Here is a 72,089-nt window from a genome sequence, read left to right as displayed (position 1 = left end):
TGTGTGCGTGCGTGCGTGTGTGCAGTCGAAGGAGAAGTTCTAGAATGTATCATCATATTTGTCTTTAGAAAAATGAAAACTGTATTATAAGGACAAAGTTTCTTTTTTTTCCTTGAAAGCTGAAGACTGCAAGATGTTCTCACCATGAAATGCTCAAAGGAGAAAAAGAGAGTAAGAGCAGATTAAAAAACATGTTAATAAATACTAATTAATTACATACTTATTCGTGATTTATTTAATTGAAGGAACTGTCTTCAATAACCATGTGGTCTACTATATCGGAAAGACAGAGTCCTCATTAATAACACTGTGGAAAATAAAATCAATCATAGGAACATCGAATTACTTTTAATAAGGTCTATATAATACGAATATCCAACCATTAGAATGCCAGATTTCAGAAATATGCATTTTTGGAATATGAGAATATAGATGGTGCAAATAAGGGGAAACATTAAGAAAAGGAATACTTGAAAGTAATATTTATTTATTTTTTTCCCATCTTGAGACTTTTTACTTTAATCCAATGAACATTTAGTTCGTTATAAGAATTATTAGCATCTCCCGCGCGCTCATTCCAGCCCCAATACGTAATTAATATGCATTCAATTATTATTTTTGATAAATTATTTGTTTGGAAAGAGTCATTCATTCTGTATTTTTCGGAGTTCCGTTTCCTCATTTACCGATGAAAATACAAATGCATAACCATTGCGATATTGTATTCTTACAAACTTTAAATTAAACTTCCAGTAAAGCAGGGGAGAGCAATACCAACAGTTAACAGATTTTGGAATGACAGTTAAATGGGTATATAAACCAGAAAAAGAGCTGATGATAAGAATCGAAAATTTTAAAAATACATTGGTAAACCTAAATTTTAAAAAGTTTTGGTAAGAATGTTGCAAAATTACCATATTTTCACATTGTGATTGAGTATGAAAAAAGTTATTGTCAGAGATACTAATATGTAGAAAGTTGTTTTAAAACAATCAACATATACACGGTTTATATTGGGCGAATGCACAAAGCCATCAAATGAATGTGCTATTGAATAAATACTATAACTGTGACACAAGATTGTTTTGATTGAATACAAAAATAATTATAGTTCATGTTCTAATTAGAATACAAGAGAAATTAATAATTTTAAATATATAATCTAATAATTGATATGGTTCTAACAACATCACAGTATATTCAAAGAACCTGATTATGAACATAATAGATATATTAAATAAAAAGGAAAAGTATACAAAATACAGTATAATCTGATCTGGAGCAAATAATCCTGCAATGTACTCAAAGCAAACAAACGCAATAAACACCTTATGTTGAGTCTGACAAAACTCGAAGTATGCAATAATCGCAGACAACGCTTCCACAAGCCCATGAGATATGGAAGGAATATCAGTTAAATATGACACCATGGAATTAGACCTGATTTTGCTCAGTCAGAAAAATACCAATGAGTGTTAATATCAGACATGGATGTAATGATTTCTATAAAGAGGGACACGCGTTTCTTCAGCAGAAAATAAACTATTGCCTTCAAATCAGACAATCATATTATAGATTACAATCTGCATCTACCATTCTATAAAATATATACTGAAGCAAAACAAGGAATCAATATATTCATATAATAGTTTTTATAAATGAAAACTGGAATTATGTGCAATATTTAGTTGACTTTTATAGTAAATAGGGGCATGCTACCAAGTGAAATTCTCTATTCTGGGCAAAATCACTGGAGAAGGTAATTCGAATTTTGATGCAAAAACATTTTCTAAATAGTTTAAGAACTAGTAAGCTCTTCACAAGCATGAGGTTCAGAATTTCAATAAAAGAATGCAAGCACATACTATATAAACTTTGCATCAACTTTTTATTTTTTGTATCTGAAAAATAACATAACACCTATTTAAAAACAAAATTCTCATCAGTAAAAAATTCCAGTATTGCCTTTAATGACATAACCTTTATGACATTTACCTTTCATGAAATTTAAAAATATTTTGAATGCCATAAGCAATAAAGTGCATTTAGTGGCGCTTTTTTTTTTTTTTTTTTACTTCTAACTTTTACTGGAAAGGCCTATTTCTTGAATGCTTCAATATATGTCTCTGCAGGTGAATTGCATAAGATGCTGTATCAGGACACAGAACATATCTATGTTGTTTTCTTGGTTTCTCCTGGGCAGCAAATTTCCTGTCTTGCTCAACTTGAAATACTAAAATACAAGAAGAAGGTTTTAATCGTTTAAAAAGTTCTTAAAAAATCCTAAGTATCTAATGTATTTTATTGAATTCTTTTTCATAATACATGTATTCTAAACCGTAAAAGAAAGTTATATCTTCAACAACTCTTAAACCTTGAAATTCGTAATCGCTGACAGAAGACATGAACATTTTATGTTAAAATGAATACATCATATTAATGGAAAAAAAAAAAAAAGACATTTTAAATACAAAACTTACAATCTTCTTTACAGTTAACATTCAGTCTCTGAATAAAAACATAATCGTAAGTCGATGCGAAATTGAGTTGATTCAGTCAACAGATATGGTAGTGTTTGATTTACAAATTATTACAAAATAAAACAGTAATTAAAAAACCAGAATTAAAATTAACTAATGCTGGGGGCAAGAAATGAGCTGACAAACTAAACATAATTAAGAAATGATTTTAAATCAAAATAAATAAATAAAATGGCAATTATTTTAAAGGTTGCATTATATTCTTTCAACTAAAAATGAGACAGAAAAATTTGAGTTGCTACTATGATAAATAAAATAAAAATTAAAACAGACAAGTGGAAATTCTAGGTCATTACGTATTTAAATAAATTTTGATGGAATAATGTTTATTGCCATATTATACATACATCCATTAGAAAAGTGACCATCAATTAGAAATAAGTCTCTGCGAGCTATTATCTATACATAGTATAAAATGAAAAGTAGTTTCTTCAAAGAGTCTGTATGTTTGAACTCAAAAAACTCCAGAAATATTAAACTGATATTAGAGATATTTGTACCATTTTGTACGGCAATTATTGAAGAAGGTTTTAATATATTGAAATCATATCAAAATGAAAAAAGGAGTTTTATAATTGCGATTTTAATTATTTTTCCACAACGATTCGCGCATGCGCAAAACACTTATCCGCGCATGTGCGAAAACTTCAAATTGCGCATGCGCACATAGCAATAGCTGTGGTATGCATAGGCGATATATTTCTTTATTTACCTCTGTTTGTTAGTCACTCAAGCCAGAACGGCTGAAAGGAGTGAGTTGGATAAAATTTAGCACAGACATAGATTATAGTCTGGAATAGGACATAGGCTATTATTTATTCTGGTTAATAGAGTGTTAATTTTTTTATTAATTAAAAAGTAACTTTCCGGCCAAAAAATTTTTTTCATTTCCCCACTGCCAAATGAGTAAGGCTTCAGTCTTTTTTTTTTTTTTTTTCATGCTAACGAGGTTAGGCTTAGCATGTTTTCAACCGATTATTTCAAACAATTATGTTTATTTTCTTAGTGTTTGATGCATTTAACATTAAACATTGTTAATTAATTGGTCTTTTGGATTCATTCTGAAGTATTTTTAAATTAAAATAAAGCAGAATAAAGGAAATGAAAAATTTCTAATCTGCATTGCGTTACATCAACTGGCGTAGAAAATTCGCGCATTTGCGTTACTCCAATTGGCGTTGAAAATTCACGCATGCGCAGTTTGTTCTTATTGTTGACAAGTGTATTCTCATTTTAATTAAAAGTTTAAAAATTATGTATATTATATTGTTGCAGCTATCTCAATCTCGATCTATAAATAAAATAGACTTGATTTTTAAAAAATACGGACTTGAATTGAATGTTCTGCTAGCCAAACTCCGCAAGGACCGCAATATAGCTCTGGCTGTAGCTTTCTCTGGCATTGCTGCAACGTTGCTTAACGGTGGCCGGACGGCACATTCCGTTTTCAAATTTCCGCTTAATCTTGCAAGCAAAGATACCCCAACATGCAACATCACCAAAAACGGCGACCGGGGAATCCTTTTGCAGCAGTGCAAGTTAATATTATGGGACGAGTGCACAATGTCGTACAAGCATGCATTAGAGGCGTTAAACCGCAGCCTGCAGGACATCCGCGGCAACCAGGTGGTAATGGCCGGTGTTATTGTTTTGCTCACAATGACCTGTTTGCAATTTTAGTGAGCACTTGCGGACTATCAAATCCCCTCCAGCTGTGGGATAAATACAAGGACGCTTTATCAGAAGATATCGTGCATAGGCTGGACGGCACTCACAATGACCTAATTATTAAAGGATTTTGGGTATTGATTGAGGCGCAAGATGCCTAGGTCAGTTCTCATACATATACATCCAAATTACCACGCGAACGAAGTCGCGGATAATAGTTAGTCAATCAATATAAAAAATAATCATGTATATTCTTTTTTCCCAGTTTGTATATCTTGTTGAGAAATCTTATATCCGAGTGAATGAAGGGATAAAAATTTGTCGATCTAAACAAATTCTTTTAAAAGATCCCTATAATTCCCTAACTTAAATTTTCATTCTAAAATGTTCTCTTATTTCCTGATCCAATTCCACTTTTTTTGTTTAATAAATGCTACAAAAGCTCTGTAAAAATGCTTAAATCAGCGATTCTCATGCTCCGAGTGAATGAAAGGATAATTTAAAAGATTCCTACAATTCCCTTGCCTAAATCGACAAGTATAAAGAAATCCCTATCAGAATCTCACAGTATATAATCATGGGGATAAATATTTCGTTGGCTCTTTTTCTCTTTTCGCTCTTATGTTGTGATGTAGATTGACGTATCTCGTCGCTTCTTGCTTGTACATAAATTATGCCTCCCGGGATGGAATACGGCGAAGTTTTAAAATTACAAGTATTTCCTATCTTCGGTCCCAAAACCGCTCAGAAATGTGTGTGTGTGTGTGTGTGTGTGTGTGTGTGTGTGTGTGTGTGTGTGTGTGTGTGTGTGTGTGTGTGTGTGTGTGTGTGTGTGTGTGTCTGTGTCTGTGTCTGTGTCTGTGTCTGTGTGTGTGTGTGTGTGTGTGTCACTATTATAGTTTATCATTATATCACTATAATTAAATATTTATACATTGGCCAGAAAAATTGAAGTAAATATTAAAAACTTATATTCCTTTTTGAAACAGGTTTGTTTTACATTTGTATTCTTTTAACAAATACTGCTGACTTTATAATATTAAGTTCTTTATTTAGAATTCACACACTGGCTATTTAATCAAAGTATCATCATGCTGGCACATACAATTTATAAAAGTTTAGCATACTCCTAAGAAAACATCAAAAGGTTTACTGTAAAACATTTAAACTTAAATACAATACATAAACTTCAGTTTTCCACATGCATATACTCGAAAAAACCTATCATATTTGCACTTTTCATTGTAAAGATGCCTCATTAACTCAGAATTATATAACATAAAAATATATTGAACGTATATTTAGCTGTTCAAGCGCATAATTTTTTTTAATTACATAACCTAACAATCTTCCTTTAAAAAATTTCAGGAGCTTAAGGCATCTTCAACATTTTATTTGAAAATTTTTAAAAAAAATCCAAAGAACAATGAATGATATTTTGAATGTTTCTTTATGAAATAGCTACTATTAATGCAACATGTGCTTCCTGCCAGACAGTAAATCAATTAATTTTGGTAATATTTTTAACTGGATACCTTTTACATAAGTTATGCTTTGATTTCCATGCTAAACATAGCTTCATTCTCTAAGTCACAAAAGCTTGTGGCAAGTTCCATCTAGAGAATAATGTATTAGAATTAAGATCAAAGTAATAGCCTCAAATACATATATTTGCATCATTTGTAAAAACAACATTATCAAGCTTATAAAAAGAAATTTTTTTAATAAGCTCTATACAACAGTAACCTTTTTCTTTTCAATAATCTCACTAGCATAATTTATTCAAATATTGATTTGATTTAATAATACTTTGAGAAAAACTTAAGTTTAAACAAAGCGAAACAAAACTGAACAGTGAAGGCCAACTTTATTTTTAATAAATTTATTAAATGCAATACACAATTGCAAAGTTTTTAATGTCGTGAAATTCCAACTGGTCCATCAAAACATTCAACTGTATGTTTTTGCAATGTCATAACAAAATTTTTTTAAAAATATTTTCATTGGAATTTGAAGCATTTGAATTAACTGGAATATTAATTTTGAAGCAGGATTCACTTTCGCTTTTATTTTGTAGTATATACATTTTCTAATCTACACACATTAAAAAATTTTTTGACTTATTCAATTGAATTCATGTTTTGGGGTCTTAAATAAAAAGGCAACCTTTTTTTTTTTTTAAATATGCACCCCACATTAATATTGAACAACCCAAAAACTCAATAATCTGGGCGAACAAGTTGGTCGCCAAAGACGGCTAATTTGAGATACAGAAAAAAAAAATTGTCCATGAAAGGAACAAGCATACAAAATTTCATAAAAATCAGAATTCAAAGGTGCCAAATTTACATTTTCTATTGATTTGATGTCGAAAGACAACCATATCAAACTTGTGCCAGAATATTAAATTTCGAAGACACCATTTAAGCACAAAGGCTTTTGCAAGAAATAAAAGGAAACAGTCTAGCTATAAATGCTTAAAAAATGAATTAGAAATAAAATAAAAAGAATTACAATGAAATTTCAATATACAGAAACTTGATTTAATACCCCAATTATGACAAAGAATCTCTAATATCAGAAAACCATTATATCATGTATTGTGTAGTAAATATTTAAAACACAGTATTGCACTGAAATTATTCATAATTTGTTAACATCCATCGAATTCTTTCCTTCATATCGGATGCTTACTAATTCGATACTTATCAAGGCAAGAGCTTGTAATAATATTGCATATAGCAAAATCAAACCTTTTGAACTTTTTAATAAAATGATCACCTTTTGCAAGTTGACGGGATAATAAAGAATAATCAAGTACTATAAAAACATATTTTATATATATTCTGTTGGATACTAGAGTTTTCATTTGCAACTCTAGTGTAAAATAAAGTTATGAAAGATAACAAATTCATAAAAATAATACTCAATAAAATCGCACATTAATGACAGCAAGATTATAAATTTTACAAATATTGCGATATTATATCAAGAAGAAAGCAACGTTTAAATGTATAATGTAATAGTCGCCTCTGACGACTAACTAGTTCGCCAAGATTAATGGTTGCTAAAATTTTTAATTCAATATTTTATGCAACTTAAGCCTTAATGGAATCTTCAACAAAATTTTTTGTAATCTTAAAATTCTGACAGATACACAATTCATCTTATTTTAGAAGCCACAAGCCGTTTTGTTCATTTTACTACGCATTTCTCTTATTTTTTGTTAGCTTCCCTGAAATTCGTAAAAAATTGATACATTTTGTAATTTCAAGCCTTTTGGCAATGTAAATTAATTCCTAACCTAAAATAATGCAAAATTTGGCATTTTTCTCCATGTTAAAGCAAAATTTTTCATTATTTATAATATAAATGTAAATCTTTTACAGATTCTTCCTAGAATTAAATAAATATATTGCTTGCTTTCCTGAAATCTGCTTTGGGATTAATGATTTGTCTTCAAGACGGGATCATTCGGATTGGAAAACAAAAACGAAAAATATCTAGAATTTTAATAACGACTTTTATCAAGAATTTTGGTGTCCTTCCAAAATCCTTACGTTTTTGTATCATCGTTCCTGGATGGGTTTAATATTCATTCAGAATTCTTACGACTCTTGCTTGGAAAATATTGTTCCGAAGAAATTCTCCAAAAAGTTCCTGAAACTCGAAGACAATCAACAGGTCCGCTGTAGTTGGTGTATGGTAAACAGTCTCAAAAACAAATAACGACGCTTATTAAAACGAAGACACGAATACAAACAAAAACAGCTGAGACGTACACAAAAGCGGTACTAACAACAAACAATACCTAGTAGCTAACAGAAAGATATACAAACACAATAACACACAAAGCGGTCAAATAAAACTCAGTAGATAGAGAGAACTTCACACAACTGATCATGTTGGCCCTTCAAACGCCTGCTATTCTCCATTCGCTTCGCTTTAGCTGTATTCAACTGCCGACACACTACTGTACAACTGGCTACTCAGCACACGATTCGATGATACTTCAATATTTGATTCCAAGACTCGACGCACAACTCACTCCTCAATTCACTAATCGCCTGAGTTCCACTCAACACTTGCGCTTCGTTTGACTGACCCAACTGACACCACATTATGCGACTGACTCTAGCTTAGTCTGCCGCTTTTTTATAGCTTCCGAAACAGGGTTTAGAAAGTCACGAAGGATCGGCATAATTCGCCTCCTATTGGTCCTATCGCCGAAATTCCTAGTATCTTCGATTTTCACCAAGTCGCCAAACCAGGAGGGTCATTAACCGGTATCAGATCAGCATCCGGCAAGGCTGTCCGTAAAACTGTCTTTCTCATGATGGAACTAACTGCGCTAGAAAACGACATTACAGATTCGCAAAAGTATGCTTAAAATATTTTTAATTAATTAAATATAGAAAAATACTTATAGGGCAAAATAACATGCGTCACTGAAAAGATATATATTTTTAATTTTAAAATGATGTAAAAATTATTTTTGTACTGTAATGTTTTCATAAGTTATAGCGGAAAATAGATTGCAAATGACATCTACATATGAACTAGACTCAAATTAAAGATCCAAAAAGTCTACATTAAAACAGTTAAAACTATTCATTTCGATTTCTGCTCAATGAATAAAAACCATCAGAATTAACCGAAATGAAATAACACAAACATTAAAAAGCGAAAAATATACACATCTAATGAAATCCATTAATTAGATAAGGTGGATTGGAAATGCAATATGAAGCTCATGAAAACTCAATATGAATTTCAATTAATAATCCCTTTTTAAATTCTGAATAAACAAACCGACTGCACCTATCCCAAAAAAAAGAGCAGAACAGAAACCTAGGAAAAAAACCTCGAAAAGTTTATGTAGTCTGTACCTAACTTTGGGAGAAGAAGTATTTCCCTATTTTAAGGCAAGTCGAGGCAAGAACTATTTGACTGGGGTTAGATTCAATAGTTTTACCTTTTTTTTTTTTTTTAATCAAACTCATATGACAACATTCTTACAAAATATGTGCATCTGCCAAACGAGAAGTGTGACAGAACTGGTTTTATTAAAAAACTTATACAATTGTCAAAAAAAAAATATATATATCAGGGCACTTCTTATTGTCCTTAATCTATAAAAACTAAATTTAAAGAAAATATGGCATTTCACTTGAAAATATGTACTCTGAAAACTGCATTCACTTAACAGACCACCTACATATTTAAACTAGCAAAATTATCGAATCTTCCAATTGCAACTCTCGACTTCGTCTTTTAAATGATTCTGAATAATAAAGAATCCCCAGATATAAAATGTTAAGAGAAATCGATTCAAAACCACCGAAGATAAATAATAATAAAAAAAAAAAGATTAAGGAATTGTTTCAATACATACAAATATAGCAAATTCGTCACACTAATAACATCTTTCGTCATCTAAGTTTTCATATCAGTCGTTAATGTGGTTTTAGTCTAGGAAAGATTAATGTTGTTTAAACTCACCATTAAGAGTAATGAAATGTGACTAAATCAGAATTAGAAACTTGGGATTTTATTTGAATATTTAATTTTAAAAAAAAAATAATAGTTCAATGGTATTTTAGAGGCATTTAATTTAAAATAATTAACAATTCTTTAACAATTAATATTATTAAAACAAGCTTAATTCAAAAAGTTTTGGAGCAGAAAATACAGACAGGCGCTAATTTCCTGAAGCATTTCCCTTTATAACAGAAACATAAATAGCCAATACTGCAGATTTGTACATTCAAATTTTCACCAAACGATACTTTTAATCATTTTTATTTATATTAAATCGTTTTTTATCAGAAAAAGTGTCAAATGTGATAAAATTAATTTACCAAAATAATTATAAGGCTTTGTTTCATTTTTACTTTTCCGTATACGAAGAACAAAGGAAGCATTGTAATCGTCAAAAAATTCTAACTCAGAATTTTGATGAATCTCCACGTTGCAAACCTCTTCCAGACAAAAAAACATTTTTGGAATCATGGTTTTTTTTTTTTTTTTTTTTGTCTGCTTGTCATTATGGCAGCTCAAAAACGTTTTGACCTTGAAGGCTGAAATTTGGTTTATGGAATTAAACCAAAATTGTAAATCTCTATCAAATTTTGAAGAAAATTCACAGAGGAAGTCTGTCTGCTTCGTACAAGCAAATTAGATAACTATAAAACGGAAAAAACTGGGTATATAACATTTGGTATAGAGATCAATTATCTGAAATCTGAGTCTGTACCAAATTTTGAACCATATCTGTCTAACGGTCTGTACTTTCGCAGGCATGTAAAACGCAATGACTTAAATCACTGAAATTCGACATGCCATTTTGTGACTACAACTGTAGTTTTGTATCAACCGGCCGGCAAAAAAGAGTTCAAAATATACTAAAAGTAAAAATAATAAGAAAAAAGTTAAATTCATATAAAAGATATATATTTCTTAACTATCGTTCACCTATGTCTTGCAAGGTTTTCGCCACCTTAGTCAAAAGTCTACAATTTTATGTGGATGTAAAAGGACATGATCTTTAACGGGAAGCATACGAGACAGTTCAGAGAAACCACTCCCGCTGGCATTAAAAAAGATAATTTGTCAAAGCCTAGTAATCTTTTAGATAGATTCCATATAGGGAAGACTTACTTACTGCAATGGTTTTCATGATGTGACTTCAGGAAAATATTTGAAGATTTTCACCGATGAAGGTCATTAGATTTCAAAACCACTCTTCATTAAAAAGTTTATCTATCTATCTACATAATTATAACGCTTTGCCTATGTTATTTTGTTAACTAGATATTTAGAATACTTTTGTTTTGATTTAACTGACTTGGAACATGTTGATAGAAATGCAAAAACTTCGGGAGAGGCCATCTAGCTCAAAGTGAGTGGAAATGGTCGGGATTAATTTTCATCACATTATAATTTCTTAATATTGACGATAGAAAAATAAATCAAATTAGCGCCTAATTAAAACGAACAAATTTTGTGTTCAAAGCTTTTCGATAGCTGTTATTGTTTAGAACTTAGGTGGTAAAAAGTGACTTTCAACCCTTGATTTTGGCTGTTTCTAACATCAACAATATATGTTACAAGTTTTGAAAAAATAAAATAAAACTTATATCTTTATTTCAGTTGAATACTTTGAAACTATTTAAATGTACGTGGTCTAAAGATTAAAAGTTAGCATAAAACTTAAAAGCTAAAATAATTTAATGACAGCATTATGTAAAAATGACCAGCTAAAAAAATTCTAGAAACTACTGTTTTAGTTCCTTTGAATTTTTTAATAAATCTTTTTCTTGGATGGGAGAGTGTGAATTTGTTTTATTTCTACAGAATCGTGTCCAGGTTTCCAGCCGAGACGGTGAAAAAATTCTTGCCAAGTCTACCAAAATTCACCAATTATATTAAAGAATTTTGAAGAAAAATTAGCACATCTGGCAATTTATCGCTTTAAAAAATTAGAAATTGGCATCATATGGCGGCATATACTAGATTCTCCTATGTGGCCATTTCTTCTTTTCAAATAAAATTATTTTCTAAAATTGTATTTTCTTTGCGACAATATTCATATAAGCAAAATATCACAGACACACTCAATGATTACAAGATCTCAAGCAAGAATTCTCGCCTAAGTAATATAATAAAAAAAAAAAAAAAAAAAAAAAAAAAAAACCCGATTAACAAATTGGGCGAGTTATCGTTTCAAAAAATTACTATTTACCGACATACGCCGCCATGTACCCGATCTTTTTATATGGCTATTTTTCCTTTTAAAATAAGCCAAATTATTTACTAAAATTGTATTTTCTACGCGATAATGTTCATAAAAGGGAAATATCACTGACGCATTCACCGATTACGAGATCTCATTAACCATTAGGGATTCATTTGAAGTTTGTTATGTGTTTTTTTTTTCTTGGGCAGTAGACTTCATCTTTTAATGTAATTAAATACTATCGTAAAGATTTAATTCATACTTTGCTATCCAAAGAAAATACTTATCATGAAATTTATTATTATAGTGACCAACCAATTTACTAACCAACTGTCAATTATCTTGCCAAAGCGTAAAATTGGTTGCTGTCTAAATTTTGAAATTATATTTTGCAATATTCATTACATGAGGAATAATTCTTTTTTTAATTCAGCATAATTTGTAAAATAAACGTAAACTTTGTTATTTAAGCGCATTTTTTAAATAAACTTTTATTAATTTCCCCGTTTGATGTCTGCCGCATTACTGAAAGTATACTGTATTAAAAGCGCGCAACCGTTTATCTTTAACACAAGTATGAGTATTTGTATTAACTACAAAACTGCGATTAATCATCAAAAAAAAAATGCCAAAGATGTCACGTTAATCTATTTACTATGTGTTGCCAATGCTATGCATTTAAGTCTAAATGTTGGTAATGGCCAGCAGCTAATACACAAGTGCGAAGTATATTTAAAAAAAAAAACTGATGATGCTCTTTTACTCCAATTAGTAGTTATAATTGAAATGTTCAAAGGCGCAGTAGATAAAATCGTAATTAAGAAAAGCATACAATCCCCCCTTCCAATATAATGAAAAATTAAAAGAAATTCGTATTTTCCATCATAAAACGGTATTATCTGCATTTAACAGAAAGATGAATAGTTGAAAACAACAGTATGAATTTAGTTGCAACATTATAGAAAGAATTATATCATTAGTTTATAGCAACATTATAGAAAAATTATAAAATCAATAATCAGTATAAATCTTACATTATCAAATGCTGACTCTAATTTCATAAAAAAAATATTATTAATTTATTTCTTGAAAAAATATGCTCTTGAACTGGATTTCTACATTCTTCAATTTCATATATTTCTATTTTTAAAATAAAAATCAAAGAGTAATCTTTTATTCTTTATTACAAAGAATTTCTAAATTCTGGTTTGTGACAAAGATCTATATATTTAAATGAAGGTTTCTGGTGTTAAATTGATAATTTTCTATATGCAAATTTCCTAAAATAATTGCCATTATATTAGGTCCCACCCACAGGAAGGACCTTGAATATTTCATTTGCAATATATGAAGCATTGCTTAGTAGATATCTTTTCAAGTATTTAATATTAGTCATTAAAAAATAAAACAAAATTCAAGCAAATTATAAAACAAAACATCACAAACATGTGCTTTAATAATAAATGTAATAAAATGTTGATATGGTATGCTAATATGTGTAAGTTTTATACTTATGTTAATATTTATTTACACAAATTGTATATAAATAATTTTCATTAAAATTATTCAAAAATCCAATAAGATAAATGCATTCATTTCATAATGTCAACTAATTTTAATTTTTATTACATTTCAAGAAATAATTGGTTCAAAAAAAATTTAATGGAAAATAAGAAGACAAAACAATACCACATAAAAATACATTATTGCTAAATTTTGAAGCACAAACAAAATGAAAACCTACTTAATGTTTTAGGCTTTTATATTTAACTATTGAAAAGGTGCATGCTTGGCAGGACGCTTTTTCTAAAAATAAGATTTAATTAAGAATATTTATAATCCAAATCAAGCATGAATTTAATTTAAATTCCAATAATTATGTATTACTTAGCTAATTATAAATTAATTGGTTGGAGTTGGACTATTTTTGTGCAAAAACCACAACATCAACTTTAATATACGAAACTAAATTGTTAAATTATGCATAAATAAAATCAAAACATTATAAATGTGTAAAAATTAATGTAATTTTTTTTATTTAAAACTGAACAATCCTTGCAAGAGCAAATAATATATTAATACAATACCAATCAATTCATATATCCACTAATTATAACACACAATTGAAGAACGAATTAATAATTATGAATGCTTTTACTTTGAAACCAAGCTAAATTGGTATCTTATGAAATGAACAATTAATATACTATAATATCTAGAGTTTTTTTTAAAAAAAATAGTCAAAGTAACCATCTAAATCCTTCATTTACATAAAAAAAAAAATCTGTTGTATAATTCTGAAATATAAGTTATATGATCATGAGAGCATGCACAGGAGAAAAAAAAAAAAAAAAAACTGTTGCAACCATAAGTTGTAAATATCTAAAAATGTTAAGTTCTTGGTGGAAAAATAAATTTGATAGAAGAAACAAATTTTTTATCCATTAATGTCACATAAGATTCTAATGGTTACTTCAGTGGTTATATCATAAAAAAGAATAACATAAATTGGTAGCTACAGATTCCTTAACTGGTAAAATAAGGAGAATTTTCATTTGATTATAAAATGCACAGCTAAAAATAATTATAGCTTTAAAAGTAATGAAAATTTTCTAAATAATTTGTATATCCTTAATAAATAACACATGACGAACCTAACACCTGAGAAGCAATGAAATAAAATTATCTTATGCTTAAAGTCATATCAAAACAGAAAAGGAAGTCTTTACTGGCCCTTAAATTGCTTAAAATAAAATTCTCGTTTTAAAAATAATCTGAATATAAATCTCTTTTCCAACAGAAGGAAAATGATTTAGAAATTTGATAAAAAATAAAATAAATTTGACAAAATTTCAACAATGAAAATAATGATGCAAATCATATTTAGAATTTTTTTTATTATTTTAAATTGGTGAAGACTACATATCAACTGAATACATCATTGAAAAGATGCATTTTTTAATTATAAAATGGTATAAAAATTCTTTTTGTGAGATTATTTTCAGAAATTCTCATTTCAACCACTAAAATTTTGTTTCATATTTTGTTTTTGTTTTTTCACTCTGTTTTAAAAAATTGCTTTGGAGTTCATATTCCTACTTTCCAAAGTATATTTGTGCCAAATTTAGTAGCATTAGTTGCTGACTATAACGAGCAAACGGTTAACATTTATTTTTTGACATGCATTTTTGCCCTTAGTATAAGAAGAGAAAACAGAACTACGCACATTAAATAAGGACAGCTCTTTCACGTAGAAGGCATCATAAGGACATATTGTCATATTTTTTATAGAATATTTTCAAAAGAATTTTAAAGCAATTTTTGAGGAACATGCTCTGGATATTTTTAATACAATAATATTTTAACAAATTAAAAAAGACTTAAATAAGGAATTTGAATAGTTATTTCTGGGAAAGTTCTGACATAGTAGAAGGTTATAAACATATATGCATTCCAATGATTTCATCAGGAATAGAATTATGGTATCTTGCAAAACTGTCTAAGATAATCACATATAACATACATTTCAACTTGTCAGTCCTATATCTTGAAATATACTTTTAAGTGTTAAAACTTTAATTATATTTTTACTTCCTCATATACGAGATACAGAGGAAGTTTTGTAATCAGCAAGATTTGAACTTAAGTTTTTAACAAAAGATCCACGCTTCAAACTCCCTGAATTCGAAAAACACATTTTCAACATTATGTTTATCTGTAGACATAATAACTAAAAACACTTTGAACAATAAGGATGAAATCTGGTATACAGACTTACAACTAAATTGTAGATTTCTATCAAATTTTAAACAAAATCCATTCACAGGAATTCTGTCGGTCTGGCTATTTCATTACAATTTCAGTCAATAATTCCAAAACAGAAAGAGCTAGATAGATAGATAAAATTCGGTACACAGGTTTATCATTTAAAATGTAAATTCTTTTCAAATTTTAAACCAAATCTATCAATGGATTGGCAGTCTGTGCATATGTACTCTTGCATGCATGTAAACATAATACCTTATAAACAGAATGACTTAAATCAATGAAATTTGATATATTATCTTATGACTACAATTGTAGTTTTGTAACAAATTTCGGTAGGAAAATGGTTTCATTTGGGTAGGAAAAAAGGCATTCAAAATAGATATTTGCATGACACATTCAGTAAAAATATTAGATTTATGCCATATTTATATTTCACGATTATTGTTCACCAATGCCATGGAAGGCATTTGAAGTCTTACCGAAATTCCACAATTTTATGTGGAGGAAATGGGACACAACCTTAATTGCAGCATATGAGAGAAAACCTTGGGAACAGCACTCCCAGCGATTATTAATAGTAATCACTCGTATGATTGCTGTATTTATTTTAATACTATTTTATTAATATGATAGAGTAATTAAGATGCATTAATCAGCAGCTAGAATATATTAGTTCAAAAATGTTTTATATTTAATTAGTTAAGTTATGTTTCTATTTCCCCAGTGACATTCAGTTTCATGGCCTGTGACATGCAAGGACTGCAGTTAAAAAATAGGAGATGGCATTGTTTCAGTATTTCCCCTGGGTGACATTTCATAACCCATTGAAGGGAATGTATGCTTCTACCTATAGCTAAGAATCAGAAGAAAAAAATGATAGATATATTATCATATTCCTCAAACATGAACTGTTGATTATCTGCTTCTCAGTGATCAAATTGGTACATTGAAGTCCAATCAGGTTGTCAAATTTCCCCTGTTTTGAGCTATTTTTTAGTCAACCGGCTTTGAGCGATCAAAATCTGATCTATTGTTTTTTGGACGTAGTTACTGACTTGCGATGATTTCAAGATAGAGAATTTACATCAAATAAGTATTGTTGATAATGATAGAGAATCTAATGTTACTGGTTTCCTACATTGAAACTGAAATTGATTGTTTTTACTCATTACATGAAAACTATTAGAATAGTACTTCACAGAAAATAAAATTTATATTTGCAGTGTTTGGAGTTTATCTAAGATAATCTATTAAATATTCTTGCTTTTATTTAGAATTTTATTATCAGTGTATTGTCAATTATAGTATGATTTTTAAAAAATTAAGATTGATCCATGAAGGTGTTTGAAAGTTTTGCTCAATTCTACAAAATTTTGCCATCAGGATTTATTTCAAATAAATTTAATTACCCATCACCAAGGTATTTGATATTTTTCAATCATATACCTGTAACTGGCCATAAAATTCAAAGCTACACATTATCTCTCAAATAACAAAACTGATATACTTGGAGTGTATTTGCTATAAAGTTGTAATTTAAAAATAATGATTTGCTATATATGAACAAAACATTAAGTCATATTTACACATTTCAAAACTTGAGAAGTTCAGATTGTTTTAAAATACTATTTTGTAGCACTGCACACTTATACCGTATAATTTACTAAAAACTCTTGTCTTGCCTTTTGTATAGGTCTTATATACAGAACAATAAAAAATTTTGTAGATTTCAAACGATTTGGAGAAAGGAATCTACGTTTGATGATAGGTTTAGAGCATTAATTTTTGTATCATAAAAACTTTCTTGTATGGTCCATTTCCATAGATACTTCTATTTATAATTTTCACGTGAATAAGTACGTTCTTTAAATTAAATATAATTTGACATCATTGTGCATTTCAGTGTTTACTGTTTAAAAAGATAATATAGATAATTTTATTAAAAACCAATTTCTGTTATCAGCTTTATTGAGCATTTTTCATTTTCAATTCTTTTGAAATTGTAGGAATTTTTTTTATTATTATTTTAAACGTTGATGTTACATGGATGTTTCAGCAAAGCTTTTTTTTTTCAATGCATTTCTCAGTTTATATATTGTATCATTGTAAATTAAATATATTATATTCATTATGCTCTTTATTGTGGGAACTAAGAATTTTAATTATTGCTTCAGTGGGAAAAAAAAAATATGTGTATTATTTAAATTTATGAAAAATTAAAGTTTAATGTTTGTAAACAGAAAATATTTATTTCTGAATATATAATAAGCAATTTCATAAATCAATACATTCATCAGTAAAAAGTGAATTTTACAGAGTAATTAGTTTATATTACTTGTAATATGCAGTGGGTACATAAGCAATGGGTAGATAAATATATTCTGGGAATTACTGAAGGACTAAAAAACAGTTGAAATCTGGTTACTTTTGTTTTAAAAAGTGGGTGGGGGTTTTAAGAAGAGTAAATGGATGATCAATTCTTATTTCAAGATGAAACATAAACTTTATATATACAAATATAAATATCTACATATTATGCATTGTTTTTAATTAAAGTTTTATTAAAATTATTTTTTAAAAATTGCTATCAGGTTGCTGAATGAAACATTCTTGAATTCAAATGAGATGACAAGATAATTTAAATTTTCCTTATTTGAAGCAATGATATTTACTAATAATTTTTAACATTGTTTTTGTAATGCTGAAAAAAATATGTGGTTCAGAACTAATAGCAATGCTATCAAACGACTAAAGTTGAATTATGCATAAATTCATCAAGTCAATATGCATTTTACAGAACATCACGATAAACAACTTCCAATGTCTCCCCCACAAAAATATAAAGAAAAGCTCTCTTTGATAAGTTTAAGAGAATGAAGGAATTTTGCATTATTCTGCTTTACCTTGTAATTTAGATTTCGAATTCAGTGCCACAAAGATACGATTTGAATGATTTAACTCTCATTCATGAAGCAAAATGTGAGCAGAAAATGAAATTATAAGTCATTCAACCGAACAGAGATTTTGTTCATTTCAAGAAGAAGATGGTGTGGAAAAGAAAAATGCAATGGGAAAGATTAGAGTGTACGAGTCTACTCTTATGATAGAGAAGTTTGTATGACTCCAATATTATGACTGTAGCATTTTCGCACATTTTAAATGTATCTGTTTCATCTACTGCAATTAAAAGAATTTCAGCATTTTCAATCAGATTCATTGACAAGGAAAAAGAAAAAGTTCAACATCTGGAAAAGCAGCCAGAAAAGGGATAAAAATAAATCCTAAGGGCCTAGAACAGCTGAAAAGGGATGGTTGCTTTTCATTTACAATTCGCTGTTATTTGCATTCTTTCTCATGCTATTATTTTAAAATTTTGTTAAATAAATATCAGTTTGTGACTAACAATATTGTTTACTTATTTTATATGATGTAATCATTTTACATAGATTTCAACATAACAAAAACATAAAAGGATTATACTCTGTTTCACCCTAACTTGGCAGTAGTGTATATTCTAGGCATGCCGAATCACAGTCGCTGTGAGGGGAACTGGGTTACTTTAAACTATAAAGTTACTAGAAATGCAGATCGCTGGCGGAACTTTATTTCGCAATATTTCGCCAAATAGTAAATATTTATTAACTTTATTATATTATCATTTTAAATCAGAGAATTAATTTTTTCCTTATTTTCATTATTTTGTTCAATATTATTGATACATTATTTTAATAAATCATTAAAGTTATTTCATTTCGTTTCATCGTTTCTCAAAAGAAAACACTAAATCTTTCAATGTACTGTAAAGCGTAGTTCGGTTAATGTTTTTAGAAAAGATATCTGTATCATCGTTCACATCTTTTAAAACTTTATCTAATGTTGGGATCTCATTTCTACGAATAAATGCATGGATTTTTCGTCAGATACAGGATAATGTAAAATCATCATTTTTACATCATCATATTTACTTTTTCATAAGATGACCTGAATGTTTACCTACTGAGCCTGGTTGCTTCTTTCCAGGGGTACTTAAAGGACTGGATGCCTTTATTTCTGTTTTCATGTTGCACTTTTTGTTGATTTCACTCGTCTTGAAGGTGTGCACAGCGTATTCGTTGATAACACTTTTTCTTTTTCAAACATTTTAGAAGTGAATAGAAATGACGAATCGAATAAATATTCAACAATCAAAACTAATAACTACTAATGTGATAAATAGTATCAAAAATATCAGCTGGTAAAAAAGCGAGAATAAAAAAGTACGAAAGATGATAATGGTTGGGAACTAAATGAAGCTGATTTGGCGGAGACGTAAAAGAAAAGCGCGCCTGGTCGCTTCTTTCCAGGGGTACTTAAAGGACTGGATGCCTTTATTTCTGTTTTCATGTTGCACTTTTTGTTGATTTCACTCGTCTTGAAGGTGTGAACAGCGTATTCGTTGATAACACTTTTTCTTTTTCAAACATTTTAGAAGTGAATAGAAATGACGAATCGAATAAATATTCAACAATCAAAACTAATAACTACTAATGTGATTAATAGTATCAAAAAATATCAGCTGGTAAAAAAGCGAGAATAAAAAAGTACGAAAGATGATAATGGTTGGGAACTAAATGAAGCTGATTTGGAGGAGACGTAAAAGAAAAGCGCGCCAAATATTTGACCTTGAAGACCGGTTCTAGCCAAAGTGGAATTCATTATGTCAAACGTTTTGTTTTATTCGTTCGCTTTATTTACAAAATACTTAACAGATAAACACTTCTAACTTGAGAATTATTTTAAATACATACTGATAAAAAAAGGATTTCTGTAATTTATGATATTATTTGATAAATTTCTGAGCATTTTAACTATTTTAAAGTCGGAATTGATGGGAACTCTTTCCCAACGCGGAGCGTCACGTTTTCTGCCTTTTACAATACTGCCAAGTTAGGGTGAAACAGAGTATAGTAAATATAGGGAAAAGTTGGAAAAAATGGGAAAAAATTCGACTTTTTTTTTTTTCCCTACTTTCGACTTACCAAGGATGCAGCTTATAAAAATCGAATAGTATTTTCATTAATTTATTTCTAAAAAATATAAAAATGCAAACAACTAGCTTTTTATTTGCATATTTAAAAATTGTATTTTTTAAATTTTTTTTTTTTCCCCATTCTTCCTTTACATAAGGAAGGAATGGGACAAGGTTTGAAGAAATTAAAATTGATAAATATTGTATTTTGATATCCATTTTAACCAATGATTTATGTTTAGGACATGCCAACAAAAAACGATTTTGAAATATGGTGCTGCTACATCTCAAAAACTTTTTTTACAACTATTCCCATTAACTGCAATATGTTATTTAATATAATTTTCTCTTTCCAAATGCTTTTTCTTCCATATTTATGGCACTTTTATAAGTAAAATAAAAAATTGGTTACCTTTTTTCATTTAGCATAACAAATGTTTTAATAAATAACTTTCATGACTTTATATTTTTCATAACATAACATTTATTACATTACTTTATTATATTTGCTTGAGAATCTCAATTGAAAATAAGATTCAAACATGCTTTTAGAAGAAAATAATTCTTTTCTGTGAAATGATACATAATGATTTACAATATGTATTCATACTTTATGTGATACAATTATTAACTAAAGTAAAGTATAACAAAACATGTTTAGATACAGTTATTCTTAAGTAAATTTTTGAAAAAGTGATTAATTTTATTTTATGCTTTTTGCTTTGGTTAAAGGAAATCCTTTTTTTATCATTAAATATTATTGCTTTATATTTAATTATATATGTGTGTGTGAAAGATATTTTAAAATCTAATTTATAGTTAGTTTCTTAATTTTTTGCTCAATTCAGCACATATTAACTTCATTCTAAAATAATCTTATTTCCTGATCCTATTCCACTTTTCTATTTACTTAATTCTACACGAATTCTAAAATTGCTGAATCGGATACAAGTCAACAAAGTTCTCGCACTCCCAGTAAAAGGATAAAAAATAGCTAAACAAATTCCTCTAAAAGATCCCTATGATTCCCTTACCTGGGTCGATGCGTGTAGAGAAATCCCTATCAAAATCTTATGGCATACAAGACCAATGATAATTAATTTCTCCCTCTTTTATGCTAATCTACTCTTGTTTCACAGTGTGAGCGGATATGTCTTGTTTGCACCGCCTGTCCAAAATTGTGCCTCCCGGGATGGAAATAAAACAAAGTTAAAAATTCAAAATGTCTCCTCTGACTTCGGCCATGACTCTGCTTCAAAAATTCTGCTTACATATAATTTATCGAGCATTACAGTGTATATTAACTCCTATATTTTAAAAATCATCAACTTAATTGTGTTATAATACTTCAAAAATAATTCTAATTCACAACATTAAGAAATATTAAAAACCTTGATTGTTAGCAAAATATACTAACAATTGTAAACTGCTATTTATGCTAACAATTATGAATTAGCCATTTAGAAATTGTATTGAAATGTAATGGGACATGTCCATTACAATTTGATTAAGTTGACTAGATGGCTTAATTTAAATGTTAGTTTACAAAAATTATATCCTTGGGCTTATTATATATTTATAATAATCTTTTACAAATAAGATTGAAAAAAAATTAAGAATTTGTATTTACACCCAAGTCATAAAAATAAGTTGTTTTGTTTGTTTGTTTTTAAACAAAGAATGCAGTTAAGAGGTTATAGTTGCTCTATCTAATGGAGAAACTAGAAATAGATTCTAATATTTTATTTATGAAGCTGTCCCATTGTTTCAAACTCTCCCCCTCCCCCCTCAATCAATCTGAAACATTTACATTTACAAAAAAAAACTTATAATTTAAAGGTGATTTACTTAATAAGAATTCTTTAGGCAAATATAAAGGCAGTATTTGAAAACTTGTTACAAAAATTTAATATTTTAAAATTTGTTAAATATGCTGAACTGTGTCTTCATTCAGATATGACTGCTTCGATTTATAAATATCAACTAAAGACTTTTGTTACCCCAAAAGCTGTTATTTCAAATATTTATTTTTGTGAGCGAGACATTAATTTTATAAACATATAAATGAAACTTCATTATAAATGATGTTACATCATAAATGAAACTTCAATGTATGAAGGGTGTATTTAGAAAGGCAAAGACACATGGGTATTAAATCACTTGTAAAGTTCACATTATTTTGAATGAAACTTCAGTCTGTAATTAGTTTTTAGCTTCTTTTTTTTTTTTCCTATTTGATTTTATTTAATAGAAATATAATATCTGCTAACATGAAATTATCATTATCTGCCTCCTATGGGATCAAATTATTATTTCCCGATTGAAACTTAATTATCCCAGTAGCATTCTATTTAGTAAATAATATTAGTATATATATTCATTTTTTTTTTTTTTTTACTCAGTTATATATTCAAATTAACAAAATATTTCTGAAGTGTATTTTCTCAGATTATTTATTGATTTTAACTGGGAATTACATGTCTGTTTTTCTATTCATATATCCATTGAATAAAATCCCTCCCTTCCCCCCCCCCAAAAAAAGAAAGAAAACCTGCAATCAGAAAGTATGAATTGAAAAGATAAAATACTTTTAATGTTTAATAATTGTTTTAAATTGTTCTTTTAACAATCAATCATCAATGGATAAAATATTTAAGAGTTGGAATTACATAAATTTTGAGTTTTATCTATTAAAAAAAATTAAGAATTCAGAAGGCATATACTAATTAAAAACAATTGTATTAATTTTATTAAATAACAGAGTAATTCCTTCTTATATTAAGTATCAATCCTGTTCATTAAAAATAATGAAATTGTTGTTTGTATAATTAAAAAAAAACTGATTAAAATATCAGAATGTTAAGGATGATGCTGTATTCTGCATCATCCTTAACATTCATGAGAGCACTAAAGATAATTTATTTCTTTTTATAAGCAATATTTTCTGAATCATAAGATCCTCGGAATTTTATATACTTTTTTATTAAAAACTAATAAATAATTTTTAAATGCCACTGGATAAAACTTTAACAAAAACGAAACTTAAAAAAACCGTTTTTCATAAAAGCAAAAGAAAATTACAGCAAACAATCTTTCTATAATGGTAATATTTATATCATTAAAACATGCCTGAATACTCGCTAAAATAAGTAGTCTAAAGCTATCGCAATCTTAGACTTAATGTGTAGCTGCAATCAAAAAGTTATTACTCGGAAAATGCTAATAAAGAGAAACAAAATGTACTATGTACTTACGTGAATGTCAGAGTTGATATATATTCTATTTTATGAAATCCATTGGTAAACTAGAAACATTTGCACGAAAAGTCAAAAGAGCTTAAGAATTCAAAACATGAGAGAGATCACACTAGTGTGCTATTGTTTCGGAAACAGAAGTATTCAGATTATTGTTGGTGTAAAAATGAAAACCTTATTGCATATCAAACAGTTTATTTACAGCTCTAATACGTACACCCTTTGCTTTAAATCACAAAATAACTCGCCATAAAATTTATGGTGTAAAAAAATACTTCGTACACTCTTTGCTTTAAATGACAAAATAATTCTCAACAGCATTTATGGCGTAAATAATACTTAACTTGAAAGAAGCTCAAAAGCCGCATCTCTGCCTCTTTAAACAATCTAGACTGCTGCCATTCGCAATTTTACTTAACGAAATATTAAAGATAATAATCACAGAGAATCTCTATCTGGATTTCTCCCAACTATGTTAACTTTATGTTTTAAGCTACTTACCCCTTACAGTTTTCAGTTTTACAAGCCTTGTAACATCATCTTTCCCTGGGATTATCTCGATTATTTTACGAAGTGGCCAACTGATACGTTTCGTTTTATCGCTTCCAATCAAGACAACGTCATCAACTATTACTTCGGCAGCTCTTTTACATTCTGGTCTTTGAAGCAGAGCTTCCGAGGATTCCGATCGAAATCTATTCCTTAAGGCATTTTGTAAATTTTGTCGATACTTAACATATTCTTTAAAACTCTGGTGATCGACTCTATCACAGTTCAGTAACACCACTTAGTTTTATAGTCAACGTAGATTGTGTCAATGGAACCAGATCTGCATCGTTATCCGCGATATACATCAGCGGTCGTGGATTAATTACCGATTCACAATCATATAGCACCGTCGCCATCTGCTAAACAAGTTTAAAAAGATTATACCAGTACTCTTCTCAATAACTTTTTAAGAATACCGATCTGTCTCTCCCACCATCCATCCCAACAAAAGGCAATCGGTGGATTGAATTTCCACTTAATAAGATGAATATCAGTGTCACTCACAACAAGGTTCCAATCCTATGCTCTTAGTAAATTTGAAGCACTTACAAAATTGGAACTATTGTCACAATAGAGAGCGCTGCATCGTCCTCTACAAACTATGAACTTACTCAAAGGAATTAATAAGGATTGAGCAGATACTCTCCTATAGACAGCTCACGGGAATAGACATATCCAAGATTTATTATTATCTCTAAGAAACAATGGTCCTACCAGGTCAGTACCACGGATCTCAAATACAGCTATCGGGATTGTGCCCGCTTAAATTCAGATTACAATTTATCGAAAATAACTAGGTTAAGTAAGCGTACCTCAAGTAAAGTCCAAGAAATTGATGAGCAGATAGGATGGCACGTATTCCCTCAAGCTCGGTCGGTAATCGGTCACAGGAACGGGAGAAATGATTATGCATTGTCGCGGCCCGTACACCGGAGTGAAGAAAGTAGCTAACAGGTCGTCATTCCTAGTCACCCAATAGTGGCTCCCTATGAGATTGGATCAGTCTATTAAAACCGTAGGTGGGGAATGAAGGAAAATGGAGATTGCGCGCGCGGCATGCGCTAGAGTTTTCAACTTTCAAAGATGAGAATCGGGTTTTCAAAATTTCTACTAAACACATTTTCATTTTTCATCGAGATGAAGTTGAATTCAGCGCAGGTAAATTTAAAGGAGATGTACGGAGTCAATGAAATATAAAAATAAATATGGGCCAAATTTAATTCTTAAGAGTGCTAGTATAATAATTTTAATTACTATCTGTTTAAATCTAATTTTTACTCAACATTTGTAATATTTTAAGGTTCCATTTTAAGTTTTAGTGCTATCTCAGTGAAGTCTCTGCACTGCACAAATATATATAATTATTTTGTATTCTTTCGCATATCAAGGGAAGAAAATATTTCGGTACCTTTCCATTTGTGGGCACAAGTGAAAAATCGCCAAATAATGTAGAATTCTGCCAAATTTCTTCTTTGTGTGTATCTTCTCTGGCGACTTGGCTCGCGTTTGGTTCACAATTAGCGACATTTGCGCCCGGCTAACGGAAAAGTACCCAAAATTTCTTTTACATTTAATAAATCTTGATATTCATAGGTATTAATTTTAACTCTTTGAGAACAGATTTAATTGAAGAAAATTCTGTACATGGATTGCAATCTAATGCAAATGAAATAATATGTAAAAAACAAAATTTCCAGTTCAAGGCTTTTCATTATTTTTTTAATTAATTACCGTGTGAGGTTTTTATAAAATTATAGCACGCTGTGTCTATTAATTATTCTTATAATTAATTGTTTTTTAATTAGATACCTGTATAGCTCATTATAATGCACAATTTTATCGGCTAACCAATTTTCTATGTGCAATTTGTTTTCATTTTAACCGATAAAATTGTGTAATATAATGAGCTATACAGGTATCTAATAAGAATAATTAATCAAGGATCAGATTTTAAGATTATTAGTAAAATTATTCATTATTATATGGGATTAGCTGCTTCAGACTTACTGATAAAAACCTTCAGACAATTCACCACCACCGACTTTTTACTGATTGAAAATACTCTGCGAAACTTTGTAAAGTCATCTTTAAAGCATTAAGCACTACCAAGAGATATTTCTGGCATGGAGCTACAGACATCTGCATTTATCAGTTCACCAGCTACTATTACTCAGTTTCTTCTAGTTCTCAAAGTCTCTTATTGCCCATCAATGCAGGTATTTTATATAATAGAGTTTATTAAAAAAATAAACTCGCTTTAAGTACTTAATCAATACTTATTTATCATAGGTATTATCCCTTACAAATAATTACCAAATTATTTTACATTATTACTTATTATTTTTGAACAGATTTTTTTTTTTTTTTTTTTTTTTTTTTTTTTTTTGCAGTATTAAACATTTTTAATTTTTTTCTGAATCTATGCGGCTTGTATTGATGTTTTATACCCTTAATTTATCAATGTTACATTGTATAAAAATTTTGTTATCTGTGAAAAATTTAACAAAATATTTTGATATGCAGTAAAGTAAAAAAAAATCTAGTAAAAATTATAAATTTATGCTGTAATTTCATTAATATACTTGATTATTGAAAGTTGTCTCATTAATACTTTCTGGAAAAAATATTTTTTTTAAAAAAAAGCTGAATCACAAACATGTTTGTATTTACATTAAAAAATGGAACCACATAATTTAAATTTTCATAACAATTCTGTGGAATCAGTCCATGATCATTTCGCCTCTCAGATCATAATAATTGAGATCAGAATTTCATTCATAATTTTAAGTATCCAAAGTTATGTTTCAGAGTTTGTCAAAAAAACTATCACAAGATAGTATCTCATAATGAAATTTAGCATATGCATGTTTTATATTTTTTAATTTCAAGGTGCCTTTTTTTAACAAATAAATTCCCACAGAGTTCAGTTAGAACAATACAAATGCAACTACAGACACTTTTTAAATATTTTCTATTATATTAAATTAAAGTGAACTTGAATTAGAAATAAAAAAATAAACATTTCACAAAAACATTCATGTGATAACAGAATTTGAAGGGTGGTTGCTTAATTTATGCAAATTCATATGCAGTGGCGGATTTCCGTACAGGCGTTGAAGGCATTCGCCTCATGATTTGAGATCTGGAGCGGGGAGGGGGGGGGGAGAGGAGTTGCTTAAAATCTATATCGTAGTGCTGAATTGGCAGTAATTTTTTTCATTGTAGACTTGCACACAAGTTTTACCCTCCTGTAATCAGATATAAAAAAAAGAAAAGAAAAAATATATATAATGAAAATGAAGAGTCAAACAAAACATAGGGGGAAATAACTATGAATGAAAAAACCAAAAATAAATAAATAATTTCAAAAGTAGCGGTATTCGGAAAATTTCTAAAATACAAAAAAACTATAAAATATTGAGAAAAAAAAATCGAAATTTCAAAACCATTTGTTCCACATAAATTGCAATATGATTAGCGAAATCATATGATTTGAATATTATTAACAACTGAGGGGGATATGGCATACCGGGACGATATAAATGCTTTTTTTTTTTTTCAGAAACAAATGAACAATTATGTTTTATTTATTTGATTTACAAGGATAGTGTACTCGAATAACAATATAATTAAAATGAACTTTCTGTCAAATTTCAGAATATTTCTCTTAGAATTTATTTATTTCAAATTTGTTTGCAGATCTTTGAGATTCATATTTTCTTTTCGTCGGCTAACTGACTCACAAATCAACAACTCTCAGCTACCGTAAGACAAAGAAAGGGAAAAAAAGTCTTCCTTTTACAAGAAATGTTAATGCTATTCCCGGAGCTCGGTTTATAATAAAACTCGTAATAGTTAATGAAAAAAAAACCGGGGATTTATAAAAAACTATTTTTTTTATTGAACAGATTGCTTACATGAACTTAAATAAATAAAAACTAAACCGATGTATATTTGTCAAAAATAATTTTTCAGTTTCAAAATTTGAATGCTCGGACACTTTAACGTTCATCCTAATGAAATGTAAATACGCAAAGACAGAAATAAATCACTGTCAAGTTATCATTTTATATTATCAAAAAATAGAATAAAAAATAAAGATAAAGTGTATACATATGTAAACAGATATTTGGTCGAAGTGAACACGTGGCCGAAGAGAGAGACTCTTGTAATTTTAAACTTTGCTTTTATTCCATCCCGGGAGGCATGGTTTATGTACAAGAAGCCGTGCTGAACTGACGTCCGTTCACAAGCGATACAAGAGCAGAAGAGAGCGAAAAGAGCTTGAAGAGAACAAATAATTATCTCCAGTCATTATATACCATGATATTCTGATAGGGATTTCTTTACACGTATCGATTTAAGTAAGGGAATTATAGGTATCTTTTAAAAGTTTTTTTTTTTTTTGTCTTTTTATCCCTTCACTCGGAGAGTGTAAAAGTGCAGATTTAAGCATTTTTACAACGCTCGTAGCCCATTAATGAAACAAAAAAAGGTGGAATTGGATTAGGAAATAAGAGAACATTACAGAAGAAAGTTAATATGTGTTAAATAAGATTAAAATTTGGAAGTTAATTAGGATTGAAATTGGATTTTAATAATATTTATATTACATAACTAAAATAAGCATAAAGATTAATACTAACTTACTAACTTATTTGCGCTTTTTAGCGCAAATAAGTTTAGTTCACGTTACTTTCTAATCATCACATGATTGACCTAGAAGGGGGCCTCAGAATAATGTAGCGCCTTTGGCCTTAAGTTGTCAAAATCCGCCACTGCATATCAAGTTGATACAGCTTTAATTTTTAATATTAAGTGAAGTTAGAGTGAATTGATTAAATTGTATTAATCTGTTATATATTGTATGTATCTGTTATGTATTGTTGTGTGCATTGTATTGTGTTTATTGTTTTACTTCCAATGCACCTAATTACTATACACTGTTATAAAAAGAAGGTACTAAAGATTGTGTTTTTATGAAACATCTAAATAAGAAAATTGAATATTCTCTCCAATTATGTCCTTAATAAAGTGATTTGTAAACTGGTTATTTTAAATTTGTTATGTTTTGTAATCAGTATTTTTTAATTACTGCTCGTTTCAGGATTCTCAAACACCTACTTTTTGACAACTGTACTTCACTAAGGGGTGATACACAGAGAGATGAGCGCTTTTCCTGAATTTTATGACCCTGACATCCATTCCATTAGATTTTTTTCTGTGTGTGTGTTTGTTATGTCATTTTGGACCATTATAATGGGTAATTGCATATTGATTGCTTATAAACTACTTCAAAAAGTAAAAACGCTTTCAAAAATGACTTAAAGAATATTTTACGTATCATTATCAAGCACTGTGACCAAGAAACCGAAAACAAGGAATTATTTATTCCTGTCACACATCCTACGAAAAGTGCCAGTTCATTTGCTGGTGTTTCTGTTTGTACCGTTAAATGATTCGCTAAGGAGCAAATGACCGTAATTCAAATTTTATTTCATTTAAAAAAGTGAAAAGGGATCTTTTTAAAAAATATTGATTGATGAACTTAACTGCAGCGTTATCAGGTGAATTTTATATGGTTTAGTTTAGTTACATTAACTTTCCGTTTTAATGCAACACTTGGGCTATTTAGGCAATTTTGAACCGCGTTCAGATGACGAGGACGTCACCTGAACTGAAACCCCCTCTCCAAAATCCACACCACACCAGCGGGAAGATGTTTGGCCCTGACGTATTTAACGTGCACCAGACCCGATTATACGACGGTTCTTCGGTGGAATCAGGTCTCGAACCTGAAACCCTCCGGTTTCAAAGCCCAGATCTTATCACCATGGACCGCTGCCCGGTGAAGTGTGTATGATTCTATGTATGTCAAGGAAAAAAAAACCTTCTTTGAGTAAATTACTTCCTTTTTCAATTCCTACTATTAGTTCACACTCTCCTTATATATATTTATATATCGTGTTCAAATTTTCAATCGTTAATAAAATACTTTTTATTCATCCATTCAAGTTCAAATACATTTTTTTAAACTTGTAGTGGATGGCATTTGATGTTATTACAATTTTTTCAAATATTAATTCATTAATTATTAAATTTAGTTAATTTTTAATACAGTAGACTCCCGATTATCCACGCCTGCCGCACTAAGTTTTTTTTTTTTTTTTTTTTTTTTTTGCTTCCAAGCAAAGAGAAAATGCTTCCAAAGCTTGAAGCAAACACAAATGACTGATTTCTTCAAAAAGGTGTAGTTTTACAGTTATGCTTTTGTAATTACATGATACATTACAGTATTAAAACAGTGCGTATGTGTTAATTTTTCTGTGTATCCTTGACGCCTCTTGTAAGTACAAAGCACTTTTCTGTTTTCATTAACAAAATGCATTTTAGGTTAGTTTTGAGTGATATACTAAAATTTTAAGAGTTAGTTAAACATTTCCTGCTGTTTATTTTACGTTTTATTGTACATAAAACGATTTTTCAAAGTTGGAATGACTGTTTTCTCTTTTGCTATACACGTTTTTAGCTTTTTTCGGATTATCCGCGATTTTTGTTATCCGCGGCTGCCGCGCCACCCAATTTCGTTGATAATCGAGAGTGTACTGTATTTTAAATAGAGTTTTAGCAGTTTATATTGAAATCAACAGGCAGTAGCTTAATCCGTAAAATGCAAGAATTTCAGTGTTTTTCATGTGAAGGTGAAGAATGCGAGTTCAATTCTTGCGAAAGTAGGAATTGACTTTTTTTTTAATTTTTATTATTACTTGTTTTAAAGAAACAATGAACTTCAAAAGATGGAAGGAAGCTTTGAGCCAATTTCTTTATAAAATTAGATTTGATTGGAAAAACTACCAAAATAAATAAAAAAGTAATACTTGAACATTGCTTTGCTTTATATTATTTGCAAATGCTACAGATTCTGTATTTCTTTATAGGTTATTATATCCGCCTTGTTGTAATGTAAGAATATATATAAAAAATTTCAAAGGTTATCAAAAATATCAAATAAAAGTTAAAAAATGCATTTCAATGCCATAATATTTTATTAATGGTCGCTACTTTTAAATCTGGAGGTGAGTTTCTGTTCTTGTGGCAAGTTAATTTTTTTTAGTCGTAAGCTCATAGCACTTACAGAATATAAGAAGTCAATGAAGAATAGGATTTTTTTCCCTAATAAATGCTTTGTAAGATTATAATTATTTAATTTTACAAACATACTTATTTATAATTAATTCACAATGAGCTCTACGTTTTGTAAAAAGAAAAGGACCAATTTTTGTTTATTTAGTATTTATTGTTGTGTATTATTTTATGCATTCGAGATTTTTTACAAGACTCAAATAACATTAATCCATCGTATTTGCAATTATTACAACACTGTTCATAATCATCATAAATAGAATAAAAACAATTCAAGCATCAAAACATTATTAAATAATGCATTTAATATTAATTTTTGGATGCAAAAATATCTTTCATTTATTCCATACATATGTGAAAACGAATAATTTCAAATAATTTTAATGATTCATGAAATATTGATTAATATTTTAGATCACCACTGTTTTTGTCAGCAAAAATTCATGCATTTTTTTAATTTTTCACTTTTATATGAAGGACGGAAGTGCATCGAATAAAATTTAAAAATAATAAATTTCTATCTTATTTGCTCTGTTATATTAACATTGCGATTTGTCAAATATGCGAAAACTAAGCCTATATTTATTCTGACTTTTAAATATAATTTTTATTTTCGATAAATTGCATTTAAATGTATTTTTACATTTTTTTAAAAAAAATTTTAATTGATTTTAGGACTTCATTTAATATATTTGGTTGATAAAGGCTATAATGTTTCTATTCCAAAACAAAGCAAATCTTATTGAATTCGTTTCGTTCTGTCTTAGTAAAAAAAAAAAAAAAAAAACTATAATATAAATTTTTGTTATTAATACATACATTATAACATTTGAATATAAAGATATCCTATAGAATAATTATTCTCAAAATTATGCATATAATAATTATTCCTATAACCAAATGTATTATAATTCTTCCTATAATCATATCTGTATCGATGTACTCCAAGCTTCTAATCACGGGTGAAGCAAGAAATTTAAAACAAAATGCGTAGTTACAGTAAAAGTTCCTTCCTACAGAAGCAATTTATCATGAGCTAGAAGCTGCATCTACGATGGGAAAGTGGTTTCTATTGATGAAAACATATGTATTTTCCCCCTCTTTGAATAACGCCAGCAAGGTAAATATAAAAGATTCGGGAAGTACATGGTCTGTAGAGATTGAGAGCGCAGAGGGGCCTTCTTTTGTTAGAAACTTCACCTGGATCGAAAAGGGGAAATTTGCCTATTGTTGGGTTACTATTGCCGGGCTTCTTATATTCTGCAAAATTGTAAAAGATGTTTTCTGCCTATTTGAGCATGAATTGTCGAATGGGGGAACTTTTAAGGCTTTTCCTATCTCCGCGTTTCGTTGAAATTTGAACAATAATTCAATTTAAGTTCTTTTTCGCTGTGAAAGCCCAGATCGGGTATGCAGAATGAATGGGGTGCAAACAGGAAGACTGGGTGTGCAGGCAGGAGAGATAAATGGGCTATTCGTCGTCGAGAGAAGAGCTAGAATTTCTACATGTGAATGAGCATTAGACATCGAAAACCTTGTTGTATATTTTCCTGAAAGTTTGAACATGGGATTTAAAATTTAGCTGTTTATCAAGTACTTTACTTCGTTTTTCCAGACAATTTCGATATCATAAAATTTAATCCTCAATTAGTTGTTTAGGCTTTGGTTGAAGATAGTTGTTTCCGCTTTTTCGTCATTTAATTTTCTTCCCACTTTGTCAGCCAATATTCTAAGTTCTTTATGAAAAAAATTAAGGGTGTTTAAATTTAAGGGGGACTGCCATGAAGTTTTGCTTCATCGTAGGAAAGCTATATCATCGGCTTGCATGTTTGTAATAATATTTTTATGATAGGGAATGTCATTCAAGTAAGGAAAATAACGAGAGCCACCCCCTCCCCTCGTTCTCTGAAGCACTACTGCATGAAGTTTTCTTTTCAATATCTCCAAGCGCTATCACCTTCATACCAATCTCAGATAGTAAAAATTCGAGTTCATGAAAGGGGGAAAAAATCAGGAACTTGTTATCAGTACCTGCGTTTCTAATTTGTGGATGTATGTGAGCTTGTGCAAGAAACATATCCCTTTGAATTCTTATTATAAATTATCACTCCATTTCAAAATAAGTAATGACGTGATTTGCCTCGGGTGCTTTGATAGTTTTTCTAGTTTTTCAAAGCTGCACAAAAGGGCAATCTAATGGGGGTAGGGGGCAATTACCGACACCGTGCATTTCCTCAAAATATTATTTTCTTTCCTCTTACTCGTAAAAGCATCTGCTATTGTACTGTCTAAAGATTATTATGCAGCAAAAGTTGCTCATTTTATTTAAGTAGTACGATCAAACAACCTACTTTTTTATGATTGCAAGATTTGTTCGAAAAAACTAATAAACATAGAATCGTTCAGAATTCTAATGGGCATCAGCATCTACCCGACAGCCAAATAAGACTAGAAAGCCTTATGCTTTATGTTTATTGTGTAAGAATGCTTTAAAATATTATTTCATTTGTCTTGGTGTAATGCATTTGATCAAAGGTAGTTGAAATTGCTAAATTGTTTCTTTGATATGAAGGGTAAACAGCTTGTTGCCGAAGGCGGTTAGTATCTTTTAAGCTAAAAGCATAAAAAGAATATCTATCAGTCTTTTGTTTATCCAATGAAAAGGGTTAATTTTTAATAATATTGATTTACATCAATCGTCTAATTCTGATGCTATAGTGCGATTTTTTTTCTGCTTGAATCAAAATTGCCAGTAATTAAGAGATTTTATTTTATTATTATTTTTTTCCCCCTCAAAAGTGTCATCGACGAGTACTTCTATTTTCAATAATGTCAGATTTCTTAAATTAATGAGAATAATATTACTGCATTTTTTTCTAAATTAATGGAAACATTTTGAATTCAGTAAGTTATAAATGGTGTTTAAATATTTAAGTAAAAATTCTTTGATTGCTTTTTGTTTAGTTTTCACCAAATTGAAATCTGACGGGAAGTCATACCGAATCTGTAATGCAAGTTGAAAGAGACAGTTTTTTTTTTTTTTTTGTTTTTTTTTTTCGTTCTACTATAGTCAAGAATTATTCGCAGAATAATATGAATCAGTTGTTTCGCTTATTTATTAAAAAGGATATTATCGTAAAATTATAGACAAGTCTTCCGAATTAAAAACAAGAAAAGTGACATTTTGGTGCCTTTTAATAACGGTTTCTACGTTTGTAAAATTTTACTCTCAGTTTTTTTTTTTTTTTTTTTTTTGCATTTTTTTTATTGTCATATCAAAAGTATAAATTTAATGCTATACAATATTCACTTTTGTATTTCCCTCTAACATTTAATTTAATTTTATTTGTTTTTTGGAATTAATATTTGGAAATAATATATTTTTTATTGGAAAGTATGCTAGATTGTAGAATATGACATTCTATGACATTCGAGTTATAGAAAGCCGACAATGCTTATTTCAGTTCAAAATTTAGAAAGAATATAAAATTTTCCTTTAATAGTCTTCTGTTTATAATAATTTTTTTTATAATTCATAAAAAAATTTAGTGGTTTATGAAAACAAATCCATTTTTGCTTAGTATGACGAAATATGCAAAGCGAAATTATTGTAATCGCCAAAATCGCCAACTCGAGATTTTGACAAATCTCAACATTTTAGACTTCCTCGAGTCCATAAAGTACAGTTTGGGAATTACGTCTGTCTATACGTCTGTGAACACAAAAATTCAAAAACGTCTTGAGCTAAACAAACTGGAATTTGGTTACATGGCCTTAACAATAAATTTGTAGATTTCTATCAAATTTTAAATGAAATCTATTGACAGGAAGGCTGTCTATTTGGCAGTTCGAGTACAAGTGAACACGATAGACAGTAAATAGGTATACGAATAAAATCGATATACCAATTTAGCATCTAAAGCTACTTTTAGAATTTTGAATTTAATCCGTCAAAGAGTTGATCATTTGGTGGTCTGTACTTTTGATTATATGTAAACATGATTATATAAAAACACGACGATTTAGATCAATGGAATTTGATATGTGATCGTGATATTAAAACTGAATTCGGTTGGAAAAAATAAGCTTTCACAGTGCCTATTTGGTTTTCTTCACCGTACTATGAAACACAAAACTCATATGCGGGTGTCTGGAAATAAAAATCTGAGCACTTGTGGCGTTGAAAGTATTGCCTATTGTCCACGATTTTATGTAGCGAGGAAGATGATACCTTTATTAGAGAGTATACTGGAAAGTTGCGGAAAGACCATTCCTGCTGGTAAAATTGAATAAGTTTCCTTTTTTAAATTTAATTCAAGGGAAAAAAAGGATATATTTATTAAGTATATTTTTTTTAAATCTTGTTTCCATTTAATATAAAATTCGAATGCTTGTCCATCCGAATTAAAAATTCAAAAGAAATTGCTGTCATTTCATTCTTTTACGTTATTTAATAAAAGTGTTTAGAGTAAAAAATAAAAATGAGAGAAACGAATTTTGTATCTTTTTTTTTTTTTACCTATTTAATCATATACATATATACCCAAGACAAAGAAATCCTATCAATCCACAGCGAATATACATAAATATATACGCGCGCGCGCGCGTGTGTGTGTGTGTTACAATTTTCAATTAATTCATTCGCTAAAAAATATTTCACGTGTCTTTAACCTTTAACTTCTGAGGTGATCGCAATTTTTTCAGATCGTTGATTCTCAAAACGCTGCGCTTTTAAAATCTTCTCTAAAATTATTTAAGTTCAAAATATTTTCTCATCCTTTCTTCCCTATTTTCTGCCTACCTATTCTTACGCTACAGCGTACTCATCACAGCTTGGACAAAGAATTTTGATACTGTATAAAAATTGGACTGTTTCCTAGAAATTATAAAGAATAAAAATAGCAAAGGAACTCCACGACTCTTACTTCAAATCAAATGTTGTTCATAAAATCCCTTTTACATACATATATATATTGTGTCGATAAAAAGCATATTCTCTGTACAATTGAGGAGAAATAAGAGCTATAGATGCGTTAAATAACATACAAGAATTGCTTTCAAATTATAAAACGATATTCGAAAACACGCATGAAGATAAAGTTAAGAACTCAAACAAGTTCAGTTTCTGTTACTTTTCTGTCATCAATATAATTTTTCCAGAAAGGATCTCAAAATATTTTAGGGTCTGTGGCCTCATATTGTCAAAATCCGCTCCTGAGTATCTAACTTAAAATAGAAAGTATTTCAAAAAATTTTATCCTATAGTGAAAACTTCTTGCATGACCAATTATCATTAAATTTCAAATAGATTAAAAAAATAAAGACGTTATTATAGAATATCATATTTTCTGGTCCTAATTGCAAATATAATTTTTTATACAATCTCTATCAAAAATTTATGCTTAAAAATGATTAGTCTGCATTTAATATATTAAGGGAAAAAAAATTTCAAAATCCCTATAAAAGGAAAAAATGCATAGATAAGTTTTTAATTACCATTTTTCTACATAATTTTTTTCATATATTTATTTTAGAGATTTAGACAGCGATAAACTGTTTTCTTGAATAAATATATTTTTTTAGTTGTAGAAAATTACTCATGATAGATCTTTGGATATAGTAATATGATATCTTGGGCTGTGTTTTATTTTTATATCACACGTAGGTCCAAGTGAAGTGCTAGTAAAATTACAAGTTTCTGATAAAGAGTACTTGGATAAACTATCTCAGAAAAAGGGTAAATGAATTAGAATTATTATAGCTTAATATTATGATTCAAATTATACGATTCTGAAATTAAATGTTCAGAGAAATCAGACAAAATATAAAACGGCCTGTACTATTGTTGTTTCTTCTATTCTGTTTTCTTCTAAACATTCTGTAAACTACTGATTCTGTTTTCTTCTACAATAAATAACTTCAGTGGTTCTTCATTGTATACCATTTCATCACAGACTTAACTATCGTCGGATTCAGCGCAAAACTGGTTTATCCTCTACTGACGGCGAAAGTGGCTGCAAAAGCTGGTTCTTCCCTTATTCCCTTCCTGCAGGAGCTTCGGATTTCTTCTTTTCTTCTCCTTCGGCTTTCTTCTCATCTTTCGCTATTCTTTCTTCCTTCGCATTTCTTTCTCCTTTCTCCTTAGCTTTGTCGTTTAATATTTCTCTTAACTTGGTCACAGTATGTTTTAGATTCTTCCTTCTCCTCTTCATCTTTGGATTTGCTGATAAAAGCATGCTTCGGAAGAGGTGGAGAGTGAAATGTCTTTTCCCTCCCGAGCTCATCCAGAGGAAGTGGATTGGCTCTGCTGTTGAAGATGAATCCAAGAGTCTTGTCCTTCGAGAAATCGTGAATGACATTTTTTTTTTTTTTTTTCGTAATCGATTACTGAATAATCACTCACGGCACTTCGTGGTTCTTTTGGAGTTGAATCTAAAATGAGAAGAAAATTTCATCAAAACTAATTTTTTTATTGCAGAGATGCGCAATATGAGTATTTACAGATGTAGTACGTCATTCGATTCAATTTTGGAGAATGCTAGAAGAATAAAAAGCATAAATGAAGTTTTTTTCATATTTATTTCATGGTCCAAAAGTCAGTATATTAGATATACTGCGACAACCTCGTATTTGCTTTCCAAATAAATTTGCTAAAAACAAAAATAGAAGAGTTTTTGGCAGTTTAAAAAAAACGTTATGTGGTTCATTATTTTTTATTGCAATTTTAAATTTACTGTCAACAGAATAGCTTGAATTAGTAACTCAAATTAGAAAGAGCAAAATTCCTTTCTTTGCTGCTTTAGCACAATTGGTGATCTGACCGTTCTTTTGAAAGGAAGACATATTCAGTGTGGCCATTACATATTTCTGGCTGGGAAATTCCCATTCTTTATATTTAAAAAAATACAAAGAGAATTTCCAGTATTCAATCACCATACCTCACCTATTACGTTGGAATTCTGTTCCCGAAATCGATCAATTTGGTCGAATTAAATATTTTAAGCTGAAATCATTGGTAACAGTTCTCACCATCAGCTAATTATTTTATAAGAATTGCCTTTTGTATATTTCTTTCTGGTATCCTTTTCCTGTTTCTTTTCATGGTATTTAAATGCCACACATACAGCAGCGATTGAACATAGTTAAGAAGCAACTCCATAGAACCAATTTTGAGACATGGTTATATTAGTCTACCATTATATAAAGCATTCTAAAACTGCATTTTGCAAAAATTATTATATCGTAACACTTTGCTGTAGAAGGAAGGGATTGTAATTTATTCATTTTTACTTTCAAATTAGGAATTTTTAAGTAAACGTTTTGTTGATGGAATCAAAATCCATAAAATGTTAATTAGTTCATAATTTCCTAATTATGGACAATTAAAAGAATTATCATGTTGAGATATTACTTATCCTTAATTTCGCTATCTTGCGTCGTTGGTTTTAAATTATACATGTCTAATTTTGAATTCTTAGGTATTAATTTATATCAATATACGTTTAATATATCTGTATTTCATTCTAAATATTTCCCACAAATATGATGATATTTTCAAGAGTGATTAATTATGTGTTAATATCTGAATTATTCAAAATAAACATATATACCTTTATTGCTTTTGTCTTCTATGTCAAGAACTACATTTTCAGGACTGGTGTCTTCATTTTGTTCAGGAACTGATGAGAGCGGTTCTACTTTCTTTCCAGAATCATCATTATCCAACACTTCTACTTGAATGACAGCTGGCTCATCCTTGTCTAATGTATCTCAGTATGATAATGCTCTTTTAGTGTTATATTTATATGTCACGTCATTGGCATTAGCATGGTTTGTTGAAAGGCTTTGGGTTTTACATGTAACTTTGGGTTCTTCTTGATTGTCATCATTATCTCGACTGATGAGCCGCGTGAAAACAGATTTAAATGCAACATTTTTATTAATCCTTAAAGGTGGTCTTGGGATTGGCACAGGGGGTTCAATTGAACGACTTGGAAGTTCTGGTTTATTTGAATTTCTGTTTAATAAATCAAAAGATAAGTTTTTAAACCATACTTTCACTGTAACTTGCGAATACTCGTCTTTAAAATGTATGCTTCGCAGATTTCGTTAACTTGTTCGTCCTTAGAGATATATGGAAACTAACAAGACAGCGATCATGACAGCAGCAACAACCATTCCAAATCTAAAAACTGTGAAAGACATCAGTAATTAATGTATAGTTGCTACGCATATTTTAAAAGAATCAATACAATGTGGAGAGAAAGATGGGAGGTCAGATGGCTATTTTGTTTTAATACGCTCGACGGTATAAACGATTTGTTTATCTTAATAAAACCGATGCCGGCATACAAATCGATAGGAGATATAAAAATTAAAGCTGCCATCTGTTGTTTTTGATATATGTTAGGAAATAAATTTTTACTACTCCTAGATCAAGATCGATACAGGCAGCAACTGTAACAGCAAAATGAGCGCCTCGAATAGAAGATAACTAGAACGATTAGCCGATCCTCTATGTGGTGGAGATTTGTTCCCTTTATTAATTGAGTAATAATACGATTTATTTTGCAGTGAGTAATAAGTTATTTTCTGTGATGTGGTGCAAACTACATTATCCATACGAATAAATGGTCCAGAACGAGGATTTTGTTGTAAATTGCACAGTAGAACAAGCATCAAAACTCTTTAGAATAACTGCAGTTTATTTCAAATAAATGCTTTCATCTGTCATTACGAATGTATCTTATCTTAACATGTTATACTTACGCCTGGCACTCATTATAAAACTGGACCAAAAATATTAAATTTGGAATATTATGCTATATAAACATACGTTATATGTGCATTTATTTATTGTTATATATTTTGGAAAAATATAACTAGAAGAATGATGATGCGGAAGTTAGTTGATCCTATCACATTGAATTAAACATTTAAATAAAGTTGCTATATATAGAAAGGAAGTATTAGATGATTCTTTATTTGTTTTTCGCTCTAAAAGAAAAATAAATGAAAATTCATTACACTCTTTTCTTTACTTTCTCTTATATAAAATATAAAGTAATTTATTGCAATCATAAAAAAAATTTTAACTCGAGATTTTGACGAATATCAAAGTTTTAGTCCTCTCTGAATTCGAAAAAACACATTTTCAAAATTATGCCCTTCTGTCATTCTGAGAACAAGGTAATTCAAAAACGCTTTGAGTTAAATGGATGAAATTAGACCACATTTCTAAATATCTATCAAATTTTGAACAAAATCTATTCAGAGGAAGTCGATCTGTTTGGCTATTCGAGTACAACTGACTCGATAACTAAAAAAAATTGTAGAATAAGAACTACACATATAAAATTCGTAAAAGAGTTAGACAGATAAAAATCGACATACAGATGTAGCAACTAAAATATAGATTCATATTGAATAATGAACCAAATCTGTCAAAAGATTAACCATCAGTCAGTCTGTAGTTTCTTATACATGTAAATGCAATAACTTATAAATGTAAATGCAATAACTCATAAATGTAAATGCAATAACTCATGATTTAAATCAATGGGATTCAATGCGAGACCTTGGGATTACAATTGTAGTCCTGCGTCAGATTTTGGTTACAATAGACAAGAAAGAAGGAGCCCAAAATACATATTCTTGAGATAGATTCAGTTAGAATGCCAGCTTCATACCAAAGATCGATATTTAGTTGCTATTTTTCGCCAATGTCATGCAAGGCATTGGCAGCCTTACGCAAGGTCCACAATTTATGCGGGGGAGGACGGGAATAAGACCTTTATTAGAGAGTATGCAAAAAAGTTTCGCCTAGCTTATTTCTAAGAACATACCTCTATTTCTTAAAGCGTCCATGGATATGGCACTTAAAAGGAATCAGTGCATATTATTCAAAGCACAAATCCATGGGCACAAAAAACTGATATATCTCGTGATGGCCTGCATTTAAAAAATAAAATTCATTTTTGTTTGCGATATGTATTCTTGATCTTAAGAGCTGATGGGTATAATCTCATCGATTAATGCTGATCATTGCAATTAGCTTCGAATTCAACATGGGGCCAGTTTTATCACTTAACTTGTTTACGCGTGTTTCCGACAATATTCAATAACAGCAAAATCTTTATGGGAAATAAATATAAAGATATATAAGAGTATATTGTTTATGCTTCCTCGTCAAAATGCTTCCTAAAAATAACAGATTTTTATTTAAAAGATTATTTGTGAAATATATTCATTTTTCATACCTCCTTGATTTTCTATTCTTGGTGGCTCCTGACTTGTATAAGCGTCTGTTGAGGCTAAAAGACATTCATTCATCAAAATCAACATTAATATTATTCATGTATAATAAATTATTAGCGAAGCTAAACTTATTTAGATTAGTTTCAGGAAAATAAATCATCAAATTATTTCTAAATGATTAAAATTAAATTATCATTTAATTACTTAAACATAATACTATCAATTTAATGTGAGAAATTATTTTTAAAAACAAAGAAATCATCATCATTAATGAGATAGGGAGTCCCATTTTTATTACGTAAACAACATTATATTATGTTTATAAGTGAACAGCATGAAATCTGCAATAGAGGAAACTCTAAAAGAATCCCTTCACGGCCAAACTCATGTAGCACAACAGCTGTAAAGGGAGGCAAATTCTCTTCAAAGAGAGAAAGGGGGGGAAAAAAACCATGATAAACAAATGTTTTTGGCAATAGTTTTCTGTAAAGTGGTAAGATTCTCGCTAAACTAAGTGTGTTTCCTTGCATGATATGAAATGATTGTTAAGCACACTAGGAAAAGTGAAACTTAGTTCATTGTCTGGTTCGATCGCGTCAGTAAAGCCTATTTCAAGAAATTGTAAACAATATCTTGATGGTATACAGATCTTCCTCCATTTACAATTGACAAAGAAATACTATGAGCATTTTCTAAAAACATAAGATATTGCTGAAAAAGAAATTAAACTATGGGGTGATTTGTTTTCCTGTTTAAAGGCTCATAATGTGCAATGCTATAATGAAAAAATTTCATTAGTCTCGAAAAATTTTGAAATTTTTATGCCTAAGAAATACGCCAATAAAATGTGACCAGACAGAATCAATCATCTCAAATTAGGATTAGTATCTCAAGCGTGCTAAGATGTAAGTGTACGATCTGATAAATGTCTTATCAAAATCTCATCCACAAGGAACGATCTAGTAAAAATACTGATAATCATATATAAAATCATTTGCAATGGTCTGAATCTCTGACGTACAGCATATGCACATACTATTGAATAATATAGAGTCCTATCTCATAGAATAGAATGGGGCTTCTGATCAAATTTGATTTAGCACTTATCTTTTTCTTGTAGAGAAATTGTTTTAAGCCGTTAGTGAAACTAAAAAAATGACTCCACTTATATTAATAGACCATGTGACAGTTGGTCATGTTTAATCGAATTTATAATTATTTGTACAAACAGTTTCAAGTTGTTGATGGAACAAAGCAAAATTTTTACTACTACAATATAATGCTATACTGAAAACGTATGCGCCAATCTGTTAATGGATGCATCTCCTTTTTATAGTCCAATTATAAAATTTCCTTTGATTTCAAAACAATTTAAACAGTACCCGAAATATTTCTGTATGTTTCATTCAGAGTTTCCAAACTTATAGAAGAATAATGATAAGAATTTAAAGAACCTTTTTAAGAAAATTCAAGAGCCATAAAATTGAATAGGCCCGTGAAGTAACATAAAACTGCATGATTAAAAACTTTCATTCTAAATAATTATAATAATAAATTTAAGGAAAACAGTTTATTAAAATATACATTTTATTAGTATATTAAATTGTATACATTATTTTAATAATTTTCTATCTCTTAGTCTTTAATTTATAAAGCATTATTATCCTGAAAGACAGTCACGGAAGGATAGTTTGGAATCATGAAGTTCAAATTATTTTTCTGATTCATTACGAGGTGATACGATACATATGGGAGCAAAATTTAATTAATCGATTGATAATCATCGATAATTTCAAGAAATATTAAAATAATATACTGCCATCGAAGGCATACAAATTCACATAATTTCAAAATTTAGCATATCAAAAAGTGAGCGAAAAATTAATTACAAAATTCTTCATTTAAAAAAATATTCAAAATAAGTGTGTAAAATCTTTAAGTAGTATTGCCTTAATTTTGCAGGATTCAACATCTAAATCAAGGTATAAAGGCATGAAGCAATTCAATTGGCTTATAACTTCCTATTTATTTTTTATTATAAAAAAAGTGACTAGCTTACGTAAAATACAGTAAGCTTCCGGCTTGGTCCATTCGCCATCTTCAGTACATATAATGTATGGATTGTCTCCTTCTCTCTTGCCGTCTTTGCATCTTAACATTGCCATACTCCCCATACTATTCGTTTTATTGACTAGCCTGTAAACTCCACCTTGATCTTCGCCATCTGGAATTGGGCACCGGATGGCTGAAGAAACATTAAAAATAATTTCCATAAATCTTCTCCAATTACAGAGAAACTGATATAATTTAGAAATTCATAAACAAATCATAATAGTGTATTCGATTAGTTTAATTTTATTAATGCATATTTAACACATGCGCATTTTTCTTCCTTTTTTTTTTTTTTTTTGTTCTACAAACGAAATAAAAATGTATCAAATAAAATTTAGTAAATTATGAGGTATTTATATTCCAAGACCGAGATTCTCCATCGAGCAGCCAAACGGAGAGGTTGCAGGTGGAAAGCTAGCTCTTTTACGTCCTCGTCCTTTAGGTTTACATTTAAGTTTGTTTATTGTTTCTAGGGGGGAGAAAAAGCATATCTCAACGAATTTTTAATCAAAAGAACATATTAATGCATCAAATAGTGTTGAAAAGTGTGCTCCATAATATCTAGTGTGTTTGAAATTCATTCCAATTCCATGTGGCCGCGGTGGCCTGGTGGTAAGGTCTCGGCTTCGGAACAGAAGGGTTTCGGGTTTGAGGCCCGATTCCACCGAAGAACAATCACGTAAAGGGGTCTGTTGCACGTTAAATCTGTCCTAACCAAACGTCCTCCCGCTGGTGTTTCGTGTTGTGGAGAGGAGGGTGCCAGCTCAGGTGTCGTCCTCGTCATCTGACCGCGGCTCAAAATTACGAGGTCCGTCCCAAAATAGCCCTAGTGCTGCTTCAAATGGGACGTTAATATATAATTAAAACTAACTAAACCAATTGTGTGTGTGTTTTCAATATACATCATCATGAAGTGTGAAATGAGTAGCATCGCTAAGATGTCTGGCTAAGCTCCACAAGGCAAATGGGGTAAGTGTTCCCCTGCTACTCTGATTTAATAATGATCTTTTTGCCGTGCAACATGATATAAATTCTATGATTTTTTTTTTTTTTTTACTTTCGTGTATTTTTAGTGAATATTTAAATATTTGTGTTTATCGGATACGAAATAAGCCGATACTTTTCTACCCTCATTTTTACCTATTAGTTGTCCCCATCGACTCAATTAAAAAATTTTCTTCTATCTTTAAATGGCTGATAGCGGATACTTTTGCGAGTATTTTAAGATTTAATACATAAATTTCAGATAAGTGGCTTCTTTAAAATAAATATTTTACTAAATGTATCCTCCTCGAAAAAAAAAAAAACCATTATGTTTTGACAAAAAAAAAAAAAAAAATTTATTTATTTATTCATTTTTAAGTCGAATTCATACTAATATAACTTTACAAATTCTCATAGCATCAGTTTAAATTTTTATAGAGAAAATTTGCAAGTGATTTGCAATCGTACAATGCAATTTTCATTGTGGTCTCACATTTAAGAGATTTTTAATGATTTAAAAAACATATTTACAGAAAAAGCAACCCTCGCTAAATTTTTCCCAGATTGGGAAAAATAAATAAGGATCTGCTGGTGGTTTAGAAGCTGTATTATATTTTAAAAAGGAGATTAAATCATCGTTAATTGTTGCATTTTTGTAAACAAAGAGATGGGACAGAAAAAGCAAATAAAAATTGTGTATTATTAGCTTTAACATTAAATTTATAGTTAAAAGTTTATGATTTTAGAAAGTTTCAACAGATGAATTTAGAGCTGCAAAATGTGTCAAAATACTATTCAAATTCTCTTCTCTGTAGTACAAAAATATAAAATCCACTACTCTCTCCTCTCATGTTGTGATTCTATCAACAAAGTTCTTAGATACGCAATTACCTTTCTAAAGCAACTCATACATGACGAAATGTGTTGAAATTTTAAAAGCATAAAGCAAAATGTCAAATTTTGGAGAGTCATAAAATAATATTAATAATACCCTCCATGCTGATTATTAAATTTTTCATCCAAAACATTTAAGAAAAAAGCCTTGATCATGCTATTTTAAAAAGTTCAAGGGAGGATTTTTTTAACACACTTATTGTCATTTTGAATTAATGAGGTGTCGTTAACAGAGCAGAAGTCCCTTGATGGAATTCATCAAGGGGTAGTTTAACTCACCTAACTCACATTTCCTTAATTTTTTTTAATTAATTAAGAATTTCTTATAAAACAACAGCTTTCTACCTCAACTGGTTGAAAAATAATAGTCATTTACAAAGAAAGGAAAAATAAAAAGCATTTATGTGCCACTTTTGGAGTTTTTTTTTTAATTTAAAAAATAAATAAATAAAGGGGAAAACTGCGCAAAATTATTTTCAGTTTTAATAATAAAAAGAATTTTATTTTTATCTTTTTACATTGCAAGGCTCGATTACTTCTAAATCCAGTTAGTCCTTTATTACAGAAACATGGTTTCATCGCAGTCGATTATTATTTTTCCAACTTGGTTATTAGCCACTTTAATCTTCTAACAGCAACAGAAACAATTATTTCTAAATGACAGTCTCACATTTCGAGTTCCATAAGATACCTACTAAACATCTACCTTCACCCAGTTCTAACCCCTTTCAAAGGATAGTAACCCCGTGACTCAGCCGATTTCCTTTCGGTTGAATCCCCACTGTCGTGAATTCCTAACAATTCCAGCTGGAAAGTCTCAAGGTCTGCCTCTCTCCCACATGTCGGTGATTTTCCCGTCCTGACCTCTGACCTTCGGAATCAAAACAAAGTGAAGTGAATCCCTCTCTTTCGCATTCTTGCGGACGCTGCATTTTCTGCACAGTACAGATATACATTACAGTGTAGTAAAAACATTTAGACGCGTTTATTTATCTTCTGTTTTTTGTCTGGTTGTAAAAACCAAAAGATTTCACCACATGCTTGGATTTGCGCATTTTTTAAATCCTCCTCATGATCAGCTAAACTTTTTTCACATCCTCCTCATGATCGGCTAACTGATTTTATTAGGTGTGCATGAATCAAATTTTTGACTTTCATGCGGAATACGTATATACAAAAAAAAAAAAAAAAAAGAGAGAGAGAGAGAGAGAAAGAGGGGGGGGGGAAAGAAAGGATTTTTTTTTTTTTGAAACATCGTTTATCAATCGGCATTTTTGTCTTTTTCTGCTCACTACTGATTATTTATAAGAATCATGCAAATTATTTGTACAAAAGTACAATAGCATAGCGTACTTAAGCGTTCTTAGCCAATATCGGACCTACCGGACGTTCTGTAACATATTTTTATTCATTGATTTACTCTCAAAGGATTTCTTAGTAAAATGTGAAAATTCCGAAACCGTGTTATTAAAGATTAATTTAGACGATTCCCTACATTCCACATCTAATTTAATATATTCTAGTAATTTTGACATCTCAATAGTATCTTTAAAAAAAAAATCCCATTAACACCATATCATGAGGATTGGGATTAACATGTAAGAATAAAAAACTGATGTCATTGGCATTACATTCAAGATTATCCAGAGAGGTAACTACATATTTTATTTAGTTTTATAAACATAAAAAGGAAAAAAAAAATACAATAATAAATAAAACTGTTCCATCTAGAATTCTTCCCATTTGTGTAAGAGACACAAATTACCCATTTTTGTCCTTATTTATTTTCAACCAAATAAAGAATTAAAGCCGTATTTAGTGTGATAGTAATTTGTAGTAATACGATAGTAGTAATACAAAGGCACTATCATTCAATATTTCGCTGAAATTGTAATTCTCGTTTAAAATTCTCATGTCAAAAATCTGCCAACAGCAATCTTCAGGGGAAAAGAAAGAGAGAGAGAGAGAAACTCTTTAAGTACACATACAAAATTCCTTTTAGATTTCCTTCAAAATTGTTAGCTCCTGTCTCAAATGACAGAGACAGAATATAAAAAATGTTAATAATATGTTTGTTTTTTCTCTTCCCACCTGCTCTTCTAATAATGTGAATTAAGTTTTTATCATGTTATTGGAAGCTGAAACCGACATATGATCCTCTTAATGATGTCAAAAGAAAATCTTATAACTGTGATCCAGTAACAAAATATAGAGTTGGTTAAAGATTTTTAGCCAACCTTGTCAATAACATTAGGTTTTCAATGTGTTTTTATTTAAATAAAATCTCTAAGCTTGTACGGCATTGATTGCGGTGGATTGCATGCAGGGGAATGTCTTTCTGTACAGCCTGTAAAATCATTGTTAATTATATTTTCATTTTCATATCTTTATGAGTTCTACACAGTGCTGAAATACCAGAAATTATTATAGACTGAATGCAAACTCGCTGAAAGTTGATGGTTCACTTATCCCGTGTTCGCTTTCTCGACTTCCAGTGGTAACTGTGACGCAATAGCTCATGTTCATAAAACTGTCAGGTGGTCATAATAAAGTGACCAAACATCGGAAGAAATTTTTTGTTTCCACAATAAGAAGTAAAAATGCCTCGAAAAATGTTGCGAGACGAAATTTGCCACTGTGTCTCAGAGAAACCGAAAGATCATAAAAATTAGTAATCATTACAACATATCATAATAGAAAACATTATAACCTAATTTTAAAAATTGAAAAGAAGATTGAAGTATCAAAATATTTGATCTTTAGATTTCAATAAATCTCCACAATTCAGACCTTCCCGAGCCTATAAAAACCTTTTTTGTGTGTCCATAATACGGTATGTTTTGATAACTGCTGTATTAGCGATAGTTTTCAAGCATGCTATAAAAATACTTCGTGCATTTTTTAAGCATGCTGTATATTTGAATTGATAACAGCAACTCAAAATACAGCATGTTTCGATAATTGTCTTTACACTATAGTGATAAGTTTCGAGCAAAATTTGGACGAAAATGACAAAGGGATGTTTATCTTCTTGTCCTCTCGAATGCTTGTGAACTGAGCCCGACTTTTTGAAAACTAAACAAAGAAGGTAACAAAAATTTGATGCATGGTCTTATTACTAGAATTAGCTATGAAGCAAATTTTAAATATGTCTAAAGAACTAAATCTGTCAAAGAACTGATAATATATCAGTTTCTCTTTTCTTAAGTACTTGAATATGGTAACTCAAAAATGCAACAAACTAGATAAGTATAGTGCAGAACCTGATTTTTGCACTTACAGTGTGAATCTATGTCCAGTTTTAAAATCAGTAAATCTAAGTGTAAATTATACTTACAGTGTGAATCTATGTCCAGTTTTTAAAATCAGTATATCTAATTGTAAATTATACCTTAGTTTATCTTTTTATGTGTATATGAATACTGAAATACAAAAACAAGGTTTAATAAAATTTAGTTTCTGATCTTGACACCAAAACTGTAAAAGTATATTGGCAGTTCCAAAATGCATCATTCCATTCTCTTTACTATACTAGGAAAATTAACACGAAATATGTCGTATTGTATAGTTATAACTTTGAAATTTTACTAGTTATTATTAAAATCTTGATGATCTCATCACCAAAGTTCGATAATATAAAAAAAATACTTTTAGAGCAAAAACATTCTAATTATTTTAGATAATTTTCATAAAATATGATTTTAGTGTTAAAAAAACAATCTTTTAATTATTTTTATTCATTTGTTTTTCTACTTTCTCGATTTAGATTTATAATTTATTATTATGCATATTATAGAATCATGAAATTATTTTTCAAATTCACTACTAGATGCCATCATGTAAGATTAAAATTTTATTAAATTGATCAATTAAATGATAATTACGATTCGAAAGGGTTAAAATAGTATATTGCTATTGTATAACAAAATGTACAAAATTATAAAGCAATTATAATCTGTATTTCTACAAATTATAATCTGTAGATCAGATTTTATGACTGGTTTGTACCTCTGCATTGTGGATCTTCTCCACTCCATGATCCATCTTTCAAGCAATTTCGTTTGAAAGGTCCCTCAAGCTTGTAACCTTCATTGCATTTATAAATTGCGACTGCTTCTTTCATTGGTGGACTATCACTGTCGTAAGTGATTCGCACATTTCCATGTTCAAGGTCATCCAGATTATCACAGAGAATTGCTAAAAATTATTAATTAGGTTAATGCCAATTGAATGAAATGTAATACAATTGTTATTGAAAATGAGCAATTTCTTGTTGCATGTATTCTTACCATCAGTTCTAAAATTTTTCCTTTCAAGGCTAATTAATTTTTTTTCAATATAAATGGAATAAATGAGTTATTCTACAAGAAATTATCCCTATTAAACAATAGCTAAAAAAATAAAAATAAATGAAAGCCAGTGGATTAAATTTCAGTACAATATACAGTAATTCTCCAAAAAAAATTCTAAAAATAATTTCAAAAAAGAATAATTTACTGTTATATTTGAGATGTTTGAAAAAAATTGCTTTTTTATTTTAAATTTCATCTTTCAGAAGAACTTAACAAGATTATTAATACAACAATAATCTAGCTTAGAAATTATACTTCTAATTTATGATAATTATTATATTGGGCTTATAGCTAAATTGAAGAAAGTTCAAATCCATTTTGGCTGTATTTTTTAGCTGTTTATTTTTATTTAACAAAATTTTTCCTTCTTTGTTAAACAGAAATTTTATAATACTTATTAAAAAAAAACTGTTTTGCAAATATTTCTTTTTAAAGATATAACAAAAGTTTCTTAACGATGTTTATATAAAATGTCATTTACTGAAATTCCAACTTCCAAGCTAATTGTTTTGATACTTAATTTTTCACGAATAAAACTAATTTGCAGTTTGAAGTATGAATTAATCAATCATGTTGTTACTCATTTTAAAAATAATCACTGTTTACACAAGATTTTGAAATTTTATATTTTATCATTTGAATAAGATGTAACTTTTTTTAAACACATTGCTTTCAAAAAACTTACGCACGCAAATGGGCGGATCACCTGACCACTGACCAGTACTTAAACAGTGTCTATAGTCTTTGCCTTTCATCTCATACCCTCTGATGCAACCATATTCCACCTTCCCATTTTTTGGGTTGTAAGTGATAGAGTAAAGATTTCGGCTGGGCCTACCACAATCGTATCCAGTGTCTGAAAAGAAAGAAGATTCTTATGTAATTTTTGCAATACGATAAAAGGTTGTTATCATATACTTATATAGAGACAAATTCCAAGATAAATGGACAACACTAATATTCGTCGTAATTAAGGAAACATATCAAAGTTTCCGGTAAAGTTAAAGCAATTATCTTCACTATACCTCTTATTCTAAAACATGGCTGCTGTTTGACTTGAATGCGATTCACACCTATAACCTAATTAGTTTACATCTACTATCTAATTAGATGACCCGTTCTCTACAACGGCTAAAAGATAACAAAGAATTAATCTAATGAGATAGTTGATCCAAATCAAGGAAGTAAATCATGGCAGCGAATGTGTTAACACAAAGTTCAGAAATACTATTCATTTATATTAAACTATTACTGATACGCTGAAACATAATGTCATAGAACCTGATAATAAAAATTAACTTTAATGCTACGACCAGACTTTTAATGTAACCTTCATTCGAGGAAAAAGGGCGCCAAACAACTTTTCAGCAAAAGATAACGTGCAATTAGTTAACAATTAAATTTGTTAACTGGAGCAGTTAAGATTGTTTTATGAATAATATAATGGCTAATCTGAATTTGAAGATGGACATATTTGAAATCATATTTATTATTAATTATCAACGGAGCACTTTAGCATGATAATAAACGACATCAAAATACCAAAATCTATGAAATACTTTTGAAATTTTCATAGACAAAATATGAGCAAAAAAAAAAAAAAAAAATCATATAAACAGTTTGTTACAGCGTTTGAGTTTTAAACCTGAAATTCAGGAACAGTTCAAGCCAGTTCAATGGAGTGATTGTACTAGACTCCATTCCATTTCATTTTTCCCGCCAATCTTTTTAGACGACACATTCACGAGTACTCCAAGCCCGTTGCATTTCAACTACTTCAGCGAACTCCATTTCAGAGTTTAGTTTACTTATATTAACGTCCCGTTTTAAAGCAACACTAGGGTTATTCTGGGACGGACCTCGTCATTTTGAACCGCTGTCAGATGACGAGAAGAACACCTGAGCTGGCACCCCATCTCCACACTTCCACAGCACAACAGAGGGAAGACATCTGGCCCCGATGGATTTAACGCGCATCAGAACCCGCTTACACGACGGTTCTTCGGTGGAATCGGGTCTCGAATCGAAAACCCTCCGATTTCGTAATTGAGATCTTACCACCAGGCCAGCGCAGTCGAACTCCGTTTCAGAGTTCACCGCACTATGCATCCCAAGCCTCTGTCTCCAAATCCGCATTAAGTGAGCATTCATTCCATATGGCACGATTAAATGGGCCGAGAAGAGATTAAAACAATGTGGAAATCTAACATTCTTGTTCACACCAAGCAAACTTTGACAGGTGAGTCGCATCTTTTATGGATTTCGAAGGAATACATATTCATTGGCGTAGCATAGAGTAGTCTTGAATACCTAGCTGCACACTAGGCCTGAATGAAAACCTACCAATTTACAGACCTGGGAAAGACGTTTGTCAAAAGGATAGGCACGCTTCTACATAGGCCATAAAACAAAAAAACTTGTCTGTCTTCGCAGTTGGTCTTTTAGGTCTTTATTACAGTCTACATACCTGTGGATTGCGACATAGTTAACAACTTATAGTTAAAATATAACTGAAACTACATTTCTTTTTAATAAAATCTTTGAAATCAAAATGTGAATCTGAAATTACCAATAAATAAATGTTTTTATGAAACGAAAAATATGTCGGATAAAATTAGAGAATTAAGTAAGTGGATAAATTAGATTAATTTTCCCACTTACCAGAAGTGAAATCCTTTATTATAATAAGTAAGGTCACAATATTTTCGAAAGGATTTTAAACGAAGTTTATTTTCCTCGTTTATGTATTTCTAAATAAATGGTGCAATTAAATGGGCTGAGAGAAAATTAGAATGGGATGGATATCCACCAACAAATAAGATCTTTTGCAATTATGGCTCTAAAAATAACAAAGAAAAAATGATTACAGAAACTTTTTTTCTATGATTATAGCAGTGAGAACTCTATAGTTTTTCAGTTTATGAGATTTACAGTATTAAATGTTAGAGCTGTTATAATTTTCAACAATAAATGCTGGATAATTTTGTTCTATTTAAACTAACCTTTCTCAACTTGAACTTCGACTTCACAGATTTCGAAAATTTCTTCTTGGAGATGGTCTTCTATATGGATTTTCTGACCTTCAATGCCTTTTCCCTCGGCGCAAGAAAAAACAACAGTTTGGGTGTCTAAAATTTTGCAAAATTCAGCATACACACACACAAAAATACACAATTCCCTAAGTACACTAAGTACATTTTTAATGAAAGAAAATCTCAGAAAAAAAAAAGACATAATAATTTAGAGAAAACATACCAAACTTTCCAGTGAAAGATTCACATCTTTTGTAAGAAGCACTGGTCTCTTGAATGTTTATTATAAACACACTAAATTTCATGTATTTATCTGAAAAATTGAATACATTTAATGTACACATAAAATTATCATGATCTATAATCTATCTATTATGCTTCGAGATTTTTGTTATTTTAAACTATTAAACTAGCCTCTTTCAATGAGAAACATTATATTAATAATCAATTCAGTTATGTCAACCAACTTGGATGAATTACATTATACACAACAAAGGAAAACTATACTTCTAGCTACTAACTATTTTAACTATTAACTATAAAGCTTAAAATTGTACTTGCACAATAAATATAAAACCTTCTGATTGGGTAGCTAAGTTTGCAATGTATAGAAATCGATTCCAGTTGTTGAAACTTAGCATTCTGTCAAAGTTTTATTTTGCGATTTCTCTCTCAAAAATACAGGGTGTCAGAATATAAACGGCCATTGATGACATATCTGGGAGGTCAAGAATTTCCATATAAAATATAAATCTGCGAAATCAGACCAGTCATTGCGATTGGGAAACTGATCTTTTTGATTTGCCAGTTATTTTTTAATACATAAATATAAATAATATTGGTGCAAATATGTCTAAATAGAAGATTTTTCAAAAATCGTTAAAAAACATTAGCTTATTTTTTGAAAAATTACACCTCATTTTAAAATACTTTAAACTATTGGTCGAAGCTAAAGAGGGAGATAAATACTTTAAGATGGTTCGGTCTTTAACAGGAGACAACAAATGAACCCTACTGAAACCTAAAATAGAGATCATGGTTGTTGATTTAGCAATGCCGTTAAACTTGGATAGCACAAGAATTTTTTTTCAGCCTTTCAGCACTTCCTGATCAACAAGAAATAAAGTACTTTAATATGTAATCATCAGAAGTAATTTAACAAAAGAAAAGACATTAGCAACTAAATACTTCTGAACCTCTACAATTGAAGCCACTCAGTCTCTTGCATACAAGTCATATAATTCATTAGTAAAAAAGATTTGCTCATGTCTGTATATTTTGTAAACGATTGCACTAATCATGATCCACAAAACTGCTTGAAATTTTAGAGCATTGGTAATTATAAGTGACAAGGGAAAATGGCCCGTTATTATTAACCATTCAGAATTTCAATAATATTGCAAAAAAATGCCTATCTGTACAAAAATAAGACTGATCTTATTAAGTGATTCCAAATTCGGCGTATAAAGTATTAGTGGAAGTAGAAAGATCAGAAACAAGCTGGAATCGTATAAAATTATATCACTGAAAACGATAACTAAATGTGCTAGAAAATGCAATAAGTTGCATAGATGAGCCAATAAAGTGTGAAAATATTTTGTTTGGAGATATTTTACTCTGGAAAGTGCACAATAATTATTTGAAGTTCTTGTCAGTTCAAGCTAACGTGCATATGAGGTGTACTGATCTGTGAATCTTTTTAGCAAAATTGTCTGTTTGCATACAACTATGTCGCATTCCTTCTGTTACCGTCAGCTTTACCAAACACAATGTACATGCTTCTCGGCATCCGAAACAGTACCGTGTACTTTCTGCGCAATCAACTTGAAATGACCAACGCTGAAATCTAACCACAGCTTTGGTGAACAGCACCAAGCTTATCCAGTTTGTGTTTCCGATATTTTTCTATTTTATTTTAGGTTGTATTTTGTTTATTTCCTTTCCTGTGAATTTTGAATCTTTCTGTATATTTACCAAAGTAAGAAGTAATTTCTTCTTAATGTAACTATTCTCCATCTACTAAATCCATCATATTCATAGTAGATTCGAACTACAGATGCTTCTTAATTATAACTAACAGAATAATTCAAAGTTAGAAATGGTTTAAATTTCAGAAATGAACCAATATATAATTAATATAAGAATGTCGGAAAAGATACGGGGCAAAACAATTTTATTAGATTGCATACATTTTTTTTTCTGGGTGGATCTGTATACATCGTGATTAACAGGACAAAAAAAAAAAAAATAAATAAAAAACGATCAGCCTTACCTGGAGAAATCACTGTTACAGCAACAGACAACACTTTATGTTTCCCTTTTAGATCCACTCTCCACCATCTGGGTTTTTTTGGTTTCAGATATGAGCAGGTATTTTTGTCTCTATCAATGGCGAGATCGGCTGAATGACCTGGGACAGTTGGTGTTGAAGATGCAATACCTAACGTTGTCATACTGTCATCTAATAAGAATCAAAACGATCTAATATGATTCTTCTTAAACTTAAATTCGTAGAAACAAGTGTTCGTAAAAATTAGCCACAAAAAATTAGTTTATTTTCTTATGTTCAGTAAGAAATTTCCCATTTTTATTACCGTAATACAAAAACAAAAATCTGACGAATAAAATTTTTCAAATCCTATATCTGATTTCTTTTAACAATTATTGGTGTTTTTGATTCTCATACACGAAGCATTAAAGAGAATTGATTCTTTTTGTCAAAATATTCTACCTCGTGGTTTTCATAAATCTCTGCATTTTCTACCTTTTTGAGTGAGAAAACACTAATTGTAAAATTAGAACTATCTGTAGCGGAGTAAACTAGACGAATTATATTTGTTCTTTGATTTTTATACCGAAACTATATATCTAATTCAGATTTTCGGCTATATTCGTTAAAAATAAATTTGTTTGCCTGTCCCTGCAGACGTGAACAAAAATATTTTGAGTAGGAATGATGAAATTCGGTGTTCTATTTTAATACCGCAGTTGAAGATATACATCAATTTTTAGTTAAGATCGTCTGTCTATTCTTGTATATGGGAACATAGTAACTCAACAAGATAAATTAATGAAATTCATTATGTAATCTTCACATCAAAATTGTAGATTTATATCGAATTATTTTGCATCAATTTAGGTTAAAAGAAAGGTTTTCCAAAAAGCATGTTGAATTTATTTTATTTTATTATTATTTTTTTTACTATATGACTATAAGTAAACACAAAACGCGCCTTACCGTGAAAGTAAATCAGAAATTAAATAGAAGAATTCTGTCACTCTCAAAGGTTGGAACACAGAAACCCCATAAGAGGGAAAAGGAATATATATAAAAAATATTAGTTTAAAGAACTTTCTTTTTTATTGTGGAACGTCAAGAACTGCAATTTTAAGCAAATTTCGATTTTTAGAAATATCTGAAAAACCATATTGGGGAAGTTTACATTTTGTTTAAAGAAACTGGAAGATTTGTACTTTTAAGGTGTACGTACACACTGGAAACTTCGAAAATCGTTCAAAATATCGAATTTTTTTTTATTGCTTCAAAATGTTCTCTGATCCTTTAGCTTTCAAATGATACCAAGATTTTGTCAATATTCGGAATATTTCTTGAGTTATAATTATTTTTCTTGAGATACTTTCACTAAAAACTCTAGTTTCAGTGTTTTTTAAACACATTTTATGAAGAATGATATTTTTCCACTATATTGCTTCATTCAAACAATCATAACTCAACAAGAAATTAACCAAATACAATTATTTATATATCAAAATCTGTATGAAACAGTGGATGTTTTGTGCCTCAATCAAAGTTATATTTATAGAAATAAATTATTAATAGCTATTTAAAATTTAAAATAACAGAAAAAATCTCGCTATTTCTATTCATCGTTGATGAAAAAATTGTTAAAGAAACTATATATTTTTATAACTTGATTGAGGCAGACAACATGAAAACTAATATTAGGTATAATTTCCAACTAGAATTGTGTGTCTGCACAAATTAGAATTTAAGATATCATGTTTCAAAAAATATGCTAATTAGCTCTTAAAATATTATTTAATTAATTAATAATTAGTATAATATGGCTTTTTTTTTCTCACTGAAATGAGTTTAAACATATATTAATGACCTACTGTGAAAAAACTGGATTTTTAAAGTTAAAATTAAAAAAAAAAAATCATCTAGTGTGTATGTACACCTTAAAAAGTTGATTTTTCAATTTTAGTCTCATAAAATAAAAGCCATTTCATTTATTACAGAAATATGTAAAGTGAATAGAACTGAAGGGCGGAAAGCTCATTAAGTGACTTTTGATAGTATATTTAAAAAACGCTCCAATGATTTAAGATAAGGGTTTTTTTTTCTTTACTTTTCTCTCAAAGCAATTTTTTTTGTTAATTTTTAGTATGCATATATAAAATTCATTTTATTGCAATCTTATATTTCTATAATATTTTTATCCCAATATCGCAATCTTACAATATTTTTACAAACCTTGTGCATCTATTAAATCTATTTTTGTTTCTTTCTATGCCGTAGTATATTTTTAAAAGGTTATAAATCATGAAAAATGTATTTATTGGGATTTGAAAGTTACATAATAATCAATTTTTATATAAAATTTTTTATTTAATGCATTTTAAACTGAAAATAAGTTCATTAAACTTATCGCTCCAGCCTTCATATATTATGCTAATTTTGGCGTGGATTTATTGAAAGTTCTTTATTCAGAGATAATTGATATGTGGTTATGAACTTGAAAATCATCTCATTCCACGACATTCTCAATTTACTATTAAAAAGCAAATACTTCACGAAACAAATATTTTTATGCTGCATTGTAATGAAAAAACCCATTCTTCCTATTCATTCTTTTCGAGTATAATATTTATTTGCAAAAAGATACCCCCGCCCTTTATTTACAATTCCACTTCCGACTAGTTTCTTTGCAGAGAACGTTCCAAGTTACTAAAATCAACACTCAATGAAAAATCAACTTTTCTCAGTTTACTGCCTTTTTCACGAAATATAACTAGCAATTAGATCGCTATTTTTATCTTTTTATTTTGCATTGCCATGAAGGAACAAAGCTTATTGCAAGTACACTTCATACGTCATCAGCTTTTTCATGTACTAAAGAACACTGAGTTGCGAAATTACATAATCAAAACTTGGGGGCATTTTACTTAATCAAGAAAATTTCAGATAGGTAATTTTATAATGTCATATTACCAAAAGCCAACTTCAAAACCAAGAACATTAATAACTGAAAAGAAAAAAAGGTCCAGTCATATCATTGACTCTCCCACCCGCTTCAAAGGCACAGGAATAAAAAACTGAATGACCGGACCGTCATTCACACTGGCGGGAACTGTGGTTGAGTCCTAAGCGCCATCACCGGTCACGGTGCAACCCTTCCCTAAGGAAGTATGTCCTGTCATCGATGAGAGGAGCCAGATCCCCAACTTTATTGTACCCTTCAGTGTGGCGAGAACCAACTATTAAGCCGGAAGCTTCTCATACGTCATTAACAAATTAAATTTTATTAGCCTTTTTTTCTTCTCCTCATTTCGAGGAGAAGAAAAAAAGGCTAATAAAATTTAAGAAAGCAATTATAAAAACTAGTTTTCACCAACGATAGCTTCAATCGAAATATCACGCAATTACATAGTGCTATATTTTGTTTCTCAGAGGAGATATTTTATAATTGGCTTAATTTTAAGAAATAAAAATACATATGGTCAAAATCAACTTTAACTTTCGGCGTTTAATTTGTTAATGAAAAATTATCTGAATATTAAAATCAAATGCACTTAATTACCTTTAGTCCCTGAAAAATCAACTTTACATGAATCTTTGAGATTGATGTTTTAAGCTCCTGGAACTGGCAATGCTTGGTTAAACGCATCAAATTAATTATATGGATATAAACACATTATAATGCAATGATTTCAGTATTATTGAACTAATGCGTTTATTTCATATAAATACATTTTTCTAAAAAATAAAAACTGAGAAATGAGAAAAGACTTGTTAGGCATCTTATAGTTATTTTTTTATTGTAACATAGTAAAATGCCAAAAAATATATTTTTAAAAGGTCAATTTATACAAACCACAAATAGGCGCATCTTCTGACCAAGATCCATCAGCAGTACACCTACTGATAGGTGACCCTAGAAGTATATAACCTACTCTACAGAAATATAAAACGAGTTCTCCTTCAAAATACGTAGCTCTGTCTGGTTTAACATACCCATATGCTGGGGTACCAGGAAATCCACAAGTAAGCTTGTTTGCTTAAAAAAAATCATAATAAAGAATTTAGTCAATAATAGACCAATTTAAATAAATTTACAAAAGATTTCTTTCAATATTTCTGAGCGGTAGCTTTTTTGTACATATTTATCGTTAGAATGGTAGTTTTATTTTTAATTTATATTCCTTATTTCTTTGAATTTAATTTATATTTATTATTTCTTTTATTTCCTCTTATTGAAACAAAAAAGTAAAAACTTTCAAGCTGAAAAAAGCAAGCAAATCTACATAATTTAATTAAAATTCTTTTATAAAAAAAATGTGCTTTGAACTATTTGCTTTAACAATTTTTATTCTTTGCGATGTTCTATAAAGATCAGTTTACGAGTTTTTCCAGAATTCTAGAGTGCATTTCTGCATGTGCGTTAACATAATACTTAAAAGTACAATTATAGTCTTCTAATATATATATATATATATTCTAAAAACATGTATTATGGGATTTTGAATTATGTGAAGTATTTATTTTTTTTTTGCTACAAACATGGCACATTTATTTAAAATAAATGTATTAAATTGAGAAGCCTCTGTTTTAGATAAAGACACCTAAAGTTATTATAAACTGTCATTGAGATACAATAATATTAAGCTCTTCGCTTAAAATAGTAAAATGATGCAAAAAATTTGGGAAACAAATTATTCTCAGGTATTTGTTGCATATTTTATTTGGAAATTACTATCTGAAAAAGAACATTACATTTAAATCCCTAGAAATTGAATAAAAATATAAAATGAGAAGATGGAATATAAGTATTAAAATCAAATTCAAAGGTATAAATCTTTTACTCGTGTTATTTAAATTCATGTACACAAAATGATAGACAGCATTGGAATATGTGATAATTTAATACTAGTTTGATTTCATGATTTAAAGCACTGTCAGAATGTCCATTAATAATTTAAATAGTTATCTCTATTTCGTAGTATCTTGGGTTAGAATCAGACATTTTGAAACTATCTAGGTTGATGAAAGTATAGCAGTATATTCATAAGCAGTTATTTATTCATAAGTTATTTCTTATAATAAAATCAGTCATTTTTTTTAAACAAAAAAAAATCAAAAAAAATATTCACAAAAATACAAAAAATACAATCATAATTATTCTGTTAAAATTATTAATTCGAAATTCAAATTTCTCTCACCTGATATCAGCTGCAAATTCAATGAAAAGAAATAAAAAGTTAGACTGGTTAACAAAGCATCCATATCTGAAACAAGTGAACTTCGTATGTCCACTTTTTACCTCAACAAACACTCAATTATTCCATGAATTCTCTCAATCTGACACAAATTCTTGTGGCAATTGTCACATAAATCATCTTTCATATGTCAACATATAATCTTCTATCATCTGTTTTTATCAGACTAAACTGAAAAATAAATTTGCAATCTCTGCAATTGCGGTTTGACCTTGAACTTGAAAGACAGTTTCGTTTGAAAAATGAGATCGACGTTTTCTAAATACAGCCCAATTTATTAAAAAAACGATACTTTTCCGGGGGAAAGATTTACAGTATCATTAAAAAACTTCGTTCCTCATCCACATCTCTAACAAGTTTCAGCTGTGGAGAACTAGGAATACCTGATTCTGGCATCTGGCCTGAAACTATGGAATGAGAGTGCTTGGCAATCTCACAAGTCAAAATGCTTCTCGGAGTTGACTTTTATTACAAGATCAGACGTTTAGACTCTCTTGTGTTCATGAAAAGAGACTGTTCTCATCATTTCCAATATTATTTTAAGTATAAAACTACTTCTCCAATAGACGTGGTAAACACTAAAAATTTAAGATTTTTTCATTCTACTCTCTTTTTCCCCCAATCCGAAGTATAATTGATCTTGGAAGAAATTATTGTAATCAAAATAAATGACTGGTTTACTTGAGCTTATTCTTTGCACTTTTTTTTTTAATCAAAAAAGAAATTGTCCTTGTCTTTTAAAATATTATCCTAGAGGGTCGGAACCTAGGGTGAATAGTTACTGCTTCAGGAGACATAGTAAACATACCACAAATTTCAGGATTTTTTTTTTTTTTTTTTGCAATCCGTAAAATATGAATTTTAAGGGTACCATTGCAATAAAAAAGGCTGCTTTTCTTATTATTTGTGTTATTCTATCAAAAGAGATACTTTCCTCACTAATTTTTAAAAATAATTATACTGAAGAAAGAAAGCTTCATTTTGCATGCAATTGATAAACACATTCCATATTTAAAATATTTTTCTATGGGTTTTTTCCCCATCCATTGAATATGTATTTTGAATATTCATTGAAAAATTCATTGCACTTGCACAATTAGATTACTTTTGCTCATTCTTTACGTTTTTTTTTTCTATCAAGATCAACATTATGTATTTCTTTTAGTTTATTATCCTTGAAGTAGAAAGTTTCTTCTTTGCAAAGGAACTGCAAATAAGGTACAGCAAATATTCTGCCTACATTTACCACTTTTCTGACAGTATTTTTTATTAATTATTTTGTATTTCTATTATCCGCCATTTCATCTGCTTCCCCTCTGGTACACATTAAATTAGTTGGAGTGAAATCCCCCCCCCCTCTTTGGCATTGTGCCGAAGTTTAAGGGAGAGTACCAGTTCAGATATCATCTTCGACATCTGACCACGATCTAAAATAACGATGTCTGATCCAAAATATGATAGCAGAATATCAATATGCCTAAACCAAACTAATCCGCTTTCCTACAATCCGTAGAATATTAATTGCTCTATAGCAGAATCAATGCTCTCAGTAATCTAAATTTTTACTTTTTTGCTGCTGAAAATGCTATTAAAATCCAAACTAAAACCACTGTTTTAGTTCTACAATACTATAAATGCAGAACTCTTCTAGAGTCAGTTGAAATTTGTCTAACCGAATTGTGTTTAAAGAGAAAAAAATGCAATGATCTTGCTTTGTGTTCATTAGCGTATCAAGGCTGAAAGGCGTTCGGAGCACAGTTTTGTTTCTTTGCCCCCCTTTCAACCTTTCTTAGCTTTTGAAAACTGAAATGCATAAATATTTTTTCGCGATCTCTTAACTTGTTAACTGGGGAATTAACTTAAAATCAGCTCGTTTCGCATTGAAATATTTCGTCATACCCAGTTAACAGACTAAGAATGATCTGTGGGTTATATATACCACCTCCGTACAGTTACTCCACCATTGTTTGTATTCCTTAATAATTTTTACTAAATACTAAATAGTTTAAAGAGTAACTTTTCTTAACTAATTTACTTACTATTTTATTAATTTCACAGCAAAGAGTTAAATGTAAAATTGTTCTTGCTCTTTTAATTTTTTTTTTTTTTCTGTTTGTACGATTAGAAAATATCTTGCACACCCGAATGATGTACTTCAGTATCTTGCTATTAAGTTAGTATTTTTTTTTTTTTTTTTGTAATAAAAGCTATGATTAATGACAATTTAAAAAATTTAAAAAGTGTTTTGAATGAAAAAAATTACTTTAATTTAAATTCTTTTTTGTCTTGGTGAAATTTTCATTTATATAAAGAAAATTTACATAGTATGTATTATGTAAATTTTATAACATTTTGTTGAATAATTTATAAGTAATTCGATAAAAACAGTTTTGAAACAGTGTAGTTCAATAGTTTGTAATGCTTTATGAAATTTCATGGTTTCAATTATTTTTCAGTAGTACAATTCAAAAATGGAGAATTTTATTATCTACAAGCGATTTACTTACATGATTTCAGCTGTTAAAAACATGAAACTTATTAGAATATTAACCAAACTGCAATCAAAAGTATAGAAATGGAAGCTAATTATAATGTTTACCGAATGAAACATAATTAAACTTGAATTGCTCTTCAAAAGCAGTATATCCAAAGTAACAGAAAATGAGGAAGTCATAGCTATGTTAAAGAAATTCGCTTTGTTCTGTTAGAAATGTGTTCAAAATGTAAAACTTCAATACGTCAGTAAAGTGCGCAAAATACGTTCAGAAAACTATGCATTCGTTAAGTTTAGTTTAGTTATATTAACGTCCCATTTTAAAGCAACACTAGGGCTATTGTGGGACAGACCTTGTAATTTTGAACCGCGCTCAGATGACGAGGATGACACCCGAGCTGGCACCCCCTCTCCAAATTTCCGCACCACACTACGGGAGGACGCTTGCCCCCGAGGGTTTTGAGTGCACCAGACCCGTTTACACGACGGTTTTTCGGTGGAAGCTGGCCTTGAACCTGAAACCCTCCAGTTCCGAAGTCGAGCTCTTACGACCAGACTACCGCGGTCCCATTCATTCTGAAACCATAGGAACTGCATCGAAGATGTACTCACTGAAATATTTAAATGGAGAAAGTATAATCGTTGCGTGTGCATCAATAAACCAAATTTGATTTATCCCGTTTCGACAAAAATCCTCCGTAATTGCAAGAGCTTGAGTATTTACAGAGCATTACAACGGCAATTTTAAATATTTTTAGCCGCTTTTTTACTGATTGGGCGAAAATCAATTTTCATCAAATACGATTTAGATTTGAGCAGTCAGATAAATGGCACATTTAGAGAATAAAAGTTTGCAAGAATTCGCTTAGACAAGAAATGGGGCAAGTTGATGAAGATTTTTCACTTAAATTCATGTAAGTGTCATACCCATGAGGTAGTTATACATAAACTCAATTATTGCTTTTTCTTAAACGTATCCAAGATGGAGACTTAATTTGTACGTCTAATTGCGCCATGATGTCAAATAAAATTTATAGGTACTTAAGAGGTTGAAAATCGCATCAACACGCTTCAATAAATTTGAGAATTCATTGTTTGAAAATCAAATAACTTAATAAGTAGTTCGACATCAATTAAGGGTGTTAAAAATGCGGGCTAACGGTGAGAACTTCCTATAATGCTAGAATTTCCACAAATGGAGATTGTAGCACGATGGAAATTAAAAGATCCATGTTCAGCCTTATTTTGTAACCAACATACTAGGAAAAACCAGCGAAAATTTCAGCAACAATAATCTAACACCGATGGATATTTTGGTTGCAATACTGTACAGGAACAATTTTGCACTAGTAATGGATTGAGAGAAATTGAACTTGTGTTTCATAAAGACGGAAAGCTTTCCACTCATAGTAAACATGCTCGTTTCTCATTTACATCAGAACAGATTAAAAAATTCACAAGCAGCCGTTTCCCACAACAGGTTGTTAAATTTTTTTTTAACTTGTTATCATTTAAACTTTCCATTTACTAAAATTGGAATGTTACTCTTCCAGCTGGTAACAAATATATGAACAGTATAGGAAAGTTCTACAAAAAGTTTAAAAAGCGACTAATGAATATTCTAATTTACCAAGATAAACAGATTAGGTTTGTCACAGATGATAAAGATGCAAGTCGACAATTAGACCGACAGTTCAGGTAAAATGTCTTCCTGCGCCAAAAATGAAGCCTATCCTAGTTGCCGACGAATAATAATGATAAAGCAAGTAAAAATTTCAGGAAACCCATTATTTCATTTGGAGGCAACAAACCGATATTTGCACGAAGACATTCTAACACTATGCTTCAATTCGTCTACGAGCCATAGTGCCCATTAAACCTTTTATATCTATTACATTTATAAATATCGCGCTTATACTAACAATTTTTTCGACTCGTTGAAGTCTATACAACGAGAAATTCGATCAGAATACAAGTTCTTTAGTTATCAATTTGTTATTTATGGATTTCATATGAATACCTTCTTGAGAATTTCCTTATTAAAAGGATTCTTATACACTTTGGTGTATCAATACGCAACTAAGCATTGAAATAAAATTCCCAGTGAACTAGACTAAATGAGAAACCTTCAAAGGACTGAGCTTTGCTAATGAATAAAGCAAATCGTATATACTGTGAATTCTACTTGGCTTGCTACATAGAACTAGGAGCTTTAATAGAGCGTATAGACAAACATTTGATAAATTCTAATTCAGTGATACGACATGAGTAACAAGACAAAGATAAGACTGGGTTGACAATGATTCAGAAGCCAAAATGGGTATGTGCCAGAAAAGGTACGAAAGGGGATAGAGTGCAACATAAGCAAAAGGAATGCATTTTGTTAAAAGGGCAGAACAGGGCCACTGGTAACTCAATTCTACTTTGTTTTCCTAGAAAAATCTTTCCCCCACACTAGAAAAAAGCAGGCTCAGACAAATTTATGTAGACGTTAAAGAGCGAATTTTAATCTTCGCGAGAGATTTTGTAAAATAAACTAGAATTCCTAAGCAACTTGTCCAAGTTTATACAACTTCTGGACAAACGGCGACATTTCAATTTAACACCTATTGTCAAAAATACGGAGATTGTCAATAAAACCAACACACGACATAGGTTGCAACCATTCGAAAGGTCTGCCTGGGCTTTCTACAAGACTCCTTGGAAATCATTCCTCACAAAATTAAGCCTGAATAGATCCAACACAAATTCTTTCAATGAAATAGGTAGTATCACATTCTATACCGTCGTAGAAGCTATATGAAGTTGCTTCGAAACTGAAATCTGTCCGTTTAATTGGGATCGTTTTGGAGACAAATTCTTCACATCTGGAGCGGATCGTCACTCACAACCAATAGATTCTCTTGAGGAACGAAGTGTTGCCAAAATGAGATGGAAATGTATTTCAGAAGAAAATCCTGTAATACAAGCAACTCCTTCACTGCAAATAGATCTATTCAACACGAGGGAAGCTGACGATAGGAAAGTGTTCAAAACGGAAACCAATAACGAGGCTTTACCAGAGAATGCTAAAATAGAAGAAAACTTCCATGCAGTGAAAGACAAACTGAGAAAAATGTCTTAACCGAATATTGGTCGAAGAGGACGACGAATTATATTGCATAATATTCTGAACAAATCTTAAAATTCTGGCTGGCTTCAATGTCGCAACTGATTGAAATGGGCTTAAGACCAGAGCTAATTTAACAAATTAGCAGTTTCTGAAAGTTTAAGATTGTTATTAAAACTATCTTTCATCGAAATAATTCATGCAATCAAATAATTTCGGTAACCTTTCATAAACAGGCTACTTGTACTAGTGAAGAATGTAGTAACGTTTTTACTGCTAAAGTAATTTAACATTATCTTGGCAGAGTAATATGCCCTATTATAGGGTAAGTTACGATATACAACTGTGTATAAAAGTGATAATGTTGAAATATCGCTGTCGCAACACTTTATTGAATATCTATAATTCTAAATTTTAAACAGCACTTCATAAAAATACTTAAAATTCTTTTAACTCTAAAAACAGAGTTTCTCTTCAACTAATAATTCGATTCAGATTACGACATAAAGTATACTTTATTATTGCTTTATTTCAAATCAGCGTAACATAAAAATAATCTTACATTTTTGTTTAAGCGGAAATATTAACTAAATTTTACAACTGATATTATAAGTAATCAAGTCAGGAACTCTGATTTTTGAAATTAACTGGTGCCATTATACTGTTGACGATCGTTTAGTTATCTAGGGTTAAAGGCAGCATCGATCCCTATGCAAAATCAGAAAGTTAATTCTAATTTTAAAAACCCCCAAAAATATAAAATACAAGAATTCTGGATTAAGAAAACGTTTATTTCAAAACAATCGCTACGGTTCAGTTTACATTTATGATATTTTCTTTAAGTTTGTACACAGTTTTACATGAGATGGAAATAAAACATTGAAGTTAAACAAGACAAAAATATGGAATTCGCAATGCAACACTTACAATAACCCTATCGTGTAGGAACTTAAAATGAAATATTTAAATTTCGCCACAGGAGTTGTACAAGCTGCTTAGTGCAGTTTACAAAGAAATTTGCTAGGAAGTCTATATAGAACAGATTAGTATACCAAATACACAGAGTACATATCGCTTATAAACAATAACATTTGCATAACAAAATACAAATAAAAGTTCTGTTAAATAGAGGATTGCACATTAAGTAGCTTTGCTATGTTTGCATCTGTTGAAAGACTATATAGATTTGAACTCGTGACGATATTGATTTTAACGTTGAAATTTGCCATGAAGACTTCAGTAGATTTATGATTTACCATTTCAGTTTAGAAGTTTTGGACAACTTTCATGCTGCAAGTAATAAATGCGTTGTAAAGATTTACAGCTGAAGTAAAAAATTTAAAAAAGTCGAAATTGTGCATTTACACACCAGTTTGGACAGATAAGCGATTTTTAAGTTTATATTAACATTAAGTATATTCACAGCGGTTGACCGTTTCATAAGCAGAGAAACTATTTGCATACGAGCAATGCATTTTATTTGTAGAGAAAATTTCAGTTCTTATTGCGCACTGATTGGAATATAAGGATACAAGTTTTCTAAATAAATTTAATATTGAAATTCAATATTTCACAAAAATACGTCGATTTTCATAAATGAAGGTTATTGCTAGGGACTGAAAACTGTTCTTTAGTATTTTTCTTCCAGAAATTCCCTCGAAATACTTCAAAAACTAAAATTTCTGGCTACACTGCACTATGATTTAAGTTAAAATGACGGCCAATTTTTCTATATTTAGGTTCAAAATATTTAATGTTACGAACATTTTACATTCTATTTTAAGAAAGGTAGGAAGATAACCTTACAAAATATAAATGATCTTCAGAAAGATCAGTCATAAAGCTCTAAAGATTAGTTTAACAATGATATAGATACACGACAGACAACAAGTTCTCCAAGATATTACAAATTCATAAAAACGGAACAAGTTTCATTAAACATGCAATTGAGTGCATTCAATATCCTGATAGAACATAGAAATATTTAAAAACCACATAAACCGCTATGCACTCATTTTCATTAATAGGAAAACATTAAGTTAAGCAGCATGCATCTTTAAAATAAGCTCTAAAAACTTACGATACCTTAAATCGTGTACAATACTTAGTTTTAACCGACAAAGGCTGGACGATGTATTTAGAAATGATTAAATTATGTTCCGTTAATTCCCCTGAAATTTCAAAAGTGCTGCCAAGCGAGTTAAACTATCCTATACTAATGAGTAAAGTTGTATCTTATTTAATTTAATCATTAAGTTGAAGTTGAATAGATGCGATAAAATCAATAATGAAGTACACAGTTAACATTGAAAACTTAGAATTATTCCTTGAAGAATTCCATGCTGAGCTTGTCATTCTAGTTCAATTTAAGCCGATTTAGAAACATCACGATTTGAAGGGACACCATTTACTTTTTCTAACCTAACCACATGTACTTAAGTTTTTTTTTATGTGCTTTAACTGTGCTAAGTTAAAATCTATTCGAGACGAGCATTTTCGTATGGCAACAAGACGAGTCGATTAGATCTTTGATAAAACGTGCTTTTAGAATTAGCAATTATTCCACTGACGTTCATTTCGAGTACTATACTCTTGTAAAATCTGGGGGGGGGACGTAGACAAGAAAATTAGAAATGATTTTCCAGACATTTTAATAAGACTTATTTGCTTATGGTTAAGAAATATTTAAACTAGATAATTTGAGAATTCATGCCTATTCTAATTTAAGTACGAGACTTTTTATATAAAAAGAAATCAAACTGATCTGTTCCTGAAATAACTTATCGACGTTAAAGTTTCAATTCGTTATCCGATTGTAGAATGCTGCCGTTTTATTTCAACAAACTAGCTTTGAGGCCAGCAAAACCGATGAATTCGATTTTAAGTTACTGACAAAAGCACAAGTTTTGCTAACATTTAGTAAAAATTTAGTTTAGGTTTAACAAAATTTACTCGCATTTCAAATTCTAAAGCATTTGAATTCGATGGTGATCAGGCATCGTATTCAGAGATGTCTTTAGGAATTTAGAAGACTGCCGGTGAACTGGCTAGCACAGCCACCGACATTCTTTCTGCCTAAGCTGAAGTTCTGAAGTCGGAATCCTCTCAAAATTAACCAATTCTACCGAAACAAAATAGTTGAGAGTTTAAGCGGAATGAAATATTGCGCCATGAAAAAAAGTTTTATTACTAGATTTGCACTCGCAAGCCATTTTGTGCCGAGAATCAAAATTCCACTGGTTTTGCTGGCTTCGCGATTAAGATCGATGGATAAAGACTAAAGAAATAAATGCAGATTTTCAGAATTCTAAAACTAGTTTTAAAGCTACTCAATGCTTTGAAGCGTTTGAGTTAAACTTTAATTTTTCTGAATAAAAATTCTAGATTTAATCCGCCGAGTTCGAGTTTTGTGGAATTCTGTATTAAACAATAGTTCGGTAGAGGACAGGACAAAAATCATTTCACGATTTCTAAACGAGCTTTAAACAGTTGCAGTAGCGAAATATTTTTTATCTACTACTTATTTTAATACCGAAACATGCCATTTAAGAAGCGACGATCATGAGGATTTCCGTTTTAAATGCATAAATTCTTACCGATATCGTTGGGCTTAGTTGCGCATTATAGTAAGAAACTTTGTACATTAACGGTTGTATTCAGCTAGAAGTTAAAAGCCAAAATTTCTAAGATAGGATAAAGATCCTCTTAAATTTTCCATAAAGATTTCAGCATAAACAAGAACCAGACAAGTCATTTTTGGTATCCAATTACATCCAATATGAATTTGAGTACCTCGAATTTCTAATTTAAGAAATCGAATAAGGAATTTATTGTGCCGGAGTTTAAAAATTCCATGTTACCGAAAATACAGAAGATAGTATTTCTATTCCTCATTTATAGATTTTAAAATCAAGAGTTCAGTTATTAGAATTTTACTACAGGATTGAAAATTTTAAATGCGTTTGACCGCGATTGCGCATGATTTTTTTTAAAGACGTTTTGGTCGTGATGATGGCCAGGCAACACGATCAAAACGCTTTGATGTTTTAAAGAGACGACCTGCTAGCTTGCCGGCGTAGCTACGGTCGTCCTTAGAGGGGAGAAATTTTGCCGCGTTTTCTATAGTTTGGTTTCGTTCGATTATATTGAATACTAGACAATTAACAATTCTAAATTTATCAAATACAACGAAGTTATGTCTCGGTTTCGACGTGAATTCTTGTGACTTGTCTGGTTCACGTAATTTAGACCTTTCAGAACCGTTTTCAAAATTTGAGATATGGGGAAAATAACTGCGTTTATCAAAACAAAACGGATTTAAGACAATACGAAGGATGGGATGGTTCTTGATCACGATTATTAGAAAGTTCTATGGTTTGACTACCTACATGCGTTTCCTTAAATTTTAAATGCGAGGGTAAAACAATTAAAATCATTTAGGAAATTCGATTTAAAAGAGAAATACTGACGATATTTATCCAAGATTAAGGAATTTAGGCGTTAAAACCCGTAATGCGTTCAGTACCGTCAATATTGAGATATCGTCGAATACTAGAGTAAGCCATTTTTTAAAGCGGGAATAACCCCTACCATAATAAAAATGAGAACTTTCAAGAATACAGCCCTGAATTAATCCCAACTTGGTAGTATTTGCAAAGAATGGGGATATGAATTAAAATCGCAGTTCTCACAACTTGCTAGTTCGCGACAAGTTTGAACTTGCACAGAATTTTCGAGTCCAAGTTCTCGATTCTCTTGAAAACCGTATGGCAGTTTATAATTTCTCGTGTTAATCCCAACTCTAAACTCCCTACAATTTTCCTGACGATTGAGGCACGAATAAGATATTTGGTGCTTAAAAATTGCCAATTCAACAAGCTCATAATGGAATGCAGTAAATACTTTATTCGAAAACGGAAGAATATATCTAGCGTTTAAACTTAAACATGCCTGAAAACATCCATTCGTCGATTCAGAAATCTGGATTTCAGTCAAATTTCTAGAAATTAAACGTTTTAAAATGGGTATTCACGTGTAGTTTATTGATAATTAACAATCTTGTTAAGCATACACCGTCCAGCCTTATACAAGATACATTCAGAATATTTACTTAAATTTAACGAGCATGTATAGAATATAGATATGCAAATAAAGTTATAAAAACTACCTTTTATCTCCAAAGACGGTATTTTCAGAAGACTAACAAAATAAGTACAAAATAAAAAGATCTTAAAATTTACATGCATGCAGAAGCACTTTTGTTATGCATTTTAGTCGCATGGATCAGCCAATATACAAACCAGCCAATACCAAATTACACATTTGATTTACAATTCTTGGCATAAAGTAAATTTCAACCAAAAAATTTTTAACTTTTGTAAGGGAATTCCAAAGTTATTGAATGATTCTAATATGAAGTAGTTTCATTGTACATTGATGGAGGATGCGCATGTTCGCGACGCAACTTTTGATGCAATTTGTCTCATTTATAAATTAAAGTTAGAATGCATCATTTAAGTATAAAGTGCAACCAGTTCAACATACAAGTTAAGATCACTAAAAAGATTTTATTGTTAAATTGGTTTAAATGCATGAAAATGAAACGGACGATTGAAAAATTTCGTCAAAAATTTAGAAAGTACGACGCTGAAAAAAATCAAATTCGC

The 72,089-nt window shown here is 29.9% G+C and overlaps 1 protein-coding gene and 1 long non-coding RNA gene across 3 annotated transcripts in view; both read right to left on the bottom strand.

Moving 5' to 3' along the window:
- Nucleotides 1-24,343, bottom strand: part of LOC129961074 (uncharacterized) — a 27,666-nt gene extending 3,323 nt beyond the window's left edge. For both annotated transcript variants that reach the window (XR_008783755.1, XR_008783756.1), the window contains exons 1-3: nt 23,977-24,343; nt 5,744-5,824; nt 1,996-2,233 (exon numbers count right to left, since the gene is read on the bottom strand). This is a non-coding gene — a long non-coding RNA (uncharacterized LOC129961074). The remainder of the gene's footprint in view (nt 1-1,995; nt 2,234-5,743; nt 5,825-23,976) is intronic.
- Nucleotides 24,344-37,703: 13,360 nt separating this feature from the next.
- Nucleotides 37,704-61,182, bottom strand: LOC129959811 (sushi, von Willebrand factor type A, EGF and pentraxin domain-containing protein 1-like). The gene is made up of 15 exons (XM_056072702.1): nt 60,764-61,182; nt 59,419-59,601; nt 55,572-55,760; nt 53,523-53,612; nt 53,270-53,395; nt 50,953-51,123; nt 49,924-50,112; nt 43,985-44,170; nt 41,928-41,981; nt 40,591-40,665; nt 39,815-39,860; nt 39,525-39,685; nt 39,279-39,428; nt 38,068-38,100; nt 37,704-37,975 (listed from the first exon to the last, which is right to left on the bottom strand). The coding sequence occupies exons 1-15, from the start codon at nt 60,825-60,827 to the stop codon at nt 37,704-37,706; spliced, it is 1,989 nt and encodes a 662-aa protein (XP_055928677.1). The 5' UTR covers nt 60,828-61,182.
- Nucleotides 61,183-72,089: the final 10,907 nt, after the last annotated feature.

This window comes from Argiope bruennichi, chromosome X2 (assembly GCF_947563725.1).
Source record: "Argiope bruennichi chromosome X2, qqArgBrue1.1, whole genome shotgun sequence".
NCBI lineage: Eukaryota > Metazoa > Arthropoda > Arachnida > Araneae > Araneidae > Argiope > Argiope bruennichi.
Note: the sequence above shows the minus strand (reverse complement) of the source record. Positions and strands in the feature narration are given on the sequence as shown.

Excerpts from the sequence above, each read along its gene's own strand:
- LOC129959811 (XM_056072702.1), bottom strand. The coding sequence starts at position 60,827 with ATGGATGCTTTGTTAACCAGTCTAACTTTTTATTTCTTTTCATTGAAT. Across the intron at positions 50,113-50,952 it reads TGATCCGCCCATTTGCGTGC|CAATTCTCTGTGATAATCTG; the intron begins GTAAGTTTTTTG and ends AATAATTTTTAG. Across the intron at positions 39,686-39,814 it reads GCTGTCATGATCGCTGTCTT|AAATTCAAATAAACCAGAAC; the intron begins GTTAGTTTCCAT and ends TTTATTAAACAG.